The 58,645-nt window shown below is 55.6% G+C and overlaps 4 protein-coding genes across 4 annotated transcripts; 1 reads left to right on the top strand and 3 right to left on the bottom strand.

The window, feature by feature from the left end:
* Nucleotides 1-8,617: 8,617 nt before the first annotated feature.
* Nucleotides 8,618-19,481, bottom strand: tbc1d25 (TBC1 domain family, member 25). Its single transcript, XM_078534889.1, has 6 exons — nt 19,416-19,481; nt 17,471-17,580; nt 15,362-15,516; nt 14,802-14,926; nt 13,622-13,813; nt 8,618-10,009 (listed from the first exon to the last, which is right to left on the bottom strand). The coding sequence occupies exons 1-6, from the start codon at nt 19,476-19,478 to the stop codon at nt 8,684-8,686; spliced, it is 1,971 nt and encodes a 656-aa protein (XP_078391015.1). The 5' UTR covers nt 19,479-19,481; the 3' UTR covers nt 8,618-8,683.
* A 3,146-nt stretch (nt 19,482-22,627) lies between these two features.
* LOC144672894 (ubiquitin-conjugating enzyme E2 N) lies at nt 22,628-30,913 on the bottom strand. Its single transcript, XM_078534895.1, has 4 exons — nt 30,773-30,913; nt 25,717-25,963; nt 23,867-24,007; nt 22,628-22,933 (listed from the first exon to the last, which is right to left on the bottom strand). Exons 1-4 carry the CDS (start codon nt 30,800-30,802, stop codon nt 22,896-22,898), a joined length of 456 nt encoding a protein of 151 aa, XP_078391021.1. The 5' UTR covers nt 30,803-30,913; the 3' UTR covers nt 22,628-22,895.
* Nucleotides 30,914-33,774: 2,861 nt separating this feature from the next.
* ebp (EBP cholestenol delta-isomerase) lies at nt 33,775-37,312 on the bottom strand. Its single transcript, XM_078534901.1, has 4 exons — nt 36,967-37,312; nt 36,413-36,449; nt 35,924-36,054; nt 33,775-35,304 (listed from the first exon to the last, which is right to left on the bottom strand). Exons 1-4 carry the CDS (start codon nt 37,271-37,273, stop codon nt 35,075-35,077), a joined length of 705 nt encoding a protein of 234 aa, XP_078391027.1. The 5' UTR covers nt 37,274-37,312; the 3' UTR covers nt 33,775-35,074.
* Nucleotides 37,313-45,731: 8,419 nt separating this feature from the next.
* LOC144672899 (protein-serine O-palmitoleoyltransferase porcupine-like) lies at nt 45,732-56,087 on the top strand. Its single transcript, XM_078534900.1, has 6 exons — nt 45,732-45,917; nt 47,188-47,344; nt 51,439-51,631; nt 52,551-52,594; nt 54,548-54,729; nt 55,953-56,087. The coding sequence occupies exons 2-6, from the start codon at nt 47,209-47,211 to the stop codon at nt 56,085-56,087; spliced, it is 690 nt and encodes a 229-aa protein (XP_078391026.1). The 5' UTR covers nt 45,732-45,917; nt 47,188-47,208.
* Nucleotides 56,088-58,645: the final 2,558 nt, after the last annotated feature.

Raw genomic sequence — 58,645 nt, 5'->3', positions numbered from 1 at the left:
TCCGACAGTGCAGTGCTCCCTCAGCACTGACCCTCCGTCAGTGCGGCGCTCCCTCAGCGCTGACCCTCCGACAGTGCGGCGCTCCCTCAGTGCTGACCCTCCGTCAGTGCGGCACTCCCTCAGTATTGACCCTCCGACAGTGCGGCACTCCCTCAGTATTGACCCTCCGACAGTGCGGCGCTCCCTCAGTATTGACTCTCCGACAGTGCGGCGCTCCCTCAGCACTGACCCTCCGACAGTGCGGCGCTCCCTCAGCATTGACCCTCCGACAGTGCGGCGCTCCCTCAGCACTGACCCTCCGACAGTGCGGCGCTCCCTCAGCACTGACCCTCCGACAGTGCGGCGCTCCCTCAGCACTGACCCTCCGACAGTGCAGCGCTCCCTCAGTATTGACCCTCCGACAGTGCGGCGCTCCCTCAGTATTGACCCTCCGACAGTGCGGCGCTCCCTCAGTATTGACCCTCCGACAGTGCGGCGCTCCCTCAGTATTGACCCTCCGACAGTGCAGCGCTCCCTCAGTAATGACCCTCCGACAGTGCGGCGCTCCCTCAGCACTGACCCTCCGACAGTGCGGCGCTCCCTCAGTATTGACCCTCCGACAGTGCGGCGCTCCCTCAGTATTGATCCTCCGACAGTGCGGCGCTCCCTCAGTATTGACCCTCCGACAGTGCGGCGCTCCCTCAGTATTGACCCTCCGACAGTGCGGCGCTCCCTCAGCACTGGGAAAGTCATCCTAGCTTATGGGGCTCCAGTGTCTGGAGCGGGAATTTAAAAGCACCATCTCTGACCCCCGGTACGACTCTACAAGGCTGAATTATGGGCTCACAACCTTGGAGTAAAGCCACAAATGTGACAGTCCCCTCCCTCCATTGGGGGAGTGGGGATGTGGAAGTTGGAAATATTAACCTCTGGTGACTCAGATCCATGTCTCCAGCTGGGACTGGGACCGAATCTGTATCTCTCCTCTTGGCTATCCCACCAGCCTTAAGTTGAAAACCTCAGCCCACTCAGGTCTCACATTCCACATTAACACAAACAATGCGTGTGAACACTTCAAGGAAACAAGACAGCGAACACAGAAGAGGGGAGGTTTTGATATTTGAGAAGCAGTATCAGTGTCATGCTAAACTATAATCCAAGTGGATCACTATAAATCAGATAAGAATGTAGTTTATAAAATACTGATTGCTCCTGCTCTAGTAAACGTTGATATTAATAATCATCATGATGTCTTGGAAGACTATGGGCTGTAGCCACGATGTAGACCATTTCTGAACTGAAGCCTGTCTCCCACCTACAAGGCACAAGTCAGGAGTGTGATGGGATACTCCCCACTTGCCTGGGTGAGTGCGGCTCCCACAACACTCAAGAAGCTCAACACCATCCAGGACAAAGCAGCCCTGCTTGATGGGCACCCCATCCACAAACATTCACTCCCTCCACCATCGACGCACAGGGGCAGCAGTGTGTGTACCATCTACAAGATGCACTGCAGCAACTCGCCAAGGCTCCTTCGACAGCGCCGCCCAAACCCACCACCTCTACCACCTAGAAGGACAAGGGCAGCAGACACATGGGAAACACCACCACCTGCAAGTTCCCCTCCAAGCCACTCACCATCCCGACTTGGAAATATATTGGCCGTTCCTTCACTGTCACTGGGTCCAAATCCTGGAACTCCCTCCCTAACAGCACAGTGGGTGTACTTACACCACACGGGACTGCAGCGGCTCAAGAAGGCGGCTCACCACCTCCTTCTCAAGGGGCAATAAGCCAGCGAAGCCCACATCCCGTGAAAGAATAAAAAAAAACTGAACATCATCCGCATTGGCTGATTTGGGAGTGGCACTCCCCTCTGCTAGTGTGTAAAGATGGATGTTATTTTTTTTAACATTTTGAGAACATAGCGGTATTCTGTGAAGAGGGATCTGCCTGTGTCCATGACTAAACAAACTGGGGGGAAAGTTAAAAGAGATAGCTCATCTGTGAGAGTTGAGAGACAAAAGGGTAAAGGAGCTCGATGCGTGCATTTGCAATGAGAGGATCTGGTGAAGTTGGATTTATAAGTAAGTAGGTTGGGTTTGAAAAATTTGCATTAGGAGATAGGTAGGGACTTGGCTTTCCAGCTGATACATTTGAAAGGGGGGTTTAAGGGACTTACAACTTACAAAGGCTTTTCATAAGTAAACAAGGGAAGGTAATTAAATGTTTACGCGACCCAAAAGTGGAGGCAATAGGAAAAGAGGAAAGGTTTTTATATTTTGGAAAAGTTGAGTTCAAAGAGGTGCTGAGGAGAGATGACAGGGGAAAGGGGCATTTAAGGAGAGATGTTGAGCTGAGTTGTGGTGGTTGTGTGGTGGGGGAAGGAAGTGTCCTGAGACCAGCTCTGCACTGAGTGAAGGTGTGAAATCTGAATTAGTGATTCAGTCAAACCAGAAAAGTCTTTGCTTTAGAAGGCAATTTGCTTTCTGAGCTGTCTTGGGTCTCCACAGCAGAGTGGAGACGTGGAGGAGTCGCGTGGTATACCTTTTACTTAACAGCAGTTTTGCCTTGGGGTAATATTACTGGATGTTTAGAAATAAAAATCAGTAAGGGAGTTGTTGCCAAGTAGTGTGCTCTGACCAAATGGGTTTCTTTTTGGGGGCACGTTTTGTTTAGACTGTTTCAACTGTGTAATTTTAATCTTATATGCTTAAGGTTTTTTTTCCCCCTTTTAATGCTTTAAAATCCTAAAGGTGTTTTTGGAGTTCTATGCTTCTGGGGTCAGTAGCTTTCCTGCTTGTTTTTAAAATACCAAAAACCCAAGGTTACGATCAGCGAGACAGGTTTCCCGGTGGGATCTTGCTTGCTCCGCGAATAACATCGGCCGTGGTCTGAGCGGGTGGCACAGGTGAATAGGGTTGTCCGGAGGTCAACTGATTTTTTATTTTCTCTCTTTTCTGGCCCTGGTCATCGCCTTTGTCTTCTGCTTTTATCACGCCCTCCCCGAAGGCTCATCTCCAGGTACAGGTCAGCAGAGAGGGCTTCCCGTGTATCGACTCCAATCCTGTTCAACTCGAAGTCTCGCTTGCGGCCACCCCTGTATGGCAAAGATGTCCGGCCTGCTGACCTCGCGCCGATAGCAAGCCCGTGTGGAGCGTGTGTGTGGGCTTCCATCCATCCAGCTCACGTGTTCCCAGCCGACAGCGGCTCAAGGGGGGGGCAAAGGGGGCTGGGGTGCGCCCACGGCCAGCGCTCTGCCCGGCCGGGAGATGCCTGATGAGTGTCTGGGGGCAGCGGGCACCGCTCAGGCACCCTTCCGGTCACGGCGTACGGGGGAGAGGGGTCAGAGGAGAGCTGACAGGTTACGGGCTACTGGACTGAAATGGGGCCAGCTACCCCAACCAAGAGGAGAGCCCTCCCAAACCACATGCAAGGCCCCAGCAAACACGGGCTGGATGCCCTGGGAGCTGCCGGTATAGAGTCTCAGCGGACTGCGCCAGTCAATACCGACAGGATCAGTCTGCGGCTGAATCTGGTGATGCTAGGGGGGGTGGCATATGAAGGAATTCAATGCAGAACAGGGGCAGCAGGAGCCAAATCAGCCCCCTTTGAAGGCCAAGATGGGTGGGGGGGGTGATCATCACGGAACCCAGCGAGCGGATGGAGAGGAAGGTGGGATACTCTCGTGAACTCTACACGACGGAGAGCGTGGTCTCCGAACAAGCCCCTAGCGCCAATCCAGGCTTTCTAGCAGAGCCGGAGAGTGAGGCAGCCTCAGTAGAGCTCAAACATTGTTATAATCCCACATGAAGCACGAGGGGAAACACCTGTCTCGAACTACAACTCCGGCCGATCGACATTAAGTCGGGTGAAGCGATACACTTTGGTAGGAAGAACAATATAAAGGGTGCAATTCTAAAGGGGGTGCAGGAACACAGGGTCATGGGTGTATTGGCACACAGAGCAGTGAAGGTGGCAGGGCAGGCTGACTGTGGGGTTAATAAAGATTACCGCATTCTAGGCTTTATTAATAGGGGCATAGAGTACAAGAGCAAGGAGGTTATGTTGAATTTGTATAAAACACTAGTTCAGCCTCAGCTGGAGTATTGTGTCCAGTTCTGGGCACCAGACTTTAGGAAGGATGTGAAGGTATTAGGTCTCCCTAGAGAGAGGGGGAGAAGAGAGAGGGGGAGAAGAGAGAGAGAGAGTGAGAGAGGGGGGGGGGAGAAGAGAGAGAGAGAGAGAGAGAGAGAGAGAGAGGGAGAAGAGAGAGAGAGAGAGGGAGAAGAGAGAGAGGGAGAAGAGAGAGAGAGAGAGCGAGAGAGAAAAGAAAAGATTCACATGAGGGACTTCAGTTCTGTGGAGAAGTTGGGACTGTTCTCCTCGGAGAAGAGATTTGATGGAGGAGATTTGATGGAGGGTGTTCAAAATCGTGACGGGTCTGGGACAGAGTGGACAGAGGGAGAAACTGTTCCCAATGGCGGAAGGATCGAGAACCAGAGGGACACAGGTTTAAGGCGATTGGTAAAAGAAACAACGGAGACGTGAGGAGAAACTTTTTCACGCGGCGAGTGGTTAGGATCTGGAATGCGCTGCCTGAGAGTGTGGGGGAGGCAGGGTCAGTCGAGGCTTTCCAAAGGGGAATGGGATCGCTGTCTGAAAAGGAAGAATGTGCAGGTCTTTGGATAAACAGCTGGGGAGAGGTAATGGTGAGTTGCTCTTGCAGAGAGATGGCAGAGATATGATAGGCTGAATGGCCTCCTTCTGTGGCAGAACTACTCTATAATAGAGCGGCAGCAGGTCTGAGAGGAACATAAATGCCAGGGGCCAGTTGGGATGAATCCCTCAGCACTGACTCTCCGACAGTGCGGCGCTCCCTCAGCACTGATCCTCCGACAGTGCGGCGCTCCCTCAGCACTGACCCTCCGACAGTGCGGCGCTCCCTCAGCACTGACCCTCCGACAGTGCGGCACTCCCTCAGCACTGACCCTCCGACAGTGCGGCGCTCCCTCAGCACTGACCCTCCGACAGTGCGGCGCTCCCTCAGCACTGACCCTCCGACAGTGCGGCGCTCCCTCAGCACTGACCCTCCGACAGTGCGGCGCTCCCTCAGCACTGACCCTCCGACAGTGCGGCGCTCCCTCAGCACTGACCCTCCAACAGTGCGGCGCTCCCTCAGCACTGACCCTCCGACAGTGCGGCGCTCCCTCAGCACTGACCCTCCGACAGTGCGGCGCTCCCTCAGCACTGACCCTCCGACAGTGCGGCACTCCCTCAGCACTGACCCTCCAACAGCACGGCACACCCTCAGCACTGACCCTCCGACAGTGCGGCGCTCCCTCAGCACTGACCCTCCGACAGCGCAGCACACCCTCAGCACTGACCCTCCGACAGCGCGATGCTCCCTCAGCACTGACCCTCCGACAGCGCTGTACTCCCTCAGTAACGTCAGCTTGAATTATGGCTAAGTCCCCTGTATCTCAGCCGTTAGGCCAAACCCGTTATTAACACGCGTACATCTTGCTGGTTTGTCCCAACTCGGTGCAGTTTAAATCTTTGGCGGGTAGCTCTCTCTTCTCTGCCCCATGCCATCTCTCCTCTGATCAAACAGATTACAGCCTCGTAGCCTGACTCTCTGTTTGACTGGCTTGGGCTGGAACCAAGGGGGTGGGTGGGCACACGCCCCTCAACTGGATGTACCAGCCTGCAGCTGATGTCACTTGGCTGCTTGGCAAATGAGGGCATCGCACCTCTGAGTAGGAAACAGAGTGTGGGGGAGAGAAGGGTGAGGATGTTCAGAGGGGAAGCCAGGGAAAACAAAAAAAAAGGCATTTTACTGACACAGGAAACACACACCACCAGATAAAAATGCAACTGGCTTGTTTTAATCAACATAATGTGACTTCACATGGTTTTGCAGGTCCCTTACAGTACCCATGACTGACGACTCATCCTGGTTGGGAATCCTTAAGAGGTGGCGGCCAACCCCTGCCTTAATGCCATTGAAAGGGGAAGACAGTTCCTTTGGTGATGCCTTACCCAGTCGCATAGCCCAGGGCCGCAGAATCGAGTTCACGAGGCTCGCAGTTGGGGGGGGGGGGGGGGGGGGGGGGCTGTGGGAGGAATGCAGGAGACGCTGAGTTTTTAATAGTTTGCTCCCCAGTTTCGCTCAGTCGCGCTCCGTGGGCTACGGTCTTGTAGAAGGTGGGAGGTGAGGGGAGCAGGTTGGGGGTGAGCAGCGCAGGTATCAGCCCCAGCGAGGCAGAGATTCCAGCCTGGAAATAGCGCCGATTGGCTTGGACACTCAACACAGCAAACATTGTTCTCAGTGACGCACAGGCCCAATAAATAGGGAGCGGGGCAAGAGGGCGTGGGTGGGGCGGGTGAGGAAGGGAGCAAGGAGGAGGGGGCAAGAAGGAGGGGGCAAGAGGAGGCGGGCGGGGAGGGGGCAAGAGGGGGGCGGGCGGGGAGGGGTCAAGAGGGGGGCGGGCGGGGAGGGTGCAAAAGGGGGGCGGGCGAGGAGGGGGCAAGAGGGGGGCAGGCGAGGAGGAGGCAAGAGGGGGGCGGGCGAGGAGGGGGCAAGAGGGAGAGGAGGGGAGGGGGGGTGAGAAATGGGAGGAGGGGAAAAGCAGGGCATAAAGGAGGTGCAGGGATCAGCGACGAAATTGCTGTTGTCCCAACAGGGAGCAGGACTGGGTTCAGCCAGGTGGGGTGGATTGCAGCTATTGGACTGCAAGGTGCATCGTCTATGGGTGATGGGTCCCTGCGCCCCCCCTCCCCCGGCCCCATGAAGCAACCACCCAAGACACTCCTGGTCAGTATAGCTCAGGTTCAGACCGGGATAAGCTACAAAAGTCCCCATCAGATGTTCCCCCACCACCTTTCCCGTAACCCCAAAGCCTCCCGTTGTCGAGCAGCCTGCCTCCTGGGCACATTCTTCAGAAACAAGGTACAACCTTCGCGGAACCCTGCACATTAATACTGGCTTGAACAGATTATATATACATTGCAACATAATTTAAATATTAAAATTAAATAGTCTCGCCCTCCTGGGTGGCTCTTGCAACACAGCCTCGTGATTGGAGAGATCTGGCCCCGGCTTCGGAGGGAGTGGGGAGCGCTGGTGGGAAGGGGGTTAGCACCGCCAGAGCAGACTCCAAACCCAGCAAGCGCCCCTTGGGTGGGTGCCAATGTCTTCCTTTACCCAATACTGGGCCACTGATGCGGGGGAGGGGGAGGGAGGGGGGGGGGTGCGGGGGGGAGGGTGTGTGGCCGCGTAACCTGGACCACCAATCAAGGCCGAGGCCGCTCTGGGCGCCCTCTCGGGGTCAGGGGTCACGCCCATCAGCCGCTCCGGATCGTCAGGTTTCCCCTTCCCGCTGGCCTTGCCGCAGCGACTAGACTGAGATAGGGAACCCGGTCGGGGGTGGGGGGAGGGGAGGGGCCAGGAACCGCCTGCCTTCCGTGAAATCCCGCCGCTCCACCGTATCGGCAGCTTGGCGGCCAAGCCCGGGGCGAGCGGGCGGCGGAGAGGGGAGCACGTGACCTTGGGAGTGCGGTTAGTGTTCTAACAAAATTAAAATGAGGCCGCCCGGTGCTGACAAGGGGGTCAGAGGTGAAAGTTCATCCTCACGGAGAATAGTCTCGAGTGTAGTGACCTCCGCTCCAGTCAGCGGCCGGCGTCCGGTTCCCACCCCCTCTGCCGGGTTCAGGAACCAGGCTGGGAGCTGGGGGGTGGTGGGGAGTTGGCAAAAGAAAAGGAAAATAATGAACGGTTCGATTACAGAGGTCCCGTCATTTTTAATGCACTTCGCCCACTCACCCCTCCCCCCTTCTGCAAGCGGCTCTGCCGGGAGGTCGCGGGTCGCGCCCTCTGCCGGGAGGTCGCGGGTCGCGCCCTCTGCCGGGAGGTCGCGGGTCGCGCCCTCTGCCGGGAGGTCGCGGGTCGCGCCCTCTGCCGGGAGGTCGCGGGTCGCGCCCTCTGCCGGGAGGTCGCGGGTCGCGCCCTCTGCCGGGAGGTCGCGGGTCGCGCCCTCTGCCGGGAGGTCGCGGGTCGCGCCCTCTGCCGGGAGGTCGCGGGTCGCGCCCTCTGCCGGGAGGTCGCGGGTCGCGCCCTCTGCCGGGAGGTCGCGGGTCGCGCCCTCTGCCGGGAGGTCGCGGGTCGCGCCCTCTGCCGGGAGGTCGCGGGTCGCGCCCTCTGCCGGGAGGTCGCGGGTCGCGCCCTCTGCCGGGAGGTCGCGGGTCGCGCCCTCTGCCGGGAGGTCGCGGGTCGCGCCCTCTGCCGGGAGGTCGCGGGTCGCGCCCTCTGCCGGGAGGTCGCGGGTCGCGCCCTCTGCCGGGAGGTCGCGGGTCGCGCCCTCTGCCGGGAGGTCGCGGGTCGCGCCCTCTGCCGGGAGGTCGCGGGTCGCGCCCACTGCCGGGAGGTCGCGGGTCGCGCCCTCTGCCGGGAGGTCCCGGGTCGCGCCCTCTGCCGGGAGGTCCCGGGTCGCGCCCTCTGCCGGGAGGTCCCGGGTCGCGCCCTCTGCCGGGAGGTCCCGGGTCGCGCCCTCTGCCGGGAGGTCGCGGGTCGCGCCCTCTGCCGGGAGGTCGCGGGTCGCGCCCTCTGCCGGGTGGTCGCGGGTCGCGCCCTCTGCCGGGAGGTCGCGGGTCGCGCCCTCTGCCGGGAGGTCGCGGGTCACGCCCTCTGCCGGGAGGTTGCCGGTCACGAGGAGGCCGGCGACTCTGCCGCGGCCTCGTCACCAGCCTCGGAGTCCCACACCTCGGACTGCAGGTAGTCGGCGAAGAGGGCCTTGGCGCGGTGGAGGACCCGGTTGAGGTTCTGCCGGCGGACCAGCCGGTCAAAGTGCATGGCCAGCTCGTTGTAGTCCATCTGGCTGCGGACGATGTGGTCGCGGTGCTCCAGCAGCACCGCCAGGCACAGGAAGAGGGCGAAGGGGTTGCCGCGGCCAAACTCCTGGGGCGGGGGCAGGGGGGCCGGCGCCGAGGGGGGTGCCCGCCTGGTGGCGGGCGGCGGACCCCCGGCCTCGGCCTCGGCCTCCCCGTCCGGCGAGGGGCTGCGTCCGTCGGCTGAAGGGTTCAGGGCGGGGGCCGAGGCCGATTTCTTCACCCCCAGGCTCCGGAGGCAGGGCGGTTGGAGGAGGGGTTCCGCCTCCTCCTCCTCCTCCTGCCGCCGCTCCTCCTCCTCTTCACCGTCCTCCCGGCCGCTCCGGTGCGACTGGAAATCCCCGAAGCTGGACTGCTTGGCCGGCGGCCGGGGGCTCTGGCCCTCCCGGCCCCGCCACCGGCCCTCCGCCGCGCCCTCGGCAGCGGCCGTCAGCTCGCGGGCTGGCCGGACCATGTGCCGGTGGCGTGAGGCCCCGCCCTCACTGGCGTCGGCAGGCGCCAGGGGGGCGCCGGTCAGCTCCACCTCGGTCTCGGGTGGGTCGGGGGGCAGGGAGCTCCAGGCCACCTCCAGCAGCCGCAGGGCGTCCTCGAAGGCAAACTCCCGCTTCAGCTCCAGCAGCAGCCAGCGGTAGCAGAAGAAGAGGTCGTCGGCGCCCCGCGCCAGCAGGTAGGCGTAGAACTCGGGGTCGGTGCGCTGCAGGAGCAGCTTGAGGTGCCGGAACTTCACCGCCATCACCTCGCCGTCCATCTGGAAGTTGGCCTCCAGCCGTTTCATGATGCCACAGAAGCAGATGTAGGCCTGGCCCTCGTGGTCCATGACCGCCAGGATGGGGGAGGCGATGTCGCTCATGCCCTGGCAGTAGGAGACCCGCGGGTGGGTCAGGGCGTAGGTGATCAGGAGGTCGTGCAGGGCCATGAGGTGGGGGCTGTCCTCCGAGCCGGCGTAGTAAGGGTGGGTCCGGTCCGTCCGGAGCACGTCCTTCAGCACCATGCCGCTCACAAACTCCAAGTCGTCGGGGCTGGCCCGCTCGGCCCACTCGCCCTTCAGCCTCTCGTACTCCCGCGTCTTGCGCTTGATGTAGTCCATCCGCTCCTGCCCGGTCAGGCCGTCCGGGTAGACGTTCAGCAGGTATCGCCACACCACCTGGGGGAGAGCGGGAAGACAAGAGCGCTTAGGGATTCCCGCCCACCGGGCTTCATACGCCCACCCTCCAGCTCCTCCTCACCGTGACAGAGCTACCATGGGAATTTCCCTATGTAAACACGTCACGCTCGACCCGCAACACCGAAAGTGTGACTTGGTCGGAAAAAAAATGGAAAAGCAAAACATGAACAGTCGCCTGGCGGGGCAGAACTTGAATCGTGCCAACGAGAGAGGCCCTGTTGCCAAGCTTTTCCACCCTACACTCATCAGGACAAATGCAACGATGCCAAATTTCAAACAGTAATAATATATTAAAAAACGGAATCAAACTGCATCTTCCTTTGGTTGTTCGTAACAGGCAAGAGTACAGACCATGTCCAACCAGCCCATGCTTGCAAAGCCCAAAACAAATTGCTTACTAATCGATACGATTGTGTGATTGGACAGCACTTGCTGAACAATCCTGAGTGCGACGATAGTTACACTAGCAACCACTGGAAGGTAACCAGTTGAGCTCATAACTCGTCGTTAAGTAACGAGGTTCATTTACGCTTGCTAGAAGTGACACCCATTCATAGGCAGGGACCCATCCTCTGCAAACCAAAGGAATATGTTCAAGCCTTGCACCGTTTTTGAATTACCCGGGGGCTCGGGGAGCCTATAGTTTTCCCGCTGCTTTCACCATGCCAATGCCTCAGCCAATCAGAGTCGACTTGCCAGCCCAATCAGCACCCTTTTCTCCCGCAGTATACATTGTTGTGATCGTCTGAAATTTGGCATTCTTGTGTTTGTCCTGAGCGAGAGGCAACATGCCTCCCTCTTCGGTAAGATGAAATCAAAACGTGAATTAAATGGAGAGGGGCTAGAGAATGCCATCTTCTCAAAGGCAATTAGGGGTGTTGCAATAAATACTGCCCTCGCCAGCGGCACTCATCCTAAGAATGATTAAAATAAAGAGGGATACATGGATAGAGGACTGACTAACAAACACTTAGAATTGGGACAAACGGGTCACCTTCCAGTTGGTAAACTGTAACGAGTGGAGTGCAGCAGGGATCAGAGCTAAGGCCCCAAACTTTTTACCATCCATATTACTGATTTTGATGAAGGGATCGAGCCAAGTTTGCTGACAATACGAAGATAGGTGGGAAAGTAAGTTGTGAGGGGGATACAAAGAGTCTGCAAAGGGGATACGGATAGGCTAAGGGTGTGGGCTAAAATTTGGCAGCTGGAACGCAATGTGGGACAATGAGAGGCTGCCCACTTGGGCAGGGAGAATAGAAAAAGCTGTGTGTTATTTAAACAGAGAGAGACTGCAGAATGCTACGGTAGAGGGATCTGGGTGTCCTGGCACATGAATCAGAAAACGTTAGCGTGCAGATACAGCAAGTGATTAGGAAGGCAAGTGGAACGTTGTCCTTTATTGCGAGGGAGATGGAGTATAAAAGCCGGGAAGTCTTGCTACAACTGTGCAGAGCGTTGGTCAGACCGCACCTGGAGCGCCGTGTACGGTTTTGGTCTCCTTATTTAAGAAGGGACAGACTCGCATTGGAAGCCGTTCAGAGAAGGTTCATCCAGCTGATTCCCGGGATGAAGGGTGTTTGTCTGATGAGGAACGTTTGAGCAGGTTGGGTCTGTACCCATTGGAGTTTAGAAGAATGAGAGGTGATCTTATTGAAACATATCAGATTCTGAGGGGAGGGGGTTTGACAGGGTGGATGCTGAGGGGATGTTTCCCTCCCCTCGTGGGAGGAATCTAGAACGAGAGGAGGGGGGCACAGTTTCAGAACAAGGGGTCTCCCATTGAGGATGGAGATGAGGAGGAATTTCTTCTCTCAGAGGGTGGTCAGTCTGTGGAATTCTCTCCCCCCCCCCAGAGAGCAGTGGGGGCCGGGTCACTGAATATATTCAAGGCCGAGTGAGACAGATTTCTGATCGACGAGCGAGTCGAGGGTAATCACGAAGGGGGTTTCAATAGAGTAAATGAGGAGAAGCTATTTCCAGTGGCAGGAGGGTCGGTAACCAGAGGGGAACATAGAGAATCGGTAAAAGATCCAGAGGGGGTGGGGGAGATGAGGAGAATGTTTTTGACCCAGCGAGTTGTTGTGATCTGGAAGGTGCTGCCTGAAAGGGTGGCGGAAGCAGATTCAATAGGAACGTTCAAAAGGGGGGGAATTGGAGAAATACTCGAAGGGGAAAAATTCACAGGGTGTGTGGGGGGAAGGAGCAGGGAGGTGGGGAAGAAGAATGGGATGAATTGGATCGCTCTTTCAAAGGGCTGGCACAGGCACGACGGGCTGAATGGCCTCCTCTTGTGCTGAGAGATTCTGAAAGCTAGGAATCAAAGGAGACGCTTGGCACGTCAGTTTGCGTCCTTCCACAGTCTCTGGGCGATTACCTCAACCACAAATGCCCCTGCGTTTCCCTCACTACAAAGGCACAATAGGGTTAGGATCAGGTGGAGGCCATTCAGCCCCACCGAGCCTGCTCCACCGCCCAATCCAATCGTGGACGATCTTCTACCTCGACTCCACTGTCCCCGCCCTGTCCCTCAGCGTTTGACAGTCTCTCGCTCTCCGCCTCGAAGAAACTCCCGGCAACCGAGCTTAATCCGGGGTCGAGAATTCCGAAGATTCACGACCCTGGGAGTCAAGGGATTTCTCCTCATCTCAGTCCAAAATGGCCGACCCCTTACCCTGAGGCTGTGACCCCCCGCGTTCTAGGCTCTAGGGGAAAGGAGGTCGGGTTGTGGGGGGGCGGCGGGGGTAGAAACAGCCTCCCAGCATCGCCCCTGTCAAAAAGCCCTTCAGAATTTTATACGTTTCAATGAGATCACCTTTCATTCTTCTAAACTCAGCCCATTCCACTCGATCTCTCCTGACTGAGCAGTCCCTTCGTCACAGGGATCAGTCCGGTGAACTTTGGCTGCACTCTCTCTGGGGGAAAGTACATTCTGAAGAGGACTCGAAACATCAACTCTTGTTTCTCTCCCCGCAGATGCTGTCAGACCTGCTGAGGTTTTCCAGCATCTTCTGTTTTTATTCCGGATTACCAGCATCCTCAGTATTTGGCTTATACCCTTCCTTAGGTGAAGAGACCACATCTGGACACAGTAATCCAGATGCACACGCATCAGAGCGCTACAGACACTTTTAGACTCCAATTCCTTTGCAATAAAGGCCAACCTGCCATTTGACTTCCTAATGACGTGCTGCAGTTGAATAGCATCTCCAAGGCCCCTCAATCCCTCAGCTCGAGGGAGATGGTTAATTCGCCTCGCCACCCAGCCTCACCTGGCACGCCCTCCGACCCCCATCTTTATACCCCGTCCATCCTGGCGGCGACCCCCATTTCGCCAGCTGACGGCCGGGGGAAGAGCCAGACCCTGGCGGGCAAGCGGGCTATTCGGCCACGAGGGCATCGCACCTGCGAGCAACTGCGCCATGGCTGCAGGCTGTCGCATGAGGGAGGGCACCAAGTGAGGTACAGCCATGTGGGAGAGCGAGCACGAGGCAGGGGGAGGTGACGGAAGGAAGGAGTGAGGGTTTTGTGGAGGTGAGAGGGGGGTGGGGGTGGGGGAAAGAGGTGGGAGGGTGGGGAAAGCCCACAAACCTTGCGCAGTGCGGGTTCTACGCCGCCGTGATAGATCCTGAGCCGCAGCTCCTCGGGCCGGCACAGCTGCCCCTCGTGGTTGAGGTAGGTGTGGAACTCGGCGTCGCTGAGGGGCGGTTTAAAAGGTTTCACTGCCTCCTCACTGCTTGACCAGCTCAGCACCTGCTGCACCTTAGAGATGGTTCGGCCAACCTGTGCGAAGGAGCAGAGCAGCACGTTAGATACAGAGAGAAGCTCCCTCTACACCGTCCCCATCAAACACTCCCAGGACAGGTACAGCACGGGGTTAGATACAGAGTAAAGCTCCCTCTACACCGTCCCCATCAAACACTCCCAGGACAGGTACAGCACGGGGTTAGATACAGAGTAAAGCTCTCTCTACACCGTCCCCATCAAACACTCCCAGGGCAGGTACAGCACGGGGTTAGATACAGAGTAAAGCTCCCTCTACACCGTCCCCATCAAACGCTCCCAGGGCAGGTACAGCACGGGGTTAGATACAGAGTAAAGCTCCCTCTACACCGTCCCCATCAAACACTCCCAGGACAGGTACAGTACGGGGTTAGATACAGAGTAAAGCTCCCTCTACACCGTCCCCCATCAAACACTCCCAGGGGAGGTACAGCACGGGGTTAGATACAGAGTAAAGCTCCCTCTACACTGTCCCCATCAAACACTCCCAGGACAGGTACAGCACGGGGTTAGATACAGAGTAAAGCTCCCTCTACACTGTCCCCATCAAACACTCCCAGGACAGGTACAGCACGGGGTTAGATAAACAGTGCAGCGCTCCCTCAGCACTGACCCTCCGACAGCACGGCGCTCCCTCAGTACTAGCCCTCCAACAGCAGAGCGCTCCCTCAGCACTGACCCTCCGACAGGGCAGCGCTCCCTCAGCACTGACCCTCCGACAGGGCAGCGCTCCCTCAGCACTGACCCTCCAACAGGGCAGCGCTCCCTCAGCACCTACCCTCCGACAGGGCAGCGCTCCCTCAGCACTGACCCTCCGACAGTGCGGCGCTCCCTCAGCACTGACCCTCCAACAGTGCGGCGCTCCCTCAGCACTGACCCTCCAACAGTGCGGCGCACCCTCAGCAGTGACCCTTCAGCGCTGACAGAAGGATGCGAGTTAGGTTGGTACTGGGCACTGTCTGTGGGCAGCGAGGCTCCACACACTAACCTGGGAGATGATGGACTGTGTTAGAGGATGTGCCGAGGCTGTGAAGGAACGTTTCTCCGGTGTCAGGAGGTCGGAGCCGATTACATCCTTCGGGCTGATGATGTCCCAGTCTTCAAGGAGCGGGCCTGAGGGGTGGAGGGGGTCGGGAGGAAGAAAAGGGGTCATGCCCCATCATTACATTTGATGCCTCTCTACACCAATAACCAACATCGAATTCTAAAACACAAAACCAATTTACAAGTCTCTTCAACTCTCGCTCACAGGTCCCAAATCAGCCTCGCAGCCCACACTCCAGTGACCGACATATTCGACCACGGGAGGCATCGCACCAAAACCCAATCCTTCCGAGTGCCGCACTTTTGACGGAGAAGGATCAGGGGCACGAACCATGGTTGCCTCCCCCATCCTTGACACTCAGGTCTGGACAGGGATGAGGCTGGGTGCTGTGCACTTCCCCTCCCTCCCTCCCTCTCTCCCCCGCCCTGGGGTGGTTCATTCAGCACCAGGCCGCTGTTGGAGGCCGAGGCTTTCCTGAGCCCCCCCGGCCCTCCGATACTCACTGTCTTCGGAGGGCTTGATGTCCACTTTGAGCTGGAGCTGGGCTTTTGAGAGACTGCTGAAGGCCACATCCAGGTCCCAGTCCGATTGCAGGGACAGGTAAACCTCCTGACTGGGTTTCTCCGGAGACAGGTAGCTTATAACAAAATTCTTCTTCCTGTCCGACAATCAGGAAATAGGAGACATTTACTGCACAGGAAGCTGCTACTGACAGGGGGGGTCGGTGCTGAGGGAGCGCCGCACTGTCGGAGGGTCAGTGCTGAGGGAGCACCGCACTGTCGGAGGGTCAGTGCTGAGGGAGCGCCGCACTGTCGGAGGGTCGGTGCTGAGGGAGCGCCGCACTGTTGGAGGGTCAGTGCTGAGGGAGCGCCGCACTGTGGGAGGGTCAGTGCTGAGGGAGCGCCGCACTGTCGGAGGGTCGGTGCTGAGGGAGCGCCGCACTGTTGGAGGGTCAGGACTGAGGGAGCGCCGCACTGTCGGAGGGTCGGTGCTGAGGGAGCGCCGCACTGTCGGAGGGTCGGTGCTGAGGGAGCGCCGCGCTGTCGGAGGGTCGGTGCTGAGGGAGCGCCGCACTGTCGGAGGGTCAGTGCTGAGGGAGCGCCGCGCTGTCGGAGGGTCAGTACTGAGGGAGCGCCGCGCTGTCCGAGGGTCAGTACTGAGGGAGCACCGCACTGTCCGAGGGTCAATACTGAGGGAGTGCCGCACTGTCCGAGGGTCAGTACTGAGGGAGTGCCGCACTGTCGGAGGGTCAGTGCTGAGGGAGCACCGCACTGTCGGAGCGTCAGTGCTGAGGGAGCGCCGCACTGTCGGAGGGTCAGTGCTGAGGGAGCGCCGCACTGTCGGAGGGTCAGGACTGAGGGAGCGCCGCACTGTCGGAGGGTCGGTGCTGAGGGAGCGCCGCACTGTCGGAGGGTCGGTGCTGAGGGAGCGCCGCACTGTCGGAGGGTCGGTGCTGAGGGAGCGCCGCACTGTCGGAGGGTCGGTGCTGAGGGAGCGCCGCACTGTCGGAGGGTCAGTGCTGAGGGAGCGCCGCGCTGTCGGAGGGTCAGTACTGAGGGAGCGCCGCGCTGTCGGAGGGTCAGTGCTGAGGGAGCGCCGCTCTGTCGGGGGGTCAGTGCTGAGGGAGAGCCGCACTGTCTGAGGGTCAGTACTGAGGAAGTACTGTCCTTGCTGCTCTGTTTTTTCCGGGCCTGTGGACAGGTATGAGGGGGACAGAGTGAGAAACTGAAGTTAATGGTTAATCAGGAGTCAAGGTTAGGTCGCGACTAATGGAGTGCGATTGATAACCTCGGCTAACATCCTGCAAACACGCTGGCAACTCCGTGAGAATTGAACAGCCCACGTCATTCTCCAGGTCTTAACAACTGTTTACAAACTGATAACCATCACAATCTCATTCACATTGCCAACTGAACTCTGACTGGAGCAAGCTGCACAGAAATAGGCCATTTGGCCCCTCTGTTGTGTGGTGTTTGTGCCCCACACCAGCCTCCTCTCACCCCCCACCTCTTCATCTCCCCTTATCCCCCTCTTCATCTCCCCTTATCCCCCTCTTCATCTCCCCTTATCCCCCTCTTCATCTCCCCTTATCCCCCTCTTCATCTCCCCTTATCCCCCTCTTCATCTCCCCTTATCCCCTCTTCATCTCCCCTTATCCCCATACCCTTCTATTCCTTTCTCTCTCATGTGTTTATCCAGCCTCCCTCTTAAACACATCGACACTATTCACCTCGTGCACTCCTGTTCCACATTCTCCCCACTCTCTGGGTAAAGACGTTTCGCCTGAATTTCCCCCTCGATTGGATTTATTAGTGACTGTCTTATATCGATGGCCCCCACCTAGTTCTGGTCTCCCCCCACCCCACAAGTGGAAACATCTTCTCTACGTCGACCCTATCAAAACCCCCTCCATCATTTTAAAGAGCTCGATCAGGTCACCCCCTCAGCCTCCTCTTTTCTAGAGATAAGAGCCCCGGCCTGATCAATCGTTCCTGATAAGATATAACCTCTCTGTCCCTCGTAAATGATTGTTACTGCACCTTCTCAAAGCCCTCGCCAATCGCTGACATCCTCAGCCTGGATGCCACGCGGCCTGGCCCCTCTGTACTCACCCGCTTAAATCGAAAGCCCGAATCAGGATGTGCTGGAGGACTTCAAAGGAGGTGATCTGGGGGTCAACAGCAAACGAGCGGAACTCGGGCTGCAGTGAGCCTTCGCATTTCTGTCCCAGAAAGAGGAAACCGTTATTAAATCGCTGAAGAACATGGCGTTTTTATTCAGCATTTGCTACCCATCCCTAATTGCCCCCTTGAGAAGGTGGGGGTGAGCTGCCTTCTTGAACCTCTGCAGCCCGTGTGGTGTAGGTACACCCACGGCGCTGTTAGTGGGGGGAGTGCTAGGATTTTGACCCAGCGACTGTGAAGGAACGGCCGATATATTTCCAAGTCGGGATGGTGAGTGGCTCGGAGGGGAACTTCCAGGTGGTGGTGTTCCCCATGCGTCTGCTGCCCTTGTCCTTCTAGATGGTAGTGGTCGTGGGTTTGGGCGGCGCTGTCGAAGGAGCCTTGGCGAGTTGCTGCAGTGCATCTTGTAGATGGTACACACACTGCTGCCCCTGTGCGTCGGTGGTGGAGGGAGTGAATGTTTGTGGATGGGGTGCCGATCAAACGGGGCTGCTTTGTCCTGGCTGCAGGACCACACCGTGCGGGGTCACCATCTTTGTGGTAAATGACAACTTGGAGAATGGTAGAGAACCTTGGAACCACTGCAGTCCGTGTGGCGTAGGGGAGTGCACACGCACCGATACGCTCACTGGCACACACACACCGGCACGCACGCACCAGCCATGTTGTTTTAGATGGATCAATCCTCTGTGTTGTTACAGCCGACTCAGAGTAAATCACACTGATCGACAGAGAACGAGACACTGACAGATAGGGGGAGATGGTGACGGAGGGGTGGGGGACGGTGACAACAGGGAGGGAGGAGATGGTGATGGGTGAAGGGGAAAAGATGGTGACGGGGGAAGAGGGGGTTTACACCCACTGGGACTGCACTCCCCCCTTTCCCCCTCCCAGTCCTCCGGGAGGTTTGTGTGGGGGGTATTTCTCACCCCCCACCCCCAACACCCCCCCCTCTGGTCTCTATCTCTCCAGTGCCTGGGCTCTCACCCCCTCCCAATCTCCTCCCACACTCTCTCTCCTGAGGGGGCTATTTCTCTGGTTCCCTCTCCATCACCTACACTCGGGCTTTGACCACCCACCCCCAATCTCTCACTATAGGGGGTATAAATATACCCCCAGGGGGGGTATTTCTCCATTACCTACACCCTCACCACCCCACAATCTCTCTCTATAGTCGGCATATCTATCGCCCGAGGGGGTATTTCTCCATTACCTGCACTCTCACCCTCACCACCCCCAGTCTCTCTATAGGGGGTATATCTTTCCCCCCTAACCCCCCCCCCTCCCCCACAGGGGGTATTTCTCTATTACCTGCACCCTCACCACCCCACAATCTCCCTCTGTATCAGGTATATCTATCGCCCGAGGGGGTATTTCTCCATTACCTGCACTCTCACCCTCACCACCCCCAATCCCTTTATATAGGGGGTATATCTCTCCCCCCCCACCCCCCACCCCCCCCACAGGGGGTATTTCTCTATTACCTGCACCCTCGCCACCCCCAGTCTCTCTATAGGGAGTATATCTACCCCCCTGAGGGGGTATTTCTCCATTACCTGCACTCTAAACCCTCACCTCCCCCAGTCTCTCTATAGGGGGTATATCTACCCCGCTGAGGGGGTATTTCTCCATTACCTGCACCCTCACCTCACCCAGTCTCTCTCTATAGGGGGTATATCTCCCCCACCCCCCCCAGTGGGTATTTCTCCATTACCTGCACTCTCACCCTCACCACCCCCAGTCTCTCTATAGGGGGTATATCTATATCTGCCCCCCCACAGTGGGTATTTCTCTATTACCTGCACCCTCACCACCCCCAGTCTCTCTCTATAGGGGGTATATCTACCCCCCTGAGGGGGTATTGCTCCATTACCTGCACTCTCACCCTCACCACCTCCCAATCCTCCGCCGCCGCCGCCATTCTCTCTGTGTACATTCCCCCCGGAAATTACCTCACCCTGCACAGCATCACTTCCGGGAGGGAGCAGGACCCTCCGTCTCTACGGTAACGGGGCAGGGCCAGAGGGAGAGGGCGGGGCAGGACCGACCTTCTCCATGGTAACGGGGCTGGGGCCCAGGGGAGGGGACGGCACCGACAGCCTCGGCGGTAACAGGGGGTGGGCGGGGTCAGAGCTGGGGGGCGGGGACAGCGACCTCCAGCCTCCATGGTGACGGGGCAGGGCTCAGGGGAGGGAGTGGGCGGGGCCCATTGGAGGGGCGGGGCCCAGTGGAGGGGCGGACCCCAGACACGGCGTGGGTGGGGCCCGTCGGGGGGCGGGGCCCAGAAGGGGTGGGGCCGGGCAGATGGACGGACAAGCTCCGTGGCAATGGGGCTGGTCTCAGGGGAGGGGGCGGAGCCCAGAGAGAGTGGGTGGGGCCAAGGGAACGGGGCGGAGCCCAGCGGCGTTGGGCGGGGTCCAGACTGAGAGGGGGCGGGTCCCAGGTCCCTCCCAGGGGAATGCAGGGTGTGGGTGAGGCCATTCAGCCCCTCTCAGGGGATTGCAGGGATGTGGATGAGGCCATTCAGCCCCTCTCAGGGGAATGCAGTGCGTAGGTGAGGCCATTCAGCCCCTCTCAGGGGAAGGGAGGGTGTAGATGAGGCCATTCTGCCCCTCCCAGGGGAATGCAGAGTGTGCTTGAGGCCATTTAGCCCCGTCTCTGGGGATTGCAGTGTGTTGATGAGGCCAGTCAGCCTTTCTCAGGGGAATGCAGGGTGTGGGTGATGCAATTCAGCTCCTCTCAGAGGGACAGGGGGTGTGGATGAGTCCATTCATCCCCTCTCAGGGAATTGCAGTGTGTAGATGAGGCCATTCTGCCCCTCTCAGGGGAATGCAGCATGTGGATGAGACCATTTAGCCCCTCTCAAGGGATTGCAGTGAGTGGATGAGGCCATTCAGCCCTTCTCAGGGGAATGCAGTGTGTGGATGAATCATTTGGCCCATCTCTGAGGGAATGCAGGTAGTGGATGAGACCATTCAGCCCCATCAGGGGGAGGGTGTGGATAAGGTCTTTCATCCCCTCTCAGGGAAGGGGATGGTGTAGATTAGGCCATTCCGCCCATCTCAGGGATATGCCGGGTGTGGGCGAGGCCATTCAGCCCCTCTCAGGGGAATGCAGTGCGTGGATGAGGCCATCCAGCCCCTCTCAGGGGAAGGGAGGGTGTAGATGAGGCCATTCAGCCCCTCTCAGATGAATGCCGGGTGCGGATGAGTCCATTCAGCCCATCTCTGTGGGAATGGAGAGTGTGGGGTGAGGCCATTCAGCCCCTCTCAGGGGAATGCAGCGTGCGGGTGAGGCCATTAAGCCCCTCTAAGGGGAAGGGAGGGTGTAGATGAGACCATTCAGCTCTTCTCACATGACCTGGGTCGGGCTGAGGAGACATCAATCGAAGTCCCCCACCCCCAACCCTGGCATTTTGTCTCGGTTAACGCAGCATTGGCATTATTTTGCTGTCTCTTGGATCCCAGTTTGTTGAACAATTCTGGGATTTTCTCCTCCAGCCCAGTATCCCTTCCCTTCAGCATCAACAAAGCCTCCTTTAGCCAAACTGCCCAGTTCACACGTGCCAGCCCAGGTGAGAAATCTCATGATTCACTCCAAAAATCTCGCGGACAGTTTCATTCCAATGAAAAAGGTATTCCATCCACTTAGGACCACTTCAACTTTTATTGTCTGTTTCTTTCTTTCAAAGTATTTATTTCATTAGCTCTTGACATGTTGCTTCCTTCTGTGTAATTATCTTGTTCGCAAATAGATCTGACTATTGCTCTTAACCTGAAGGTAAGTATGTAGCAGTTTGACATTTACTCTGATTTAGAAAAGACACAAGTGTGTGCCTGTAGTGACAATTCCATGTGCGGTTTCTGGGGTGTTATACAACAATTAGTAAGTCTAATTAATTATAATTAATACTGATATGTGGTTTTTCAACATGGGAGGGACTGGCTGTTAATGGAAACCTGATCTCAGTGGTGAGCAATAGACAAACGTGGCCTTGTCTAAATGGGGTTCCTGCCCCTGATCATTATCCAGCAATTCCTGTGTAAAACCAGGTAAGCATACTGCAGCTACATATCATGCAGGGGTAAAGACTCTCCCAGGGCAGGAACAGCACAGGGATAGATACAGAGTAAAGCTCCCTCTGCACTGTTCCCATCAAACACTCCCAGGACAGGTACAGCACGGGGATAGATACAGAGTAAAGCTCCCTCTACACCGTCCCCATCAAACACTCCCAGGACAGGTACAGCACGAGGTTAGATACAGAGTAAAGCTCCCTCTACACCGTCCCCATCAAACACTCCCAGGACAGGTACAGCACGGGGTTAGATACAGAGTAAAGCTCCCTCTACACTGTCCCCATCAAACACTCCCAGGACAGGTACAGCACGGGGTTAGATAGAGTAAAGCTCCCTCTACACTGTCCCCATCAAACACTCCCAGGACAGGTACAGCACAGGGTTAGATACAGAGTAAAGCTCCCTCTACACTGCCCCCATCAAACACTCCCAGGGCAGGTACAGCACGGGGTAAGATACAGAGTAAAGCTCCCGCTACACCGTCCTATCTGAATGAGCGTGAAAATCTGACCCGTTCAGCTGAGTCTGTGGGTGAAGGTTTAATCTGGTGCAGCTCAGGTTCTACTCCCAAGGAATGAGACTGACCCCTCGAGCTCCCTTCATACCGGAGCCGCCGATAATAGAATCCGGGAATCATAATGCACAGGAGGAGGCCGTTCAGCCCATCATGCCTGTGCTGGCTCTTTGAAAGATCTAGCCCATTAACTCCACTACCCCACCTCCCTGGCTCTTTCCCCCCCCCACACACCCTGTGAATTTTTCCCCTTCGAGTATTTCTCCAATTCCCCCCCCTTTCGAACGTTCCTATTGAATCTGCTCCCACCGCACTTTCAGGCAGCGCCTTCCAGACCACAACAACACGCTGGGTCAAAGAGATAAATCGAGCTCCCTCCCGTCTTTTTTTGTTTGCCGAGTACCTGAATCGCTCCTAACGTGACTGTACCGCCCACCTGCGGAGTGCAGCAGTGGCGGAAGCAGCTTCAGAGAAAGACGCAGTGGCAGCCAGTGACAGTCAGAAACCATACAATGATATATTGATATGTACATCATACACAGCAGAACGCCTGGTCCCCGTGCGAAAAAGGAGACACGGGCATTTCCGAACAGAACCAGGATATAAATAATGGGACCAGATTCCGGAGCTCCGCAGCCACTGTACATCCGGAGGGGTCACGGGAGGTGTGACAGAGCTTGCCGAGGCAGGCCGAGTGAAGTTGGGGAGGGGGCGAAGGGAGCGGCGTCGTTCGAAGTTATAAGTCGTAGGCACCATCATCTTAACTACTCATGGCGTAGAGTTTGGTCCATGCCCGGGCTGGAACAGAAGGTAACATGGATTAAGGGGACGTGTCCTCATACATGTACCGGCGACTCTGCCTCTCCCTCCGCCAATTCACCCCCTAACCCCTTCTCAAGGTGCTGACTCTCACTGGGAGGCAGTTCCGTCCATCCTAGGACCTCTCCGCTTATTCAGAGTGTGGGAGCATCTCATTAGACACAGAGTTAAGCTCCCTTGACACCGTCCCCATCAAACGCTCCCAGGACAGGTACAGCACGGGGTTAGACACAGAGTAAAGCTCCCTCTACACTGTCCCCATCAAACACTCCCAGGACAGGTACAGCACGGGGTTAGATACAGAGTAAAGCTCCCTCTACACCGTCCCCATCAAACATTCCTAGGACAGGTACAGCACGGGGTTAGATACAGAGTAAAGCTCCCTCTACACCGTCCCCATCAGACACTCCCAGGACAGGTACAGCACGGGGTTAGATACAGAGTAAAGCTCCCTCTACACCGTCCCCATCAGACACTCCCAGGACAGGTACAGCACGGGGTTAGATACAGAGTAAAGCTCCCTCTACACCGTCCCCATCAAACACTCCCAGGACAGCTACAGCACGGGGTTAGATACAGAGTGAAGCCCCCTCCAACAACAACTTGCATTTCTTTAGCACCATTAACAAAAGGAGGTATGAGGGACAGGTGACCGAAAGCTCAGACAAACAGGTCGGTTTTAAGGAGCGTCTTAAAGGAGGGGAGAGAGAGAGAGAAAGAGAGAGAGGGAGAGGGAGTGGGGGGCGGAGAGGTTTAGGGAGTGAATTCCAGAGCTCAGGGCCCCCCCAGGCAGCTGAAGGCCCGGCCGCCAATGGCGGAGCGATGGGAATGGGGGGGGATGTGTGAGAGGTAGTTCTAAGAAGCCCAGTCACCCAGCCCCTGCTCCCGGTCTTCCCCAGTTGAGATACCCACCGATCTCTATGGCCTGTGATTCGCTGTTTTTCCACTGTTCTGCCACGTCATTGGCCAGTGGGTCATCAGGGTTGGGTGCGCTGAGTAAAGCCTGGATGGAGAGAAGGACCGTCCGGATCTGCAGTGCTGGAGACCACTTGTCTGCATCAGATGTGAGAGGGAGAGCGAGAGAGAGAGAGAGAGAGAGTGAGAGAGAATGGGTGGTGGGGGGGGGGTCAATTCTCAGTATGGTTGTTCCGCACTCTGTCCCTCGGTGTACAGAATCCCAGTTATCCAAGCACCAGGTTTTGCTGCCACCCAGTCCCACCCGAGCAGTCGCCCTGCGATGCCCCCCACAGCCGAACATCTCACCCTCCGCCCTCGCTGTTTAGCGGCCGGGTCCCACTGGCCCGTCCCCGTCCCGGGGGTCAGATCGGTTAGGTCGGGGGGCGGGATGCGAGAATCGAGCGTGGGGAGGGTGGAGGGGAGTGAGTGAGTGACAGGGTTGGAGGGGATGAGGGTGCCGGGCAGGAGGATGAGGTGCGGTTGAAGGAGGAGGGGCGTGAGGAAGAGGGAGGGGGAAGGAAGTGGCTGGAAGGTGGGGAGGGGGAGGAAGAGATTGTGGGGGGGGCGGGGGGGGGGGGGAAACGACTTTGCTCAAGAAGCTTGACACTACGAGGGAGGGGGACGGAGGGAGGGGGACAGGTGGATGGATGGAGGGAGGGGGACGGAGGAAGGGGATGGATGGAGGGAGGGGGACAGAGGGAGAGATGGGGACAGAGGGAGGGGGACGGACGGAGGGAGGGGTGGGAGGAAGGGGGATGGGGGAAGGGACGGACGGAGGGAGGGGGACGGACGGAGGGAGGGGGACGGACGGAGGGAGGGGGACAGACGGAGGGAGGGGGACGGACGGAGGGAGGGGGACGGACGGAGGGAGGGGGACGGACGGAGGGAGGGGGACGGACGGAGGGAGGGGGACGGACGGAGGGAGGGGGACAGACGGGGGGAGGGGGACGGACGGGGTGAGGGGGACAGGGGAAGGGACGGACGGGGTGAGGGGGACGGGGGAAGGGACGGATGGGGTGAGGGGGACGGGGGAAGGGACGGACGGGGTGAGGGGGAAGGGATGGACAGGGGAAGGGGGAAGGGACGGACGGGGTGAGGGGGACGGGGGAAAGGGATGGACGGGGGGAGGGGGAAGGGACGGACGGGGTGAGGGGGACGGGGGAAGGGATGGACGGGGGGAGGGACGGACGGGGGGAGGGACGGACGGGGGGAGGGGGATGGGGGGAGGGATGGACGGGGGGGAAGGAGGGACGGACGGACGGGGTGAGGGGAAGGGACGGACGGGGGGAGGGGGAGGGGGATGGGGGGGGAGGGACGGATGGCGGGGGGGAGGGACGGATGGCGGGGGGGAGGGACGGACGGGGGAGGGAGGGACGGACGGAGGGGGTGAGGGGAAGGGACGGATGGGGGGAGGGACGGACGGGGGGAGGGGGATGGGGGAAGGAACAGACGGGGGGAGGGACGGACGGGGTGAGGGGAAGGGGGAAGGGACGGACGGGGGACGGGGGACAGGGGAAGGGACGGACGGGGTGAGGGGGACGGGGGAAGGGACGGACGGGGTGAGGGGGACGGGGGAAGGGACGGACGGGGTGAGGGGGACGGGGGAAGGGACGGACGGGGGGACGGGGGAAGGGACGGACGGGGGGACGGACGGGGTGAGGGGGACGGGGTGAGGGACGGACGGGGGAGGGGGACATGGGGTGAGGGACGGACGGGGGGAGGGGGACAAGGGTGAGGGACGGACGGGGGGAGGGGGACAAGGGTGAGGGACAGACGGGTGGATAGGAAGCTGAAGGCCCCGGTACCTTTCAGGATGTCCAAGCAGATCCTGCCCAGCTTGTCGACGTTGGGATGGTAGATCTTGGTGACGAAGCGGACCTTGGGGGCTGCCATGGGGTATTCCTCAGGCAGGAAGAGCTCCAGTTTGAAATTACCCCCTTCGAAGGGCGAGTCCTGGGGCCCGGCAATCACCACGTGAAAGTATCGAGCGTTGGCCTCATCCGGCTCGGCCCGGATCCCCGGCACCGGCTCTGCCATCAGACGCTGTGTCTCCTGTAGGGTTGGGGGGCGGGGGAGACAAGGAACTGGAGACTAACCAATCAGCACCTCCCCAAACCCACAACCCCCTTCCTGCCCGGACGGTCAAGGGCAGCGGACACGTGGGGACATCACCACCACCGCCCGCCAGGGCCCCTCCCTCGGCCTTGAACATGTTCTCACCTCCCGAATCCGCTCCCCTCCTTCCCGGAACCGTGAATCCCTCCAATCAGGTGTCTGTCAGTATCCAATCGGCTCTTAGCAAGGTCACAGACCACGTCCCCGTGTGAACGTGACAAGGGTAAACTTTCCCTTGGACCGTCTGCCGCCTTTGATATGGTCGATCACCCCCCATCCCTCCTCTCCTGCTGTCGGTTCGGCTGGGTGGGGCTGCACTCACGCACTTCCATTCCCATCCGTCTAATCACAACCAGCCAATCACCTCTTCCTGCTCCCGAACCGTGACCTCTGGTGTCCCCCCCGAGGATCTATCCCTGATTCACGCCCCGCTCTTTCCTATTCCTCATCTACAAGCTGCCCCTCGGCGACATCGTGTTAGTTTACGCACCAACGCTGACGTCATCCAGCTCAACCTCCCCTCCACCTCCCCGCACTCCTCCACTCTCTAAATTGTCAGACCGCTGATCCGACATCCAGTCCTGGAGGAGCAGAAGTTCCCTCCGATTAAATATTGGGAAGACTGAAGCCATTGTTTTCGATCCCCGCTCCAAACTCCATTCCCGAGCAACCGACTCCATCCCTCTCCACGGTAACGGGCTGAGGTGGAACCAGACTACTCACAGCCTTGGTGTCGTATCTGACCCTGTGGTGATCTTCCAACCCCAGGATAGCGCCATTGCTAAGACCCCCCCCCACTTATTTCCACCTCTGTGACGTCGCCTGACTCCACCTCTGTCTCAGCTCATCGGCTGATGAAACCCTCGTCCACGCCTTCGTCACCTCCAGACTCGACTATCCCAACGCTCTCCCAACCGCTCTCCCACATTCTACCCTCCGTAAACTTCAACTTATCCAAAACTCTACTGCCCCCCCCGCCACCCACCCCCGTGTCCAAACTCGTACCGAGTCCCTTCACCCGTCACCCCCTGTGCTCGCTGACCCACACTGGCTCCCGGTCCAGCAATTTTAAAATTCTCATTTTCGTTTTCAAATCCTTCCATGGCCTCCGCACAACCCCCTCCCTATCTCTGGAACCTCCTCCAGCCCTACAACCCTCCCTATCTCTGTAACCTCCTCCAGCCCCTACAACCCTCCCTATCTCTGTAACCTCCTCCAGCTCCTACACCCCTCCCTATCTCTGTAACCTCCTCCAGCCCCTACAACCCTCCCTATCTCTGTAACCTCCTCCAGCCCCTACAACCCTTCCTATCTCTGTAACCTCCTCCAGCTCCTACACCCCTCCCTATCTCTGTAACTTCCTCCAGCCCTTACAACCCTCCCTATCTCTGTAACCTCCTCCAGCCCCTACAATCCTATCTCTGTAACCTCCTCCAGCCCCTACAACCCTATCTCTGTAACCCCCTCCAACCCTCCCTATCTCTGTAGCCTCCTCCAGCCCCTACAATCCTATCTCTGTAACCTCCTCCAACCCCTACAACCCTCCCTATCTCTGTAACCTCCTCCAGCCCCTACAACCCTCCTTATTTCTGTAGCCTCCACCAGCCCTTACAACCCTCCCTATCTCTGTAACCTCCTCCAGCCCCTACAACTCTCCCTATTTCTGTAACCTCCTCCAGCCGCTACAACCCTCCCTATCTCTGTAACCTCCTCCAGCCCCTACAACCCTTCCTATCTCTGTAACCTCTTCCAGCCCCTACAACCCTCCCTATCTCTGTAACCCCCTCCAACCCTCCCTATCTCTGTAACCTCCTCCAGCCCCTACAACCCTCCCTATCTCTGTTACCTCCTCCAGCCCCTACAACCCTCCCTATCTCTGTCACCTCCTCCAGCCCCTACACCCCTCCCTATCTCTGTAACCTCCTCCAGCCCCTACACCCCTCCCTATCTCTGTAACCTCCTCCAGCCCCTACACCCCTCCCTATCTCTGTAACCTCCTCCAGCCCCTACAACCCTCCCTATCTCTGTAACCTCCTACAACCCTCCGAGATCTCTGCGTTCCTCCAATTCCGGCCCCTCGAGCATCCCCCGATTTCCATCGCTCCGCCATTGGTGGCCGTGCCTTCAGCTGCTGGGGCCCTAAGTTCTGAATTCCCTCACTGAACCTCTCTGCCTCTCTCTCCCTCTCTCCTCCTTTAATATGCTACTTAAATCCGATCTCTTTCACTGAGCTTTCAGTCGCCTGTCCTAATGTCTCCTCATGTGGCTCAGGGTCAAATTCTGTTTGCACATTACTCCTGTGATTCACCGCGGGGATGTTTGTGTTCAAGGCGCTATATCAATGCAAGTTGTTTCGGTTCCTCAGGACAATGAGGAATGGGCAGCAGATGATGTCCTAATCAGCGATGCTCAAATAACAAGAACAAATTCAAAAAGGTAGTGAAAACACAAGAAAAATTAACTGTGACAGAGAGAGGAAGGGGACGGAGGCAGGAATGGGCCAGAAATAGGAATGTAATGTATTGGAGATGCAGAATTTTTTTGTGTTTTGTAATGGGGGCGTTTGTGATGAGATTTGTAATGGGGAGAATTTAATGGGGGCATTGTAATGGCAGGATTGAAACGGGGGATTGTAATCAGGAGATTGTCACGGAGTTTGTAATGTAGGATATTGTTATGGGTGGCGTAATGGGGGTCTGTAATGAGGGAGATTGGAGTGGCAAGGCTGGTTATTGGGATTGTAATGGGGGATTGTTATGGGGTGTTGTAATCGGGAATTTTAATTGGGGGATTGTAATGTAATGAAGGAATTGTAAAGGAGGTTGTAATGTTGGAAACATAATGGGGTTGATTATCATGGGCGGATTGTAATGGGGTTGTAATGCAGGGTTTGTAATGGGGCTGATTGATATAGAGGGATTGTTGTGCGGGGATTGTTATGGGGGTGTAATGAGTGAGTGTAATGGGGGTTTGTTTTGTGGGATTGTTTTGGGGGATTATAATGCATGCTTGTTATAGCGGATTGTAATGGAGAGGTTGTAACTGGGGTTTGTCATGGGGGATTGGAACTGGATTATGAGACAATTGTAATCGGGTGATTGTATTGGCGGAATTTGGAATGGGGGATTGTTCCTGTAATTGGGTGACTGTAGTGGGAATGTAATCAGGGGTGTTGTAATGGGGGCTGTAATCAGGGGATTGTAATGGGCATGTAATCGGGGGGGTTATGGGGCTGTAATCAAGGAGATTGCAACGGGGCTGTAATCAGGGGGTGTAATGGGGCTGTAATCAGGGGGATTGTATTGGGGCTGTAATCATGGGGATTGTATTGGGGCTGTAATCATGGGGGTGCAATTGGGCTGAAATCATGGGGATTGTATTGGGGCTGTAATCATGGGGATTATATTGGGGCTGTAATCATGGGGTGTAATCGGGGGGGGTGCAATGGGGCTGTAATCAGGGGGATTGTATTGGGGCTGTAATCAGGGGGGTGCAATGGGGCTGTAATCAGAGGGATTGTATTGGGGCTGTAATCATGGGGGTGCAATGGGGCTGTAATCAGGGGGATTGTATTGGGGCTGTAATCATGGGGTGCAATGGGGCTGTAATCATGGGGATTGTATTGGGGCTGTAATCATGGGGGTGCAATGGGGCTGTAATCAGGGGGATTGTATTGGGGCTGTAATCATGGGGGTGCAATGGGGCTGTAATCAGAGGGATTGTATTGGGGCTGTAATCAGGGGGTTGCAATGGGGTTGTAATCAGGGGGGTTGTAATGGGGTTGTAATCATGGGGGTGCAATGGGGCTGTAATCAGAGGGATTGTATTGGGGCTGTAATCAGGGGGTTGCAATGGGGTTGTAATCAGGGGGATTGTAATGGGGCTGTAATCATGGGGGTGCAATGGGGCTGTAATCAGGGGGATTGTAATGGGGCTGTAATCATGGGGGTGCAATGGGGCTGTAATCAGAGGGATTGTATTGGGGCTGTAATCAGGGGGGTGCAATGGGGCTGTAATCAGAGGGATTGTATTGGGGCTGTAATCATGGGGGTGCAATGGGGCTGTAATCAGGGGGATTGTATTGGGGCTGTAATCATGGGGTGCAATGGGGCTGTAATCATGGGGATTGTATTGGGGCTGTAATCATGGGGGTGCAATGGGGCTGTAATCAGGGGGGTTGTATTGGGGCTGTAATCATGGGGGTGCAATGGGGCTGTAATCAGAGGGATTGTATTGGGGCTGTAATCAGGGGGTTGCAATGGGTTTGTAATCAGGGGGATTGTAATGGGGCTGTAATCATGGGGGTGCAATGGGGCTGTAATCAGAGGGATTGTATTGGGGCTGTAATCAGGGGGTTGCAATGGGGTTGTAATCGGGGGATTGTATTGGGGCTGTAATCAGGGGGATTGTATTGGGGCTGTAATCAGGGGGTTGCAATGGGGTTGTAATCAGGGGGATTGTAATGGGGCTGTAATCATGGGGGTGCAATGGGGCTGTAATCATGGGGGTGCAATGGGGCTGTAATCAGAGGGATTGTAATGGGGGGGGGGGGGGGTGACAGGCAGCTCTTCCCCCGGGTGGATTCCACTCCCAGCCCTAGGCTTCCCTCCGTGCTAGGCCTTGCCCAGCCTGGGGAATGGAGCTGGGGGTCTGTCCGGGTCCACATTCTCCGCTCCCCCGGATCCCCCCCGCCGGCCCAGGAGGGGTTTAAACCCCCAGTCCCAGCCCCTCACTCCCCCCATTTACCTTCACGATGCGCCGCGGCAGCCCAGCCATGTCCACCCGAGTCGCAGCCAAGACACAGACACCGTCTGGGAGGCCGGCCTGGGGGTGGGAGACAGCGCCATTAGCGGCTGGAGGACCGCGGGCGGGAGCGGCACTGCCAGCGGCTCCTGGTGCCGGGAGGACCAAACTGCAGCCGGGGAAACTGGGCACAACACTGCGGCTGGTGGTGGGAGGGCTGAACTGCAGCCGTGAAGATTGGGCTCCGCACTGCGGCTGGTGGTGGGAGGGCTGAACTGCAGCCGGGATGACCGGGCTCAGCACTGCGGCTCCTAGTGACGGGAGGACTGAACTGCAGCCAGGAGGACCGGGCTCAGCACTGCGGCTGGTGGTGGGAAGGCTGAACTGCATCTGGGAGGGCTGAGCTCTGCACAGGCAATGCCAGCGGCTCCTGCTGATGGGAGGACTGACCTACAGCTGGGAGGACCAGGCTCAACACTGCCCTGCATGGTGGGAGGGCTAAACTGCAGCTTTAAAAATAAAATCACTCGTGGGACGTGGGCGTCGCTGGCTAGACCAGTATCTATTGCCCATCCCTAATTGCCCCTTGAGAAGGTGGTGGTGAGCCACCCTCTTGAACCGTTGCAGTATGTGGTGTAGGTACACCCACCGTGCTGTTAGGGAGGGAGTTCCAGGATCTTGACACATAGAAAATAGAAGCAGGAGTAGGCCATTCGGCCCTTCGAGCCTGCTGCTCCATTCAATATGATCATGCCTGATTCTCTATCTCAACGCTATACTTCCACTCTCTCCCCGTAGCCCTTAACGCCTTTAGAGTCCAGAAATCTATCTACTTCCTTCTTAAATTTATTCAGTGACTTGGCTTCCACGGCTTTCTGTAGTAGAAAATTCCACAGGTTCACCACCCTCTTGAGTGAAGAGGTTTCTCCTCATCTCAGTCCTAAATGGCCTACCCCGTATCCTGAGACTGTGACCCCTTGTTCTAGAGCCCCACTCACAGCCCAGAGGAAACATCATCCCTGCATCCAGTCTGTCCATCCCTGTCAGAATTTTATACATTTCAATCAGATCCCCTCTCATTCTCCTAAACTCCAGTGAATACAGGGCCTAGTCAGCCCAATCTCTCCTCATACGACAATCCTGCCAACCCAGGAATCAGTCAGGTGAACCTTCGCTGCACTCCCTCTATGGCACACTATACTCCAGGTGTGGTCTGACCAAGACCCTGTACAGCTGCAGTAAGACATCCTTGCTCCTATACTCAAGTCCTCTTGCAATGAAGGCCAACATACCATTTGCCTTAAGATAAAAGCAAAAAAACTGCAGATGCTGGAAATTCAAGACAAAAACAAAAATACCTGGAAAAACTCAGGAGGTCTGGCAGCATCTGCGGATAGGAGCACAGTTAACGTTTCGAGTCCGAATGACCCTTCAACAGAACTAAGTAAAAATAGAAGAGAGGTGAAATATAATCTGGTTTGAGGGGGGAGGGGGTGGGACAAGAAGAGCTGGATAGAGGGCCAGTGATAGGTGGAGATAACCAAAAGATGTCACAGACAAAAGGACATACCACTTGCCTTAGCTGTTTGCTACACCTCCATGCTTGCTTTCAAGTGATTGGTGTACAAGGACACCCAGGCCCCTTTGTACATCAACATTTTCCAATCTAACACCATTTAAATAATACTCTGCCATTCTGCTTTTCCTACCAAAGTGGATAACTTCACACTTATCCACATTATACCGCAGCTGGTGGTGGGAGGGCTGACCCTACAACTGGGAGGTCAAAGCTCAGTACCACCAATGCTGGAGGATGGTGGGAGGGATTGGAGTGCAGCTATGGGGACCAAGCTCCACACTGCCATTAGTGGTGGCAGAAGGGAACTGCAACTGGGAGGACTGACCACAGCACTGCAGCTGGTGGAAGGACTGAATGGCAGATGAGAGGACCCAGCTCAGCCCTGCAGCTGGTGGTGAGAGAACTGAACTGCAGCTGGGAGGGCTCCAACTCAGCACCACTCCCTGCTGGCAGGAGGGCTGAATTGCAGCTTGCAGGACCAACCTCAGCACCTGCACTGCTGTCACCTCCTGCTGGTGGGAGACCTCGACTGCAACTGCCAGGACCAGTCCTACCACAGCCGTTGCGATGACTGACCTGCAAATGGCATACTGCCACCACCTCCTGCTGGTAGGTGGACTGAACTGCAACTGAAAAGAGAACAGAGCACTGCTGCTGCTGGGAGGACCCAACTGCTGGTGGGCAAGACCCCCCCGGTCGCTCCGACGACAGGGAGGACCCAGCACACACACGATGGCCCGAATTGCCTCCTTCTGCACTGTAACCATTCTATGATTTACACAATACCCGTAAAATTCGGACGACGTCAGTATTCCTCGTTAAATAAAGCACAATTTCAGAGAGGCTCTCTGAACAATCGGTGCCTGGCTACACAAATATGCACAGTGCTGCTGGGGTGTTGGAGGGGAAGGTGCTGGGTCAATCTCCATGTTCATTCAATGCACACAAAATAGGAGGCTTTCTGTGAACAGTGTGGAATGTGTACATTTATTCATTTTCAATATATTCAGTACAAAAATTTAAAAATTACAGCAGCTTAAGAATGATTCCAGACAGTAACATGACAAGAACATTGCACCCACCATTCTGCACATAAAAGAGGCTCAGAGTTAGCAAACGGTCTGTCCAACCCTTCCCCCATTTCACCTCTCCTGATGATTTTGACTCTGTAGGGGTGGGGATATGGCAGCACCAAGGCTGCCTGTTCTTGGTTACAAAGTGACCAAGGGGCTTTCAACAGAATATGCAGTGAGATAGGAAGGAAGTGGGGGTAGCGCCGTTAATAAAAAGGACAAGATTGGTCTCTGGTAGTGAGAAATGATCTTGGTTCAGAAGATCAAGATGTAGAATCAGTTTGGGTGGAGGCCAGAAATAGCAAAGAAAGAAGTCACTGATGGGATATTTCTTATTAGGGTTTTTTTAAAAAAAAAGTTTTTAAGGAAGGACAATAAATGAAATAATGGCAGCATGTAAGAAAAGTACCACAATAAGCATGGGTGATTTTAACCTTCATATAGTTCGTACAATGAAGTTCGTCCTCAAGGCTAAGAATTTATTTGGGACAGAAACAGGAGTAGGCCATTCAGCCCTTCAAACCTGCTCTACCATTCATTCAATCAGATCATGACTGACCGTCTCCCTCCTCCCCTCACCATCCCCATATCCCTGGATGTCCTTCATCTCCATAAATCTAATTGATTCCTATCATGAACATGCTCAATAATCGAGTTTCCACAGCTCTCTGGGGTAGAGAATTCTAAAGATTCCCCACCCTCTCAGTGAAGAAATTACTCCTCATCTCAGCCCTAAATGGCCTACCCCTTATTCTGGACTCTCCAGCTGGGGAAACATTCTATCCACATACAAAATTCTTACAGGGCGTGACCAGGTGTATGGTTCGATAAAATTTCCTCATTCTGCAAAACTCTAGAGAATACACACTCGGTTTCCTCAACCTCTCCTTATAAGACTATCTCGACAGCCCAGGGGATCAGTCCAGTGAACCTCGGTCACACTGCCTCTATGGCGAGTAGACTTTTGAAAGATACATTCCAACCACTCCGTGGTGCAGAAGTCTTGGGATCAAGTGATTGTTGGATTTTGATTTTCTGAGCCAAGATCATTTCTCAATGAGGGAGGGGAACAATTTCAATTATTGCTTGATAATGCTTTAATCACTTTTCAGGGCTGGTTCATTCAATTGGCTAGACGGCTAGCAAGTGGCTCAGGACAAATGCCAACAGCATTCCGGCTGAGGCAGACTTGGAATATGCCTCTACGCCCCGCTCCTGAGGGCGGAAGGTAGTGGCAATCAATGACCGACAAAAGATAAAACAGCCAAGGAAACAGCATGAGCCAAGGAGTTGCCTTTGAGCAGAGCGCACATGAATGAATCAATCACTCTCTTATGTTTGAGGTCAATTTTCCTGTTTAAGGATAGCTTCTGATTCACACACTTGTAGTTAGGCATTTGAAAGTTGTTCTATAATCCACCAACGTCCAGACCAGAGAGACAGCACAGTGCTGGCTGATGGGCTCCCACATTGACAAGGGTACTTGACCGATAAAAAGTACAGGCAAATTAGGAGGACACTCAGCCCCTCAAGCCTGCTCCGCCATTCAATAAGATCACGGCCAATGTGATTGAGGTCTCAAGAGGAGAGTGGAGGAGAAAGACACGAGATGAGACAGACCCAGCACCACCCCCCACCCACCATGGGCTCCCGTCACGTGCTTTTGGACTTGCTGCTGGTGGGAGGAGAGTCCCGGTCAGCCACCTGCTGTGCCCGGCTGAGGTTGACCCAGGCGTCCAGGATCAGGATGGCTGGGATGACAATCCAGAGAGAGTTCAAGAAGACAAAGTAGAACCAGAAGTGGAGCGGGTGTCCGACCTCACTGTGGCTGAAGCCATCCTGGTATTCAGTGTAGAAATAGAGAACATCCCCATAGAGCTGGCCTGTACAGAGAGAACAACAGTTAAACAAGCTCCCTCTACATCGTCCCCATCAAACACACCCCCAGGACAGGTACCGCACGGGGTTAGATACAGAGTAAAGCTCCCTCTACACTGTCCCCATCAAACACACTCCCAGGACAGGTACAGCACGGGGTTAGATACAGGGTAAAGCTCCCTCTACACCGTCCCCATCAAATAACTCCCAGGACAGGTACAGCACGGGGTTAGATACAGAGTAAAGCTCCCTCTACACTGTCCCCATCAAACACTCCCAGGACAGGTACAGCACGGGGTTAGATACAGAGTAAAGCTCCCTCAACACTGTCCCCATCAAACACTCCCAGGACAGGTACAGCACAGGGTTAGATACAGAGTAAAGCTCCCTCTACACCGTCCCCATCAAACACTCCCAGGACAGGTACAGCACGGGGTTAGATACAGAGTAAAGCTCCTTGTACACCATTCAGTCCCAGGCCCCAGCAGCAACAGAAGCACAGTCGTGACTGTGGAAGATGCCAGATTCTTCCCTGGCAGACAGGACGCAACTCCGCTGTTTCTGGCCTGATCAGAGACTCATGATCAGCATGGTGGGGGTGGGGGGGAACGTGGTGGTCCTTACCCAGGGAGACAATGAGCTGCAGGACAAAACGATACGGTTTATTCTTCAGGAAGGCCACGACAGTCCAGAGGCTCAGAGGACCCCAGGTCCAGGCAGTGATGGTCTCCATGCACACTGTGAAATTGTCAGCACTGGGGAGAGAGGGGGAGGGAAAAGATTGAAAACATTATAACTAGAAAGATCTCACCTCAATCGGAAGCTACAAGTGGTGTATTTCCAACCCCACCAGGATAGTCTCAAAATATTGTTCTTAAACATTATATTATGATTGCTATTGCCTAGATGCTCCTCTCCACTATGCTTAATTCTTTGATCTGTTCTGGATTGCTGTATGCAGCCGAGATTACTATCTTGACTGGCTACGTAAACAGTGGCAACGTGTGCAGCAATTACGTGACAGGACTACTAACAGAGGCCACGTGTGACTCGGTATATATTTTTGCTATATAAAACTCTTCATAGGGGCTGTATAATCGTTGCAGGACTTACGTGACATATCTGCTGTCTCCCTTAGCGTATTCCTTCCCTGGAGGGAAACAGAACAGGGTGAATGATTGAACACAACACTACCACTCGCAAAAAGCAGTGACCTACAGCCTTGCTCTTACCTCCCATCTGCTCCCACCCTGATTTCCCACACCTCTCCAGGTGTCTTCCCCCCCTCCAACATTCCTCATTAATCCCCAAACTCCCTCCCTCCTCCAACTCCCAGTTGCCCTCCTTCAGGTGGAGCCACTAATAAATCACAACCTGACCCCCCTTAATTCAACTAAATACTCCAGCAGGCGGCACCCCCCCCCCTCAAACACACACGCCAGCAGGCGCCCCCCCCAAACACACACGCCAGCAGGCGCTCCCCCCCCCCCCACCCACCCACCACGCCAGCAGGCGCTCCCCACCCCCCCACACACACCAGCAGGTGACCCCCCCCTCCACACACACCAGCAGGATCCCCCCCATCAGCAGCCAGACACGCCCCCCCACACCTCAGCAGACACGCCCCCCACACCTCAACAGACACGCCCCCCAACACCACCACTCACAGAGCTGGGACAGGAAGGCCTGGTCCCCGGGGATCTGGCGGTATTTCAGGCTGAACCAGCCCTCGATCACCCCGTGGATGAAAGTGCAGACGGCGAACCAGCAGATGGCCAGCCTGCGGGCCGCCCCCAGCCTGGGGCCCCGCCGCCGGCCGCTCAGCAGCCAGGTGGCGCCGAGCAGGGCGGCGGAGACGGCGAAGAGGAAGGCGAGGATGCTGCCGACGGAGCGCTCATTGCTGCGGTAACCGGGCAGCCGCAAATCCCGCGGCCAATACGGGTGGGACACCCCCTCCTGGCCGACGCCTCCCATTCTAGGCGCCGGAATAAGGAGGCGTGGCTCCTGCCGCTGCTTTTATACCCGGCCCGCCCTCCCCGGCAACCCATTGGCTGGCCCGCTCGGCCAATTCCGATCCTCCCGCTTTGCCAGGTCGGCCAATCGCCGGGGGGAGGGGGAGGAGCCGGCCGGCTGGAAAGTACGGGCGCACGCCCCACGTGTTCGCGTGACCTCACCAGTGGGCGGCTCCCTTCCCCTCCACGCGCCACCCTGGTCCGATCCCGCGGATTGGTTCCTGTGCGTCGTGTCATTGCAGGGATTGGTGCAGCCAAGCTGAATGGCTGGGCGGCCGGCGGACCAATCGCAGCCGGATTCACCGCCCCCCCTTTAGCCCCGCCCCTCTGAGCCCAAGGACATGTTTTGAGATGGTGGGACTTAGCCTAGGAACATGGGGCTGGGATGGAGACCATTTAGACCCTGGAGCATTGCAAGAACCACACTTTTGCAAGGAGCATATAGGAATAAAAACAAAAAGTGCTGGAAAAAAAAAGGTCTTGCATCTGTGCAGACAGAAACAGAATTAACATTTCAAGTCCAATATGACTCTTCATCGGGGCTCTGGAGTCCGCAAGATGACAAGAGATAGGAACAGGAGTAGACCGTACGGGTTGTCAAGTCTGCTCCGCCATTCCAAATGATCGTGGCTAGGTAGTCCACCTTGACGCCATTTTTCCCCACCGCATCCCCTTTGCACCCACCTCCACCACACTCTCTCAGGCAGTGCATTCCGGATACTCACCACTCTCTGCATGAAAAAAGTTTTTTTCCCTCACGTTGCTTTTGCTTCTTTTGCCAATTGCCCCCCAACGTGGAGATGGTGGCGTAGTGGCAATGTCACTGGACCAGTAATCCAGAGGTCCAGGCCCACGGCAGGTGATGGAATTTGAATCCAGTTCACGAATCTGCAATTGAAAGCCAGTCTCGGTGATTGTCATTAAAAACCCATCGGGTTCACTAATGTCCTTTAGGGAAGGAAATCTGCCATATTTACCCAGTCTGGCCTACATGTGACACCAGACCCACAGTAATGTGGTTGACTTAGATAGAAGATGGGATAGCTAACAGGAAACTGAGAGTAGGCATAAATGGGTTATTTTCTGGCTGGCAAGATGTAATGAGTGGTGTCCCATGGATCAGTGCTGGGGCCTCAACTTTTTTACAATTCAGGGATGAAGGGATTGAAGATATGTTTGCTAAATTTGCTGATGATACAAAGATGGGTAGGAAAATAAGTAGTGAAGAGGGCGTAAGGAGGCTACAAAGGGATATAGATAGGTTAGGTGAGTGGGCAAGGATCTGGCAAATGGAGTATAATGTCCATTTTGGCAGGAAGAATAAAAAAGAAGCATTTTATCTAAATGGTGAGAGATTGCAGGGCTCTGAGATGCAGAGGGATCTGGGTGTCCTAGTGCATGAATCGCAAAAAGTTAGTTTGCAGGTACAGCAAGTGATTGGGAAAGCTAATAGAATGTTATCATTTATTGCGAGGGGAATTGAATACAAAAGTGGGGAGGTTATGCTTCAGTTGTACAGGGCAATCGTGAGACTACATCTGGAGTATTGTGTACAGTACTTATTTGTAAATGTGTTAGAAGCAGTTCAGAGAAGGTTTACTAGACTAATACCTGGATTGGGTGGATTGTCTTTTGGGGAAAGGTTGGACAGGCTAGGCTTGTATCCACTGGAGTTTAGAAGAGTAAGAGGCAACTTATTTGAAACATAAGATCGTGAGGGGTCTTGACAGGGTGGATGTGGAGAGGATGTTTCCTCTTGTGGGAGAATGTGGAAGTAGGGGTCACAGTTTAAAAATAAGGGGTCGCCCATTTAAGACGGAGATGAGGAAAATTTTTTTCTCTCAGAGGATTGAGAGTCTTTGGAACTCGCTTCCTCAAAAGGCAGTGGACACAGAGTCTTTGAATGTTTTTAAGGCAGAGCCAGATAGATTCTTGTTAAGGGGGTGAAAGGTTATCGGGAGTAGGCAGGAATGTGGAGTTGAGGTTACAATGTAGTCAGGAGGTTACAATCAGATCAAACATAACCTTATTGAATGGCGGAGCAGACTCAAGGGGCCTACTCCTGCTCCTAATTCATACGCCTTCCCATTCTCAATCGTTTCACAAGTGGGAATAGTCTCTCCCCTGTCTACCCTGTCCTAGACCCCTCATGATTTTGAAAACCTCTACCAAAACTCCTCCCAATCTTCTCTTCTCCGGGGAGAACAGGCCCAACTTCTCCAATCTATCCACAGGAGCTGAAGTTCCTCATCCCTGGAACCATTCTGTCTCTGACGACTTCACATCCGTCCTAACGTGCGGTGCCCAGAACTGAATATAATACTCCAAGGATATCCCTCCCAGGAGGAGACGGTGGTATAGCAGCATCATCACTGGACAAGTGGCCCAGGCTAATGTTCGGGGGCGAGGGGGATGGGTTCAAATCCCACCATGGTAGCTGGTGGAATTTAAATTCAATTAATAAAATCTGGAATGAGGGTGTGGTAGGGAGAGGCTCAAAGGGGATGGTGTGGGGGAAATTGGAGCGATTGCAGAATGTATCATTCTAAATATCTATCATTCTGGATTAAAAGAGTAAATTCCAATAAAAGAGTAAGTAAATTCTAATAAAAGAGTTAGACTAAATTTCCAAAACGGGAGAATCTAACCATCTCCCCCTTGACATTCACTGGCATTACCATTGCTGCATCCCTCACTATCAACATCCTAGGAGTTACCATTAACCACAAGCCGAACTGGACCAGCCATATAAATACTGTGGCCTAAATTAGGCTGGCTTGGGCTTCTCCAGAGCTAAAGGGAAGTAGAAATGTGGTGGAATTTATGCTGTTTAAGAGAAGGGTGAAGCTGGATAGAAGGTCAGCGATAGTCATAGAGATATACAGCACAGAAAAAAGGCCCTTTGGCCCATCATGTCCCTGCTGGCCATCAAGCACCTATCTATTCTAATCCCATTTTCCAGTACTTGGCCCGTAGCCCTGGATGCTATGGCATTTCAAGTGCTCATCCAAATACTTCTTAAATATTGTGAGGGTTTCTGCCTCTCTCACCCCCTCAGACAATGTGTTCCGGATTCCAACCACCCTCTGGGTGAAAAAAATTTCCTCAAATCCCCTCTAAACCTCCTGCCCCTTAGCTTAAATTTATTCCCCCCCTGGTTATTGACAGCTCCGCTAAGGGTGAAAAGTTTCTTCCCATCTGCCCTATCTATGCCCCTCATAATTTTGTATACCTCTATCAGCTCCCCCCTCAGCCTTCTCTGCTCTCAGGAAAACAACCCCAGCCTATCCAATCTCTCTTCATAGCTGAAACGCTCCAGCCCAGGCAACGTCCTGGTGAATCTCCTCTGCACCCTCTCCAGTGCAATCACATCCTTCCTATAATGCGGCGACCAGAACTGCACCCAGTACTCCAGCTGTGGCCTAACTAGCATTTTATACAGCTCCAGCATAACCTCCCTGCTCTTATATTCTATGCTTCGGCTAATAAAGGTAAGTATCCCATATGCCTTCTTAGCCACCATATCTACCTGTGCTGCTGTCTTCAGGGATCTATGGACATGTACACCATAGAATAGAACCATTGAACACTACAGTACAGAAAACAGGCCATTTGGCCCTTCTAGTCTGTGCCGAAATATTCCGCTAATCCCATTGAATAGAACCATAGAATCATGTACTCTGATACTCTGTACCCCCGAGGGTCCTACCGTTTATTGTGTATTCCCTTGTGGTATTAGTCCTCCGAAAATGCATCACCTCACGCTTCTCAGGGTTAAATTCCATTTGTCACTGTTCTGCCCATCTTACCAGCCCATCTATATCATCCTGTAATCTAAGGCTTTCCTCCTCACTATTTACGACACCACCAATTATCGTGTTATCTGCGAACTTACTAATCATACCTCCCATATTCACGTCTAAATCATTAATGTAGTCTACAAACAGCAAGGGTCCCAGCACTGACCCCTGCGGTACACCACTCATCACAGGCTTCCAATCGCAAAAACAACCTTTGACCATCACCCTCTGCCTCCTGCCGCTAAGCCAATTTTGGATCCATTTTGCCAAATTGCACTGGATCCCATGGGCTCTTACCTTTTTGACTAGTCTCCCACGCAGGACCTTGTCAAAAGCCTTACTGAAGTCCATGTAGGTTAGATCAACTGCACTACCCTCATCTACACAACTAGTCACCTCCTCGAAAAATTCAATCAAAATTGTTAGGCATGATCTCCCCCTGACAGAGCCATGCTGACTATCCCTGATTAATCCCTGCCTCTCCAAGTGGAGATTAATCCTGTCCCTCAGAATTTTTTCCAACACTTTCCCCATCATTGCTGTTTGACTCACTGGCCTGTAATTACCTGGTTTTTCCCAACTACCCTTCTTGAATAATGGTACCACATTTGCTGTCCTCCAGTCCTCTGGCACCTCTCCTGTGGTCAGAGAGGATTTGAAAATTAGTGTCAGAGCCCCAGCCATCTCCTCCCTTGCCTCACATAGCAGCCTGGAATTCACCTCATCTAGACCTGGAGATTTATCCACTTTTAAGCCCGCTAATACCTCCTCCCTTTCAATGCTAATTTGTTCAAGTATATCACAGTCCCCCTCCCTGATTTCTACACCTACATCGTCCGTCTCCATAGTGAACACAGATGAAAAGTAATCACTCAAAACCTCACCTGCATCCTCCGGCTCCATGCACAGGTTGCCACTTTGGTCCGTAATGTGCCCTACTCTTTCCCTAGTTATCCTCTTGCCCTTAATATATTTATAAAATGCCTTGGGATTTTCCTTTATCTTTTTTTTTTCATTCATTAATGGGATGTGGGCTTTGCTGGCTGGGCCAGAGTTTATTGCCCATCTCTAGTTGCCCCTTGAGAAGGTGGCGGTGAGCCGCCTTCTTGAACCGCTGTGTGGTGTAGATTCACCCACCGTGCTGTTAGGGAGGGAGTTCCAGGATTTTGACCCAGCGACAGTGAAGGAACGGCCGATACATTTCCAAGTCAGGATGATGAGTAGCTCAGAGGGGAACTTGCAGGCGGTGGTGTTCCCATGTGTCTACTGCCCTTGTCCTTTTAGATGGTAGAGGTCGTGAGTTTGGGCGGCGCTGTCGAAGGAGCCTTGGCGAGTTGCTGCAGTGCATCTTGTAGATGGTACACACACTGCTGCCCCTGTGCGTCGGTGGTGGAGGAAGTGAATGTTTCTGGATGGGATGCCTATCAAGCGGGGCTGCTTTGTCCTGGATGGTGTCAAACTTCTTGAGTGTGTAAATGAGTGTTAAATAAAACATAGAAACAAGTGACAGATGGTCATTTTTGGGAGGGGGGGGGTGGAAAAATGGGGCAAGGGGCAGTGGTTGGGGAAAAGGATAGAAAAAGGGATATAAATGATTAAAAATAAGTAAATAAAACATAGGAATAACTTTTTAAAAGGGATTTAAGAAAGGGGTGAAGATGGAGGAGAGAGTTGATGGTCTGAAGTTGTTGAACACAATGTTAAGTCTGGAAGGCTGTAAACTGCTGTTCCCCTCCCTCTTAAATAGAGTAAATTCAATCACATTTCTACTTCTGTTTAGCTCTGAAGTCCTATTGGACTCGAAACATTAACTCTGTTTTGCCAGACCTGCTTATCCTGCACTTCCTGTTTTTATTTCGGGTTTCCAGCATCTGCAGTATTTTGCTTTCATCGCATGCGCAGTTTGGTGTTGGCGGGGGGGGAGGAGAAACTGTAGCGCTGAGACAGGTGACACCTCAGTTTGACGCATGCGTAGTAAGTTAGGTGCGGGGAGGTATGGCGAGGGGAACGGGGTGGGTCCACGTTAATCTGCAAGTGCAGTAGCATCCCTCTCCTAAACAGAAACAGAAATACCTGGAAAAACTCAGCAGGGCTGGCAGCATCGGTGGAGAAGAGCACAGTTAATTTTTCGAGTCCTCATGACCCTTCAACAGAACTAAGTAAAAATAGGAAAGGAGTGAAATATAAGCTGGTTTAAGGTGGGGGGTGGTTGTTGGGACAAGAAGCCAGTGATAGGTGGAGATAAGCAAAAGATGTCACAGACAAAAGGACAAAGAGGTGTTGAAGGTGGTGATATTATCTAAAGGAATGTGCTAATTAATGGTAGAAAGCAGGACAAACAAGGTACAGATAGCTCTAGTGGGGGTGGGGGGTGGGGGGAAGGGAAACTAAAAAGGCTAAAAGGTAGAGATAAAACAATGGGTGGAAATACATTTAAAAATAATGGAAATAGGTGGGAAGAGAAAAATCTATATATAAATTATTGGAAAAAACAAAAAGGAGGGGGAAGAAACGGAAAGGGGGTGGGGATGGAGGAGAGAGTTCATAATCTAAAGTTGTTGAACTCAATATTCAGTCCGGAAGGCTGTAAAGTGCCTAGTCGGAAGATGAGGTGCTGTTCCTCCAGTTTGCGTTCAGCTTCACTGGAACAATGCAGCAAGCCAAGGACGGACATGTGGGCATGAGAGCAGGGTGGAGTGTTGAAATGGCAAGCGACAGGGAGGTCTGGGTAATGCTTGCGGACAGACCGAAGGTGTTCTGCAAAGCGGTCACCCAGTCTGCGTTTGGTCTCTCCAATGTAGAGGAAACCGCATTGGGAGCAGCGAATGCAGTAGACTAAGTTGGGGGAAGTGCAAGTGAAATGCTGCTTCACTTGAAAGGAGTGTTTTGGCCCTTGGACGGTGAGGAGAGAGGAAGTGAAGGGGCAGGTGTTGCATCTTCTGCGTTTGCATGGGAAGGTGCCGTGGGAGGGGGTTGAGGAGTAGGGGGTGATGGAGGAGTGGACCAGGGTGTTCCGGAGGGAACGATCCCTGCGGAATGCCACCGGGGGGGTGAAGGGAAGATGTATTTGGTGGTGGCATCATGCTGGAGTTGGCGGAAATGGCAGAGGATGATCCTTTGAATGCGAAGGCTGGTGGGGTGATAAGTGAGGACAAGGGGGACCCTATCATGTTTCTGGGAGGGAGGAGAAGGCAAGCATGACCCAGACCTCCCTGTCGCTTGCCATTTCAACACTCCACCCTGCTGTCTTGCCCACATGTCCGTCCTTGGCCTGGCTGCATTGTTCCAGTGAAGCTCAACGCAAACTGGAGGAACAGCACCTCATCTTCCGACTAGGCACTTTACAGCCTTCCGGACTGAACATTGAATTCAACAACAATATTAGATCATGAACTCTCTCCTCCATCCCCGCCCCCTTTCCGTTTCTTCCCCCTCCTTTTTGTTTTTTCCAATAATTTATATAGATTTTTCTTTTCCCACCTATTTCCATTATTTTTAAATGTATTTCTACCCATTGTTTATCTCTACCTTTTATGCCCTTTCAGTATTCCTTCACCCGACCCCACCCCCACTAGAGCTATCTGTAACTCTTTCGAGTTATCAACAGATCGCATGTAACTCTTTCGAGTACATTCACAGTTCTTGGTTTCCGGGAGTGGGACATGAACCCACAACCTTCTGACTCAAAGGCGAGGGTGCTATGAACTGACCCACAGCTGACACCCCCACTAGAGCTATCTGTACCTTGCTTGTCCTGCTCTCCACTCTTAATGAGCACATTCCTTTAGATAATATCACCACCTTCAACACCTCTTTGTTCTTTTGTCTGTGACATCTTTTGGTTATCTCCACCTATCACTGGCTGCTTGTCCCAACCCCCCACCCTTAAACCAGCTTATATTTCACCCCTTTCCTATTTTTACTTAGTTCTGTTGAAGGGTCATTTGGACTCGAAACGTTAACTGTGTTCCTCTCCGCAGATGCTGCCAGACCTGCTGAGTTTTTCCAGGTATTTCTGTTTTTGTTTAGCCTCCCTCTCCTCCTGGTTTTTTATCATTTACGCATGCGCAGATCGCTAAAACGGGTGGGCGCTGCGGTTTGACGCATGCGTAGTCACCCAAGTGGAGGGGGCGGGGGTGGGCGAGAGAAACGGGGCGGGTCCCTTGATAAGCAGCCGCATGCGCAGTAGCGCCCCTCTCCAACCGGTTCTATCATTCACTCATGCGCAGATCGCGAAGGCGGGTGGCTCTGCGGTTTGACGCATGCGTAGTTAACCAGGTGGGGGGAGCGAGGGAATCCAGGCCCCGGGGAGAGAGAGGGGGGGGGGGGGGGGGCGGCCTAGAAAAGCCGCATGCGTAGTAGCGTCCTCTCCGACATCTGGTTTTTAATCATTAACGCATGCGCAGATCCTTAAAGAGGGGCATTGCGATCTGACGCATGCGTAGTCACCCAGGTGGGGGGGGCGTCGAGAAAAATAGGGCGGGCCCTCGTTAAGCCGCTTGCGCAGTAGCGTCTCTCTCCGACCTTTTTTAAACCATTGACACATGCGCAGATCCTTAAAGAGGGGCATTCCAGTCTGACGCATGCGTAGTAATCCCAGTGGGGGGGGGGGTGCGGCGAGCGAAACGAACAACCCTCGATAATCCGCATGCGCAGTAGCGTCCCTCTGGCACTGATTTTTTTTGTGTTCTGAATGGCTCTGGTGCCGCGGACGATGTTGGCGGTGAGACCGGCCCTGGAGAAGAAGGAGGGATCGGGAGGGATCTGAACCGAGGGAGGAAGCGAGAACCCGACCGGTGGCGTGAGGTAAAAATCCCGGTGCGAGGGATAAGCCTGCGGCCTCTAGGACCCGGATCTCTCCCCCCTCGGGAGCAGAGACCCCGGTCCCCGAGAGGACAAGCCTAAAGGTCGTCCGGGCCACGGAAAATAATCTCCATAGATTTCACCTCAACCTGGCCTCATCCACCCAGCCCATTGCAAATAACAAAATGCATGAAAAAAACCGGCGATTGCCGGCTTAAATCGAAGCCAGGGGCGATATGGATGATCCTGGGGGGGTGAAAAATCATCATAGTTAGCATGTTTGCATCAAGGAATCCCCTCCCCAAAATCTGCCCCAGCTCCACTCTTGCTCAAAGTACACCCAACTGTAAGCTGCCAAATCCTGAAGCGTGTTTGCAGATCTTGAAGGTTGCTGCAGAGTCTTGGACAATGAGTGCATTTGCCCCACTTGGAGTGGGCAGGTTGGGATTTGCCACCTCCAGTCGTGGGACTGTCCAGTTTAGCTCCACTCCCCATGCTGCTCGTCCAGTTTCCCTCAGTGGGTGGAAGAGAGGGAAATTAGCAAGTGTTCCCGCTCCTGATCACTGTCCAGTGATCCCTGGGTTAGAGAGAGAGGGGAAATCAGCCAGGGTTCCTGCTCCTGATCACTGTCCAGTGATCCTTGGGTTAGAGTGAGAGAGAGAGAGGGGAAATCAGCCAGGGTTCCTGCTCCTGATCACTGTCCAGTGATCCCTGGGTTAGAGTGAGAGAGAGAGAGGGGAAATCAGCCAGGGTTCCTGCTCCTGATCACTGTCCAGTGATCCCTGGGTTAGAAAGAGCGAGAGGGGAAATCAGCCAGGGTTCCTGCTCCTGATCACTGTCCAGTGATCCCTGGGTTAGAGGGAGAGAGGAAATCAGCTGGAGTCTGCTGTTTTGTCAGAGTGTCAGCACTGAGGGAACACCGCACTGTCGGGGAGCAGTGGGGAGAGATGGTGTTGTTGTGGTAATGTCAATGGACTAGTAATCCAGAGGCCCAACCTAATGCTCTGGGGGCAGGGGTTCAAATCCCTCAGTACTGACCCTCGGACAATGCGGCGCTCCCTCAGCACTGACCCTCCGACAGTGCGGCACTCCCTCAGCACTGACCCTCCGACAGCGCGGTGCTCCCTCAGCAATGACCCTCCGACAGTGCGGCGCCCCCTCAGTGGCCGATCCAGTGAGCATTATACGACGGGTAGCGGGTGCTGGCCATTGGGGGGTGCGATTGTGCCCTCGGGCAGGACTGCTGAGCAACTTGTACCTTTCTGTCCTGCAGGTCCGATGAAGGAGACTCGGCATGGCGACGCTGAGTCGACAGGAGTTCTTCCGCCAGTTGTCGGCGGGCTGTGTGCTGCCCAGTGCCCAGCAGGGCCTTGAGCAGGTCTGGCAACTTCTCCTGATCTGCCTGGGATGTCGGGTGTTGTGGAGACTGGGTGAGTCGGGGGCTCGATTGCGCTAAGCGTCGCTGGATTAATATTTGGTGCTGGCTCCGGGGATCTCTGTGCTCCATAACCCCCTATTCCCCTCTCCATTCAGCAATCTAACCAGCAGCAGGAGAATGTGTGACCAGCTTCGGGATCGCATTAGCAAAAGATTGGAGCTTTGGTGAGACGGCAGCTGGTGCACGGTGCACGGTTTTGAACTCTTTACCCAAGGAAGGACGTACGTAACCGAGAGGGAGCATAACAAAGGCTCACCAGGCTGATTCCTGGGACATGGGGAGATATTGAGTAAAACAGTCCGAAAGTGCCTGGGAGTTTTGAATACTGAGCGGCAATCTCATTGAAACGTATAACATTCTGAAAGGGTTTGACAGGGTCGATGCTGAGAGGCTGATTCCCTCGTACCTCCCCCCGGGCTGGAGAGTCAGAGACACGGGGAGGGTGGGTCACAGTCTCAGGATAAAGGGGGTGGCCATTTTGGGCTGAGATGAGGCGAAATTCCTTCACTCCGAGGGCCGGGACTCTACGGAATGCTCCACCCCCAGAGGAAGCTCAGCTGTCGAGTATACTCGAGACGGAGCGCGAGAGATTTTCGGACACGGAGGGGGTCGAGGGATGGGGGTGGGGAAAGTGGAGTCGAGGTGAAAGGTCAGCTCTCCCTCATTGGCCCTGGCTCTCTCCCGCGCCCTCGCCCGCGCTGCCCCTCGCCCACCCTGCCCCTCGCCCACCCTGCCCCTCGCCCGCCCTGCCCCTCGCCCGCCCTGCCCCTCGCCCGCCCTGCCCCTCGCCCGCCCTGCCCCTCGCCCGCCCTGCCCCTCGCCCGCCCTGCCCATTGCCCGCACTGCCCCTCGCCTGCCCTGCCCCTCGCCCATCCCGTCCCTCACCCGCCCAGCCCCTCGCCCGCGTTGCCCCTCACCCATGCAGCCCCTCGCCCGCCCTGCCCCTCATCCGCCCTTCCCCTCACCTGCCCAGCCCCTCGCTCACGCAGCCCCTCGCCTGCGCTGCCCCTCACCCACGCAGCCCCTCGCCCGTGCTGCCCCTCGTGCTTGCCTGCGCTTGCCCTCTCCCCAACCCTCACCCTCTTTCCCATCCCTCCCCTACACTCTCTCCCTCCACCGCATGTGGACCTTGAGTAAAACACAAGTTCAGCCTCAACTGGAGTATTGTGTCCAGTTCTGGGCACCGCACTTTAGGAAGGATGTGAAGGCTTTAGAGAGAGAGAGAGTACGGAAAAGATTCCCGAGAACGGTTCCAGGGATGAGGAACTTCGGTCCGGTGGATGGATTGGAGAAGTTGGGAATGTTCTCCTTGGAGAAGGGAGAGTTGAGAGGAGATTTGATCGAGGTGTTCAAAATCATGAGGGGGTCTGGGACAGAGTGGTCAGAGGGAGAAACTGTTCCCATTGGCGGGAGGATCGAGAACCAGAGGGACGTGGATTTAAGACGATCGGTAAAAGAAGCAACGGAGACGCGAGGAGAAACTTTTTCACGCGGCGAGTGGTTAGGATCTGGAATGCACTGCCTGAGAGTGTGGGGGAGGCAGGGTCAATCGAGGCTTTCCAAAGGGGAATTGGATTGTCATCTGGGAGGGAACGATGTGCAGGGTTACGGAGAGAAGGGAGGGGAGTGGCACTGAGTGAGTTGCTCATTCGGAGAGCCGGTGCAGACACAATTAGCCACCGGCATCCTTCTGTACGATAACAATTCTGTGATCCTAGTTATTTTTGAATGAAGGAAGCCACAAGATCCGATGGTTTAAACAGAAGAATTTTGACGATGCAAGAGTCAAGAAAAGCAATCATGAAATACCATTTTGGAGACCCCGCTATAATCTAAAACCCAGAATTAACGTGCATTAAACATGAATTAAGAGACAACTTGCCGTTGGTTGTAAACTATAAATTACACAACAAATGGTGGATACCATGAAAGCAGATCTAACAAATTGGCACAGCGTCCACTCAGCCCCTACATCATCAATCGCAGTCACGAAGCCTGTCAAAACTCTGTCTCCCTCACAAGGAAATTCAGTTCCCCTTCCAGGGCTATCTTCTGATCTCCAGTTGAAGGCACAACCAACCTCTTCACCATAAATGGCTCAAGTCTGCAGAGCCTCCTCAGTGATTACGACGGTCTGAATGGCGTAGATGTTATCTTCACTAACGTTGTCTTCGAACAACTGTATCTTTGCTTATTCTCAGATTCTGGATTGAGCCTCTGTCTTGTTCACCCTGCCTGTACTGCACCACTGGACTCATTGTTTAGTTTAGCTCAGCTGGTTCTCTGTGTACTTTTATATGTTTCAATCAGTTTCTATATCCTCAGAAGTTTTGGTTTCCAATCTCAGTTTCCTTTATTAGTTTGCAGTTTTGGTCAGAGGCTTTGAAATCATCACATTCTATTTTTCTGACAGTGTTTTTTTTCTCTCTCCCTCCCCCCTTTCTCTCTCCCTCCCCCCCTTTCTCCCTCCCCCCCTTTCTCTCTCCCTCCCCCCCTTTCTCTCTCCCTCCCCCCCTTTCTCTCTCCCTCCCCCCCTTTCTCTCTCCCTCCCCCTCTTTCTCTCTCCCTCCCGCCTTTCTCTCTCCCTCCCCCCCTTTCTCTCCCTCCCCCCCTTTCTCTCTCCCTCCCCCCCCTTCTCTCTCCCTCCCGCCCTTTCTCTCTCCCTCCCCCCCTTTCTCTCTCCCCCCCGCCTTTCTCTCTCCCTCCCCCCCTTTCTCTCTCCCTCCCCCCCTTTCTCTCTCCCTCCCCCCCTTTCTCTCTCCCTCCTCCCCATTTTCTCTCCCTCGCCCCCTCTCTCTCCCTTCCCTCCCCTCTCTCTCCCTTCCCCCCTCTCTCTCCCTCCCCCCTCTCTCTCCCTTCCCCCCCCCTCTCTCTCCCTTCCCCCCCTCTCCATCCCCCCCATCTCTCCCTCCCCCCCATCTCTCCCTTCCCCCTCTCTCTCTCCCTCCCCCTCTCTCTCCCTCCCCCCTCTCTCTCCCTCCCCCCCTCTCTCTCTCCCTCCCTCCCCCCTCTCTCTCTCCCCCCCCTCTCGCTCTCCCTCCCCCCTCTCTCTCTCCCTTCCCCCCTCCCTTCCCCCTCTATCTCTCCCTTCCCCCCCTCTCTCTCCCTTCCCCCTCTCTCTCTCCCTTCCCCCTCTCTCTCCCTTTCCCCCCTCCCTTCCCCCTCTATCTCTCCCTCCCCCCTCTCTCTCCCTCCCCCCCTCTCTCTCTCCCTCCCTCCCCCCTCTCTCTCTCCCCCCCCTCTCGCTCTCCCTCCCCCCTCTCTCTCTCCTTCCCCCCTCCCTTCCCCCTCTATCTCTCCCTTCCCCCCCTCTCTCTCCCTTCCCCCTCTCTCTCTCCCTTCCCCCTCTCTCTCCCTTTCCCCCCTCTCTCTCTCCCTTCCCCCCTCCCTTCCCCCTCTATCTCTCCCTTCCCCCCCTCTCTCTCCCTTCCCCCCTCTCTCTCCCTTTCCCCCCTCTCTCTCTCCCTTCCCCCCTCTCTCTCCCTTCCCCCCTCTCTTTCCCTTCCCCCCTCTCTCTCCCTTCCCCCCTCCCTCTCCCTTCCCCTCCCTCTCTCTCCCTTCCCCTCCCTCTCTCTCCCTTCCCCCCTCTCTCTCTCCCTTCCCCCCCCCTCTCCCTTCCCCCCTCTATCTCCCTTCCCCCTCTCTCTCTCTCCCTTCCCCCCTCTCTCTCCCTTCCCCCCTCTCTCTCCCTTCCCCCCTCTCTCTTCCTTCCCCCCTCTCTCTCCTTTCCCCCTCTCCCCCCCTCTCTCTCCCTTCCCCCTCTCCCTCCCCCCCTCTCTCCCTTCCCCCCTCTCTCCCTTCCCCCCTCTCCTCCCTTCCTCTCCCTCCCCCCTTCTCCCCTTCTCCCCTCTCCCTCTCTTCGCCCCTCTCCCTTCCCCCACTCTCTCCCTTTCACCCCTCTCCCTCTCTTCCCCACCCCTCCCTCCCTCCCGTCCCCCATCCCTCGCTTCTCCCACGCACTCTATCCCACCCCTCACCCCAATCCCTCCCCTCTTCCCCGCCCCCCCCCTCTCTCTCTCCCTACCCCCGCCCCTCTCTCTCTTCCCCCTCCCGCCCCTCTGTGTCTCCCCCTTTCTCTCCAGCCAGGCCTGTCCCCCTGGGTGAAGCACCTGAGCAGTGTGGCCGGAGGGTTTTACTGCCTCCACCACTTCTTCCAGTTGCAGATGGTGTGGGTGGTCTTGCTCAGCCTCATGTGTTACATCGTCCTGTTCCTCTGCCGTCACTCTCAGTATAAAGGCGTCTTTTTGTCGGTCACCATCCTCATCTACCTCCTCATGGGGTGAGTAATCCGGGGTCCGAGTTTATCCGGGTCCCAGTTCCTCCTTCGCGATGGTGACGTGGTTGAGATCCGTCTGCCCGTCTGGCACATTGATTCCTCTTGTCCCCGGAGAGACCCGGAACAAATCTCTCCCTGCGGATTCCCCCGTGTGCAGCAAGCCCCGGACAATGTCCAGGCTTGGGCTGATAAATGGTGGGTCACATTCTCACCGCACAAGTGCCAGGTAATGACCATGTTCAACCGGACAGAATCCAACCATCGCCCCTTGACATTCAATGGCATTTCCATCGCTGAATCCCCCCACTGTCAACATCCTGGGGGTTACCATTGACCAGAAACTGAACTGGACCCAGCCCTATAAATACTGTGGCTACAAGAGCAGGTCAGAGGCTGGGAATCCTGCGGAGAGTAACTCACCTCCCGACTCCCCAAAGCCTGTCCACCATCTACAAGGCACAAGTCAGGAGTGTGATGGGATACTCCCCACTTGCCTGGATGAGTGTAGCTCCCACAACACTCAAGAAGCTCGACACCGTCCAGGACAAAGCAGCCCCGCTTGATCGGCACCCCATCCACAAACATTCACTCCCTCCACCACCGACGCACAGGGGCAGCAGTGTGTGTACCATCTACAAGATGCATTGCAGCAACTCACCAAGGCTCCTTCGACAGCGCCGCCCAAACCCACGACCTCTACCGTCTAGAAGGACAAGGGCAGCAGACACATGGGGAACACCACCACCTGCAAGTTCCCCTCCGAGCCACTCACCATCCTGACTTGGAAATATATCGGCCGTTCCTTCACTGTCGCCGGGTCAAAATCCTGGAACTCCCTCCCTAACAGCGCAGGGTGGGGGCGGAAGGTGGGGGTGGGAGACCCGCCTAAAGCTTGCTAACGTTGCCACTGTGCGTTTTACAGGGAGATGCATATGGTGGATACAGTCAGCTGGCACAAGATGAGAGGTGAGTCACGTTGGCGAGTGGTCTTCAGTACGTGTCTGTGCAAGCGAGTATGCTTGTGCGCACACTCGGGAAAGTGTGCGCGCATGTGTGTGTCTGCTCGTGCGTGCGTCGGTGTGTGTGCATGCTTATGGGTGTGTGCTTGTGTATGCGTCTGCCTGCGCCTGTGTGTGGGCGTGTGTCTGCTCGTGTGTGCACCTGCTCGCGTGTGCTGTGTTTGCACACGTGTGTGTATGCCTGCTCACATGCGCTGTATGTGCACACGTTTTCGTGCGTTGCCTAACATCATGCGTGTATACAGCATCTTCAGCATGGTCGAACATCCCCGCTGCATTTCACAGGAGGCGTTATCAAACATAATATCACCCCGAGCCACATCAGGACATATTAGTTCGGTCAAAGAGGTCGGATTTAAGGAGCATCTTAAAGGACCGGAGAGAGAGAGGGAGAGCTGGAGAGGTTTAGAAGGGAATTCCAGAGCTCAGGGCCCCCCCAGGCAGCTGAAGGCCCGGCCGCCAATGGCGGAGCGATGGGAATCGGGGGATGCTCGAGAGGCCGGAATTGGAGGAGCGCAGAGATCTCGGAGGGTTGTAGGAGGTTACAGTGATAGGGAGGGTTGTAGGGGCTGGAGGAGGTTACAGAGATAGGGAGGGGTGTAAGGGCTGGAGGAGGTTATAGAGATAGGGGTGTAGGGGCTGGAGGAGGTTACAGAGATAGGGAGGGTTGTAGGGGCTGGACGAGGTTACAGAGATAGGGAGGGTTGTAGGGGCTGGCGAAGGTTATAGAGATAAGGAGGGGTTGTAGGGGCTGGAGGAGGTTACAGAGATAGGGAGGATTGTAGGGGGCTGGAGGAGGTTACAGAGATAGGGAGGGTTGTAGGGGCTGGAGGAGGTTACAGAGATAGGGAGGGTTGTAGGGGCTGGAGGAGGTTACAGAGATAGGGAGGGGTGTAGGGGCTGGAGGAGGTTACAGAGATAGGGAGGGTTGTAGGGGCTGGAGGAGGTTACAGAGATAGGGAGGGTTGTAGGGGCTGGAGGAGGTTACAGAGATAGGGAGGGGTGTAGGGGCTGGAGGAGGTTACAGAGATAGGGAGGGGTGTAGGGGGCTGGAGGAGGTTACAGAGATAGGGAGGGGTGTAGGGGCTGGAGGAGGTTACAGAGATAGGGAGGGGTGTACGGGCTGGAGGAGGTTACAGAGATAGGGAGGGTTGTACGGGCTGGAGGAGGCTACAGAGATGGGGAGGGGTGTAGGGGTTGTAGATAGGCTTGTTGCGGGGGAGAAGCATGAGGGGGGATTGGAACACGAGGGTGTGAATTTTAAATTTGAGGTGTTGCCAGACCGGGGGCCAGTGTCGGTCAGCGAGTGAAAGCGAGGGCGCTGGATGAACGTGACGCCAGGTGAGTTAAGAGATGGGGCAGCAGAGATGTGGGTCAGCTGGAGTTTCCAGAGGGCGACGGGCCCATCGCTGACCCTTGCAGGCCCCCACGTGAGGGCGTCCGGCCTTCAGTCTCGTCCCTGTGCGGCCAACCGTTACCTCAAAAGAACCCCCCACCTCAAAGCGGGGGGCCTTTCACAGCTCGACTGCAGACTCCAGCCTCAAATTGCTTCCCTCCCTGGGGCTGTTAGCAGGCGACCTGGGCCAGCCTCGTGTTGCTGCGTGTGGGAGCTTGCTGTGCGCAAAATGGCCGCCGGGTTTCCGAGACGAGAACTCCCGACGAGCGCTTCTGAACGTTTACTCCATCGGCCATGAGGCATCTTAGGGATGTCCTGAGGTGGTGAAATGGGAGCCTCCCTATTTTCTGTGTAAGAATCCGTCTGCAGCTTAAACTGGAGGCCCTTCAGCTCGGGGAGGGGCCTCTCTGCGGGCATTAGGTTGTCGAGCTGAAAGACTAAATATTTCTGAGTTCTGTCCTGTTGTGTTTCAATTATCTCTCCACCCCCCCCAACCCCCTCCAGGAGCTCAGATGATCGTAGCCATGAAAGCCATCTCGCTGGGCTTCGACCTTGACCAGGCCTCGGTTGGTGCGATGCCTTCTCCAGTCGAATTTATGGGCTACATTTATTTTGTGGGGACGGTGATCTTCGGGCCCTGGATAAGCTTCAGCAGCTACCTCCAGGCAGTGGAGAGCAGGAGGATGGTGAGTTTGTCCGGCCGAACAGACGGACCCGCTCCCCAAGACCTGCCGTGGCCCTCGTGCAAGGGCATTTTCGCAAGAGGGCAGTTGCGAGGGAGGGGGCGGGCAGTCAGCATGTGGTGTCTGTGCCGCCCACTGGGTGGAGCACTCGTGATCAGTCCCATGTCAGCGCTGACCCATCAACAGTGCGGCACTGACCCTCCGACAGTGCGGCACTCCCTCAGCTCTGACCCTCCCAACAGTGCTGAACTCCCTCAGCTCTGACCCTCCAACAGTGCGGCGCTCCCTCAGTACTGACCCTCCGACAGTGCGGCGCTCCCTCGGCACTGACCCTCCGACAGTGCGGCACTCCCTCGGCACTGACCCTCCGACAGTGCGGCGCTCCCTCAGCACTGACCCTCCAACAGTGCGGCGCTCCCTCAGCGTTGACCCTCCGACAGTGCGGCGCTCCCTCAGCACTGACCCTCCGACAGTGCGGCGCTCCCTCAGCACTGACCCTCCGACAGTGCGGCGCTCCCTCAGCACTGACCCTCCGACAGTGCGGCGCTCCGTCAGCACTGACCCTCCAACAGTGCGGCGCTCCCTCAGCACTGACCCTCCGACAGTGCGGCGCTCCCTCAGCACTGACCCTCCGACTATGCAGCTTTCCCTCCGTACTGACCCTCCGACAGCGAGGTGCTCCCTCAGCACTGACCGTCCGGCAGTGCGGCGCTCCCTCAGCACTGACCCTCCGACAGTTCGGCGCTCCCTCAGCACTGACCCTCCGATAGTGCGGCGCTCCCTCAGCACTGACCCTCCTACAGTGTGGCGCTCCCTCAGCACTGACCCTCCGACAGCAAGGCGCTTCCTCAGCACTGACCCTCCGACAGTGCGGCGCTCCCTCAGCACTGACCGTCCGACAGTGCGGCGCTCCCTCAGCACTGACCCTCCGACAGTGCGGCGCTCCCTCAGCACTGACCCTCCGATAGTGCGGCGCTCCCTCAGCACTGACCCTCCGACAGTGCGGTGCTCCCTCAGCACGGACCCTCCGACAGTGCGGTGCTCCCTCAGCACGGACCCTCTGACAGTGCGGCGCTCCCTCAGCACTGACCCTCCGACAGTGCGGCGCTCCCTCAGCACGGCACCGGGAGGGTTGGCCTAGATGGCCTTTCCGTTTAGCAATATTTTCCCTTCATGTTTTGGGTGGGATTTTTAAACCTGTGTTTCTGACTCTTGCCCCCCCCTAGAACTTCAGCTGGTTCACCAAGGTTTCTCTGAGCATGTTGAAGAGCTTAGCCTGTCTCGTTGTCTCCACATGCGTTGCCCCTTACCTCTTTCCTTATTTCATTCCCTTCGATGGGGAGAAGCTTCTGAAAAGGTGAGTGACCCATCAGGAATAACTGTGTGCAGTTTTGGCCTCCACATTTAAGGAAGGATAGACTCGCATCGGAGGCGGGTACAGCGAAGGTTCACTCGATTGGTCCCTGGGATGAGCGGGGGTTGCCCTACGATGAGAAGCTGAGTAAAATGGGCCGATGTTCTCTGGAGTTTAGCAGAACGAGAGGCGATCGCGTTGAGACGGACAAGATTCTGAAGGGGGTTTGACAGGGTGGGCGCGGAGAGATTGTTTCCCCTGCTCGGGGGGATCTAAAACACGGAGGGGGGTGGGCACAGTCTCAGGATAAGGAGCCAATCGTTCAGGACTGAGATGAGAAGTTTCTTCACTCAAAGGGTTGTGAATCTCTGGAATTCCCTCCCCCAGAGGGTCGTGGATGCTCCATCGTTGAAGACATTTAAGGCCGGGACGGACGGATTTTTGGTCTCTCGGGGAATCGAGGGATATGGGGGAGCGGGCGGGAAAGTGGGAGTTGAAGCCCAAGGTCAGCCGTGATCATATTGAGTGGCGAAGCAGCCTCGACAGGCCGTGTGGTCTACTCCTGTGCTCCTGTTTCTTGTGCACTCTGCTCTGTCCAGATGCAGAAGGGAAGAGTTGTTCTCGGGGGTCGAGGAAGCCATTGATGCCCAACCAACACCTTCTCCTCCTCGAGCTTGCCCGTCTCCCTGTGTCCATCTGCCTCTTCCCGTCCGTCACGTTGTCCCTTGTGTGGCCATTTGTAGCCCCTTGACCCCCCCCCCCTCCCCCATCGATGGTTCCCTCAGAAACCTGTTGGATGGTCTGTCCGTATGTCCTTCGGCCATTCCCAAACGGACCCAACATCGTTCAGCTATCCAAGCCTAGGTCCTCAGGCCCTGTCCACTCCGGTTGGTCATTGACGGGAGTCTTGAGGGCAAAGGTCATCCTCAAACTTCCGGCCACTTTTCGTTGACCAATCCATTTTTCCCCATGTTCCCCCCCCCCCCGCCCCAAACAGCCCCTGAGAGGAGTGGGAGGTCAGAACTTCAGGTGCCTGAAATTTGAGAGACACCAGCTAAACCCTTAGCGTTCTGCCGTAGAATGTCACCAAGCGCTCCACTTGACCCGCTCCCCGCCCCGTTTGCCTGTATTTGATCCCGAGCGAAGTCAGGAGACATCAGGGAGCAAAATCTCAGTCAAAAAGGCCCACTTTAAGGAGTCTCTTAAAGGAGAGAGAGAGTGAGAGGTGGAGAGGTTGAGGGAGGGAATTCCAGAGCTTAGGGCCCCCCCGGCAGCTGAAGGCCCGGCCGCCAATGGTGGAGCGATGGGAATCGGGGGATGCTCGAGAGGCCGGAATTGGAGGAGCGCAGAGACCTCGGAGAGTTCTAGGAGGTTAGGGAGGGTTGTAGGGGGCTGGAGGAGGTTACAGAGAGAGGGAGGGTCGTACGGGCTGGAGGAGGCTACAGAGATAGGGAGGGTTGCAGGGGCTGGAGGAGGTTACAGAGATAGGGAGGGTTGTAGGGGCTGGAGGAGGTTACAGAGATAGGGAGGGTTGTAGGGGCTGGAGGAGGTTACAGAGATAGGGAGTGTTGTAGGGGCTGGAGGAGGTTACAGAGATAGGGAGTGTTGTAGGGGCTGGAGGAGGTTACAGAGATAGGGAGGGTTGTAGGGGCTGGAGGAGGTTACAGAGATAGGGAGGGGTGTAGGGGCTGGAGGAGGTTACAGAGATAGGGAGGGTTGTAGGGGCTGGAGGAGGTTACAGAGATAGGGAGGGTTGTAGGGGCTGGAGGAGGTTACAGAGATAGGGAGGGGTGTATGGGCTGGAGGAGGTTACAGAGATAGGGAGGGGTATAGGGGGCTGGAGGAGGTTACAGAGATAGGGAGGGGTGTAGGGGCTGGAGGAGGTTACAGAGATAGGGAGGGGTGTAGGGGCTGGAGGAGGTTACAGAGATAGGGAGGGGTGTAGGGGCTGGAGGAGGCTACAGAGATAGGGAGGGGTGTAGGGGCTGGAGGAGGCCTTGATGAAATTGACATTCTGAGTCACCATAATGTCCTCATCTCCCTCAATCCTGCCAAGTCCAATTTCTCACCAACCTTGTTGTCCGAGCAAAACCTGTTGTGCTCTTCCACCCATCTTCTCTCTCTCGCTCTCTCCCTGTTTTTTGCTCTCTCTCTCTCTGTCCCTCTCTCTCTCCCTTTCTCTCTCCCTCCCTTTCTCTGTCTCTCGCGCTCTTGCTCGCTCTCTCGCTCTCGTTCACGTTCTCTCTCTCCCTGTTTCTCGCTCTCTCTGTCTGTCTCCCTGTTTCTCTCTCTGTCTCTCTCTCATTCGCTCTCTCTCTTGCTCTCCCCATCTCTCACTCTCGCTCTCTGACTTTCTCTCGCTCTCTCTCCGTTTCTCTCTCTCTCTCTCTCCGTTTCTCTCTTTCTCTGTTTCTCTCGCTCTCTCTCCGTTTCTCTCTCTCTCTCTCCGTTTCTCTCGCTCTCTCTCCGTTTCTCTCTCTCTCTCTCCGTTTCTCTCTCTCTCCGTTTCTCTCGCTCTCTCTCCGTTTCTCTCGCTCTCTCTCCGTTTCTCTCTCTCTCTCTCCC

This window comes from Cetorhinus maximus, unplaced genomic scaffold, assembly GCF_964194155.1.
Source record: "Cetorhinus maximus unplaced genomic scaffold, sCetMax3.hap1.1 HAP1_SCAFFOLD_138, whole genome shotgun sequence".
Taxonomy (NCBI): Eukaryota; Metazoa; Chordata; class Chondrichthyes; order Lamniformes; family Cetorhinidae; genus Cetorhinus; species Cetorhinus maximus.
The sequence above is the reverse complement of the archived record's forward strand: the minus strand, read 5'-3'. Positions and strand labels throughout refer to the sequence as shown.

What these genes read in the sequence shown, in the direction of transcription:
- tbc1d25 (XM_078534889.1), bottom strand. Translation starts at nt 19,478, where the DNA reads ATGTACACAGAGAGAATGGCGGCGGCGGCGGAGGATTGGGAGGTGGTG. An exon ending in TGGTGAGGGTGAGAGTGCAG is followed by an intron (nt 17,581 to 19,415) that starts GTAATGGAGCAA and finishes TTTCTGGGACAG; the next exon opens with AAATGCGAAGGCTCACTGCA. An exon ending in CACAGTCCATCATCTCCCAG is followed by an intron (nt 13,814 to 14,801) that starts GTTAGTGTGTGG and finishes TCCTTCGCACAG; the next exon opens with GTTGGCCGAACCATCTCTAA.
- LOC144672894 (XM_078534895.1), bottom strand. Translation starts at nt 30,802, where the DNA reads ATGGCTGGGCTGCCGCGGCGCATCGTGAAG. An exon ending in TGCCGCGGCGCATCGTGAAG is followed by an intron (nt 25,964 to 30,772) that starts GTAAATGGGGGG and finishes CCAACCCTACAG; the next exon opens with GAGACACAGCGTCTGATGGC. An exon ending in ATCACAGGCCATAGAGATCG is followed by an intron (nt 22,934 to 23,866) that starts GTGGGTATCTCA and finishes CTTCTGTTCCAG; the next exon opens with CCCGGGCATGGACCAAACTC.
- ebp (XM_078534901.1), bottom strand. Translation starts at nt 37,273, where the DNA reads ATGGGAGGCGTCGGCCAGGAGGGGGTGTCCCACCCGTATTGGCCGCGG. An exon ending in GGCCTTCCTGTCCCAGCTCT is followed by an intron (nt 36,450 to 36,966) that starts GTGAGTGGTGGT and finishes GTTTCCCTCCAG; the next exon opens with GGAAGGAATACGCTAAGGGA. An exon ending in GCAGCTCATTGTCTCCCTGG is followed by an intron (nt 35,305 to 35,923) that starts GTAAGGACCACC and finishes CTCTCTGTACAG; the next exon opens with GCCAGCTCTATGGGGATGTT.
- LOC144672899 (XM_078534900.1), top strand. Translation starts at nt 47,209, where the DNA reads ATGGCGACGCTGAGTCGACAGGAGTTCTTCCGCCAGTTGTCGGCGGGC. An exon ending in TCGGGTGTTGTGGAGACTGG is followed by an intron (nt 47,345 to 51,438) that starts GTGAGTCGGGGG and finishes CTCTCCAGCCAG; the next exon opens with GCCTGTCCCCCTGGGTGAAG. An exon ending in CAGCTGGCACAAGATGAGAG is followed by an intron (nt 52,595 to 54,547) that starts GTGAGTCACGTT and finishes AACCCCCTCCAG; the next exon opens with GAGCTCAGATGATCGTAGCC.